The sequence below is a fragment of the Gasterosteus aculeatus genome, chromosome 11, assembly GCF_964276395.1.
Source record: "Gasterosteus aculeatus chromosome 11, fGasAcu3.hap1.1, whole genome shotgun sequence".
NCBI classification, from domain to species: Eukaryota; Metazoa; Chordata; class Actinopteri; order Perciformes; family Gasterosteidae; genus Gasterosteus; species Gasterosteus aculeatus.
In genome coordinates this window covers 15,656,051-15,723,617 of record NC_135699.1, presented here as the reverse complement: position 1 = coordinate 15,723,617, position 67,567 = coordinate 15,656,051, and the positions used below count along the sequence as shown (strand labels likewise).

General features: G+C 47.0%; 7 protein-coding genes, 1 long non-coding RNA gene and 1 other non-coding gene across 24 annotated transcripts in view; 4 read left to right on the top strand and 5 right to left on the bottom strand.

Moving 5' to 3' along the window:
- Window positions 1-856, top strand: part of LOC120827631 (uncharacterized) — a 2,177-nt gene extending 1,321 nt beyond the window's left edge. Inside the window, exon 3 of the long non-coding RNA XR_005713429.2 lies at window positions 1-856. This exon is cut by the window's left edge and continues 580 nt beyond it. This is a non-coding gene — a long non-coding RNA (uncharacterized LOC120827631).
- Window positions 1-13,436, bottom strand: part of axin1 (axin 1) — a 19,711-nt gene extending 6,275 nt beyond the window's left edge. For 4 of the 14 annotated variants that reach the window (XM_040190683.2, XM_040190690.2, XM_040190688.2 and 1 more), the window contains exons 1-7: window positions 13,253-13,436; window positions 12,311-12,691; window positions 10,550-10,735; window positions 5,741-6,697; window positions 3,319-3,468; window positions 2,432-2,528; window positions 916-1,053 (exon numbers count right to left, since the gene is read on the bottom strand). In XM_040190683.2, coding sequence (XP_040046617.2) covers window positions 916-1,053; window positions 2,432-2,528; window positions 3,319-3,468; window positions 5,741-6,621 — 1,266 coding nt within the window. In that variant the 5' untranslated portion in view covers window positions 6,622-6,697; window positions 10,550-10,735; window positions 12,311-12,691; window positions 13,253-13,436. Of the gene's footprint in view, window positions 1-915; window positions 1,054-2,431; window positions 2,529-3,318; window positions 3,469-5,740; window positions 6,698-9,010; window positions 9,259-10,549; window positions 10,974-12,310; window positions 12,692-13,252 lie in introns of those variants that run through there. The other 10 variants (XM_040190689.2, XM_040190691.2, XM_078084054.1 and 7 more) reach the window with 9 other exon arrangements.
- Window positions 13,437-17,098: 3,662 nt separating this feature from the next.
- On the top strand, window positions 17,099-17,170 carry trnat-cgu (transfer RNA threonine (anticodon CGU)). The gene has a single exon. It is a non-coding gene; the product is annotated as a tRNA-Thr (tRNA).
- A 3,523-nt stretch (window positions 17,171-20,693) lies between these two features.
- On the bottom strand, window positions 20,694-24,142 carry pla2g10 (phospholipase A2 group X). Its single transcript, XM_040192132.2, has 4 exons — window positions 23,204-24,142; window positions 22,563-22,731; window positions 22,042-22,148; window positions 20,694-21,450 (listed from the first exon to the last, which is right to left on the bottom strand). Exons 1-4 carry the CDS (start codon window positions 23,238-23,240, stop codon window positions 21,302-21,304), a joined length of 462 nt encoding a protein of 153 aa, XP_040048066.1. The 5' UTR covers window positions 23,241-24,142; the 3' UTR covers window positions 20,694-21,301.
- A 1,499-nt stretch (window positions 24,143-25,641) lies between these two features.
- On the top strand, window positions 25,642-34,629 carry zc3h7a (zinc finger CCCH-type containing 7A). The gene is made up of 23 exons (XM_040190364.2): window positions 25,642-25,836; window positions 27,101-27,198; window positions 28,147-28,186; window positions 28,370-28,573; window positions 29,110-29,268; window positions 29,515-29,595; window positions 29,702-29,755; window positions 29,835-29,874; window positions 29,959-30,281; window positions 30,369-30,621; window positions 30,698-30,726; window positions 30,804-30,948; window positions 31,050-31,208; window positions 31,317-31,522; window positions 31,881-31,981; window positions 32,084-32,265; window positions 32,363-32,436; window positions 32,638-32,774; window positions 32,851-32,956; window positions 33,040-33,148; window positions 33,224-33,357; window positions 33,778-33,941; window positions 34,032-34,629. Exons 2-23 carry the CDS (start codon window positions 27,131-27,133, stop codon window positions 34,219-34,221), a joined length of 2,958 nt encoding a protein of 985 aa, XP_040046298.2. The 5' UTR covers window positions 25,642-25,836; window positions 27,101-27,130; the 3' UTR covers window positions 34,222-34,629.
- Window positions 34,630-34,696: 67 nt separating this feature from the next.
- rmi2 (RecQ mediated genome instability 2) lies at window positions 34,697-35,880 on the bottom strand. Its single transcript, XM_040190371.2, has 2 exons — window positions 35,422-35,880; window positions 34,697-35,123 (listed from the first exon to the last, which is right to left on the bottom strand). Exons 1-2 carry the CDS (start codon window positions 35,696-35,698, stop codon window positions 34,972-34,974), a joined length of 429 nt encoding a protein of 142 aa, XP_040046305.2. The 5' UTR covers window positions 35,699-35,880; the 3' UTR covers window positions 34,697-34,971.
- A 741-nt stretch (window positions 35,881-36,621) lies between these two features.
- ubfd1 (ubiquitin family domain containing 1) lies at window positions 36,622-41,393 on the bottom strand. Of its 2 annotated transcripts, XM_040190370.2 has the most exons (8): window positions 41,030-41,369; window positions 40,221-40,273; window positions 39,738-40,010; window positions 39,448-39,656; window positions 39,301-39,366; window positions 39,097-39,202; window positions 38,922-39,004; window positions 36,622-37,032 (listed from the first exon to the last, which is right to left on the bottom strand). In XM_040190370.2, exons 3-8 carry the CDS (start codon window positions 39,991-39,993, stop codon window positions 36,922-36,924), a joined length of 831 nt encoding a protein of 276 aa, XP_040046304.2. In that variant the 5' UTR covers window positions 39,994-40,010; window positions 40,221-40,273; window positions 41,030-41,369; the 3' UTR covers window positions 36,622-36,921. The 2 variants fall into 2 exon arrangements, with proteins under 2 accessions (XP_040046304.2, XP_040046302.2); XM_040190368.2 differs by lacking the exon at window positions 40,221-40,273 and having other exon boundaries at window positions 41,030-41,393.
- A 1,416-nt stretch (window positions 41,394-42,809) lies between these two features.
- LOC120827472 (UNC93-like protein MFSD11) lies at window positions 42,810-48,541 on the top strand. Of its 2 annotated transcripts, XM_078084048.1 has the most exons (13): window positions 42,810-43,242; window positions 43,678-43,733; window positions 43,835-43,942; window positions 44,035-44,114; window positions 44,718-44,814; window positions 45,619-45,677; window positions 45,815-45,959; window positions 46,527-46,576; window positions 47,024-47,089; window positions 47,161-47,286; window positions 47,382-47,556; window positions 47,655-47,790; window positions 47,967-48,541. In XM_078084048.1, exons 1-13 carry the CDS (start codon window positions 43,153-43,155, stop codon window positions 48,117-48,119), a joined length of 1,341 nt encoding a protein of 446 aa, XP_077940174.1. In that variant the 5' UTR covers window positions 42,810-43,152; the 3' UTR covers window positions 48,120-48,541. The 2 variants fall into 2 exon arrangements, with proteins under 2 accessions (XP_077940174.1, XP_077940176.1); XM_078084050.1 differs by lacking the exon at window positions 43,835-43,942 and having other exon boundaries at window positions 42,842-43,242; window positions 43,943-44,114.
- A 1,350-nt stretch (window positions 48,542-49,891) lies between these two features.
- On the bottom strand, window positions 49,892-54,544 carry kdm8 (lysine (K)-specific demethylase 8). The gene is made up of 8 exons (XM_040190367.2): window positions 54,432-54,544; window positions 53,039-53,529; window positions 52,274-52,446; window positions 52,016-52,148; window positions 51,880-51,930; window positions 50,387-50,536; window positions 50,191-50,283; window positions 49,892-50,096 (listed from the first exon to the last, which is right to left on the bottom strand). Exons 2-8 carry the CDS (start codon window positions 53,504-53,506, stop codon window positions 49,932-49,934), a joined length of 1,233 nt encoding a protein of 410 aa, XP_040046301.1. The 5' UTR covers window positions 53,507-53,529; window positions 54,432-54,544; the 3' UTR covers window positions 49,892-49,931.
- Between the last annotated feature and the right edge of the window lie 13,023 nt (window positions 54,545-67,567).

The window sequence follows — 67,567 nt, the reverse complement described above, 5'->3', positions numbered from 1 at the left end:
CACGTTGTTCCGGGCGTGCAGGTGCTCTGTGGGATTCATCCACGAAGCCGGCAGGCCGAGCGTGGAATTCTCCAAGTGATTCATGATGCTTTTTTTTTAAATTCCCCATTCAAATGCCCGGCCTCATTAATTTCATTAAGGCCAGAGGGATTTAAGTCCCGATGCTACTGGTCTGCTCCTCAAACAGCCCCCCGTGGCAGCAATTCATTCTATTTTTTATAAGTAAAGGGCAGCTGCTGGAGGTAAAACATGGTTTGCAGGCAATGGCCCTTCTGGCCTAAAAGCCCCTCACATCTTCACATTCACAAATGTGAACTAAAAACAAACTAGAAAAGACAATTTGAAGCAACTCGGGCTTCCTCGATTGTGAATCGTCAACAAATGAAGATTTGCTGCTTTACTTAGTTTGAACTGTTCATGTTAAATGAGGAATTTGAAGGTCAGGTCGGCTCTGGGAAATGACCAGTCTAAAAAGGGCAAGTCTACCACATTTTCTCGGAAAACTAATTTGATCAAACGGTTTAATGGGGAGCCAAACATCAAGGTTATTTTTCATCTGGCCGACAATATTATTAATAATATCGGCTGCCAACTTGGCCTCACATGACTCGATGGTGGAACTTTGCGGAGTGAAAGCAGTGCTCCCTTTCCTTCCTTATCGACGGAGCATTTGCACAGTGGTTTCTCATGGAAACCTATGGACATACATGCATGTTTTAAGGTACTTATCTGTTAATTGTTGCTTAAGTATTTTTACCTTATTTTACTTCATTTTCTTATCCTTATATTGCACCAATGCAATGCAGTCAAATTCCTCTCTGTGTAACACATGTGGCAATAAACGGCTTCAGATCTGTGATTGAAGGTTATTGACCCTGGACACGGCTCTCCGATGTGTCATAGAAAGGAGCTTACCAGTCGTACTCTCTTCAGCCGCTCCTCGAGCTGCTCCTCAGCCTCCCGCTGCCTCACAACGGCCTCCAGCCTGCCGATCAGCTCCGCAGCGAACCTTTCCGGCTCCACGTGTATGTCCTTCGGAATCCGGTCGGTGCGCTGGGGGGGGGGAGAAATGTCCCATGTAAAGACCTCCCTGTCACCGCCATATGGGCAGTTTGACCTTCCTGACCCTTTACGTCCTGTCAGGGCGAAAGTCGCCCACGTCCACGTGCGCCATCACTCTGACGTAAAATAGCTTTAAACTTCCCAGAAAGCTGAACTGCGCTGGGCTTAAAACGCTCAAAGGAAAGCTACAAATATGCATCACTGACATTTAACCCGTCTGAATTGTTTTCAGAGTGTGTGCGGCGGTTTCTTGAAACTGGTACGCCGTGAGGCCCAAAGACAAACCAGTTGTTTGCACGCTCACACACACACACACACAGACACATATATATTCATTAATTAATTATTTTGACAAAGCAACAAAAGGCGATGCCAGAGGTCCGCTGGTGTCGGACGCCGGGCAGAGGCAGTGGTTGCTATGGTTACCATGCAGAGTGAGAAACGGGCTTGAGAAATACCCACGGGTGCCCCTTAAAGCCGGAGGATTGGTATTAACAAATATATGATGGGGGAGGGGGGGGGGGGGGGGGTATTAAACCCACTGAGTGGGATATATATATAATATATTCTGCAAGTGTTAGGCACAATTTCATTGTAAATAAAAGGTTGGAGCTTGAGTTACCTCAACAATACATTCCCTTGCAAGTTTTATAAACAGCTTTTTATAAACAAAATTTGATAACCAGATCTCCAGCAAAAAGACAACTCTTTTTTGACCCGGTGGTGTGTGTGGTGACTTTAAATGGGCAAACGTTCTGTTTTTAATGAGGATATTAGAGACAATTACCTCCAGGAGTTATTGCACTGCAATCAGAAATAATACACAACCCCTAACTCCTGATTTGGAACTCGTTCATACAAAGAGGAAGGTTGGAAAACAAAGTGACATTTAAACCGAGGAGGCGGTCGAGCCCCGTCAGTTCTCTCACTGCCGAAGAAGCGGAGTCCTGATTAATTCGTCGGGGCAGGGAAACGTGAGAGCTTCGGGGATTTGTGCTCCACTATACACTCGATTCGTGCATCCTAATGGGATGCTACGTGGGGAGTTTTTAATTTGACTCTTCACTCCGAGGCCTAATTAGGGCCGTGATTTTTCCTACCGAGAGACAGCGTAAGCTGCAGAGGGAGACGTCGGGCTGTCACAGGGGAGGACTCTCTCCTGCTCACAGCTTAGGGAGGGCATCAAGCTACATTTAGACAGCCTTCTCTTTCACCATCAGCTATTCTTACACCCCATCACAGGCCCCGCGACACAGCGCGGCTTAAATATGCACGTCTCCAATGGTGCAGCGGAGGAAAATAAGGCAGAGGCAGACAGTCAAAGAGAGGTGTGGAGGCAGAAAGTGAGAGAAAGCCATGAATAACTCACTGGAATATGAGGTAGTGGCACTTGCCCATTTGCTTTGGCACTGTCGTGCATCTCCCGGCGATGGCGTTTCCGGTACCTGTAGGGTGGGACGCCATCTCTGGAATTGACAACAAAGACGATTTGATGAAGCGTCCTCATGAATAAGCAACACAGACTGCTTTGAAGTTGAAAGCTTTCCACTGGATTCCGCTCTTTTTTGTGTGCCTGAAACGACCACCTTGTAACTCTTGATTAATCAGTGCATTCTCACAGGCGGCTTGAAGTGGCAGATTACGCAGCCATTGCTCTGTAAATCCGTGGGGTACTGGTCATGCTGGGTTTTCGCACTCCGCTGTGCTGGAAGCTCTGGACCAATTAGCTGATAACGGCCTCTAATCCATTCAGCTTCAAACACATTTTGGTCCAGTTGTGCGAAGCTTTGAAGCTTCTCTGGCACGGCTCCCCGGTGCCATCTTTGCACATAGAAAAAGAGATTATTTGGAAACCTCCAGCAGCACACGCCTGTTCTGCACACTCAAGTGATGCACGAGACGTGTTTGCAAGTAGTCCCACATGGGTGACCGACATCACCTCCGGTTCCAAACTGCTGTAAAGAACCACTTCAACATGGGACGTGTGTCCCATTCGTGAGAGAGGTGAGTCTTTTCATTTCGGTACATTCTACCAGACGTGGCTTGATGTCCCCTGAGAGGGAGTTTCTAGTATTGCTAATTAGCTTTAGAGATCAATTCCAACCGCTTTCACTGGTTTGCCTAATGAGCAGATGGGGCTTCTAAGCCAATAAGTCTTTACGAGCTGCTAAAACAACTTAAAGCATGAAACGTGTGTGTGTGTGTGTGTGTGTGTGTGTGTGTGTGTGTGTGTGTGTGTGGTGAGGAAACACGTACACACTGCTGTCTGTGAGGGAAATGGTGTCTGCGTCGCTGGACATGCTCTGCTGCTCGCTGTCGTTGGTGCTGGCGGCCGGGGCCACGGCATAACCGGCGTTGACGTAGTACGGGTGGATGGGCTCCCGACACGGAACGAGCCTGGAAAAACTAAAATATAAACCGGGAATACTGGAGGATTAAAAATATGGAGGATGGAGGTGATTGACATGCTGGTTAAAATGCACTTGTAAACACACAGCTTTTTGGTACAACCCTGAATTGAGAAAGGGTGTCATTCTGAGAAACAGCAGAGAACAGAGAAACGGGAGCGCTGCATTCGGCCACCTGCTTCACTCGCGGTCATTGACTTTGCTGAGCAACCTTCTCGCAGGGCCCAGAACACACGAATTAAAGATGTTAGGCCTCATTTCTTTTAATGCAAATTGGAATTCCCCAAAGCTTTCTCCCCACCCGGGATAATTCAAAATACAAAACCTGTGTGACCGACTGGTTCGTATTGGCATCGACATTCAGCCAAAGTGAATATCGACAGCGGCAGGCGGGGGAGACGCCGGGACAAATGAGATTGAGATTATTGAGACATGGAAACATCTCCGAGAACCAAGTAAAAGACAGATGAGATGAACCCTTTAAACAAAAATCATTGCAGTCAGATTTCACTAACTGGACGATGAGGCGAAGCGACATTCGGTGCTGGTTTTCGTACACGGATTCTGTATCGTGTCACTGAAACATTCAAACATTTGGACACATTGAGTTTAAATGAGAAAATGTGTCCAGACTTTGACCGGTACTGTACAATAAAAGTTCTCAATCATCAAGAGAACCTGGACATATTTTCCCTTAATCAACTATTTTTTACTGTGTTTAGCTCGGACACGTTTTGAAGATGCTGGCTGTCCTCAGGTGGCGTCTGCGTGGAGGGGAAACTTCTCTCCTCCGTCCCCTCCGACCCCCAAACTCTAATTATTACTGAACACCGTTAGCGATAACACAGTTGTTCATCCATGATGTCATTCCACGTTGGCCTCAAAAGATGACAAATAAGGGAAACAACGATTTCGTGGGACAATAACTGAAGTGTTTGACGTACTTAAACAAAAACAAAACTGAGCTGTTCTCATTTCACAATCCCCCCCCCCCCCCCGAACATTAATGAATGTACAGGTCATTCTCTTTCATCCGAGAGCTAAAAGTTGATCTGAAAGACTATTTAATGCCGTTTGTTGCTCGTCTCTGAAGATATCGTCAGACTCAACTGACATAAAATTTAGTCCCACAGGAACGCACAGGGAGCTGCTGAAGGGCTTTTTAAAAATGAACCGTGTGTTTCTGCATTTCAAGCCAAATGCTTGATTGCTGAAATAATGATGTGGAAAAAAAAAAAAAAAAACTTTCACTTTCTAATCAAAACTTATGTGTATTTTTCAAAAGAGCGCACATCTCTAACAAATATTCCCTCTGGTTATCTTGCCCGAAAAAACGCAAACCCTGCAGAGTTTAACCCGAACCGAGACCCGACCACACAAAGAAGGGAAGTCTGATCCAGTTTCAACTGTAATCAGGATGTGTCCCGTCTCCAGCGCTTTAGTCCCACAGACGCTGTTATCTTTGTCTGCCTGTCAGCTCATGGGAGTTGTCCCTCCGAACAACACTGGTGCTGCAGCAGAACAGCTGAAATACAACGTACTTTTTTTTTTTTAGGAGCATCCCGTCAAGATTACTGAACTGCGCACACACTGTGCGGATTAAGCACAATTTCAGGCCCCGGATTGGTTGACCGCGACTCGTTTGAGAATCGAGCTTCTGCCCGGATCGGCAGTTATTTGAAATTTCCACAACCGCATGGGGCGGTGACACGTCTGTATTTCGGCATGGCATAAAACATCCAGCTATGAACTGAAGGGAGCTCGTTTTAATGTTTTCTGAGCAGCAATCCACATCGTGTAGATGACGGAGGCTCCGGTGTATTTATACGACATGCTGTGGCCTCCGTTTAGGTTCAAGTTTCCCGTTGTTTCTTTTCGGGACAGACTCGGCAGCGTCGGCCTGCTTCACCCGCGCAAGAGTAGAAAAAATTAGAAATGCAAAAAGAAATGAATGCAGCGAAGGGGGACACTTCTTGGACACTTCTCCACCAACAAAATCCTGTTGAACTCTTTCCCGTCACAACGCTGTCAATTCATTCTCCTGCAAAACCGCACGACAAACCGAGAACGAGCGCACTCCTTTCGAACTCCTCACAAGTTACCTCCTGACACTCACAACACCGCAGGAGTAAAAACACCACCTTCCTCTCATCCCTGCTGTCTCCGGTGCCGCTCACACTCCGCTCTCACCCGGCACTTCAAGCGGCGCTCGTGGCCTTGTGGGGTCTCGGATTTATTTCTAATTCAGCGGATTGCCGGGAGGGTTTTACCTGAACTCGGGACCGTCCTGGAACCTGCTGCTGGCGACGCGCAGCGGCGCCGTCTCCGTCAGCAGCTTCTGAGTGAGCCGGTTGGCCGGCGAGGGGTCACGGTCGGGCTGCTCCTCGGGCTCCTGCTCGCACCTCCATTCCTCGTCTTCCATTAAAGTGGGTAAATAGCTCGACGGGACCTTTCCGTTACCGGAAACAGAGCTGTGATCGCTGTACAGCTTCGGGCTCTCTCCTCCTGTCCGAGTGTATTCCAAATAGATGTCGGACTTGAGAAATAAGGGGTAGGTGTTTTCCTCCATCATGGCCTGTATCTCCGTCTGAGCCTGGTCGAACATGGCGGGATCGATGTGGAGCTTCATGACGCAGTCTTTGATGAAGGACTTGGTGGCCGGCTTGATCTGTCGGGAAACAATCCCATTGTTGTCCAGGATGTATTTCTTATAGATGGCTTTTGCCAGTTTGACCTTCTTCTCCTCGCTGCCGCCCTCAAGAGCTTCGAGCTTGCGGAAGCCGCTGCACGCAAACCAGAACTCCAACACGTCGCCGCACTCCTCCTGCTTGAGGAACATCCGAAACTGGTGGATGCCCTCTTGGTCGTCCAGGAGCGAGTGAAGGGATTCCGCCCACTTTACGTAGGGCGGCGTGGGGGAGGCGCTTCCCTCCGGCTCGTATCCCAGGTCCAAGTCCGGTCGCCTGGGCGTGGCCACGGACGCCTCGCACTTGGAGGAGAAGCCCGGGCCTGCGTACTGGCGCCCATCGCTGCGCACCAGCTCGCCCTCTTCCCCCGGGACCGGAGGTCTAGGGGCGTCCTCGGTGAAGCTGCCTCGCAGGTCCGCTAAGTAATCCCCGCTGTCGCTTGTGCTCATGGTCCCAGCATCCATGGAGCGCGGGTCGGTAGCGCCCGCACTGCACAACCACGAGATGCAGACCACCGCTCACGCCACTGCAAAAAAACTCCTGCAGGGAGGAAGAATATATCATGAGACGCAGCTTCATCGCATGCTAGCCTTAACAGGGAAGATATTCCAATACTCAGTTATATTAAAAAAAATATGCAGCAATTAATGAAAAGCAGGTAATGGTGAATTTACATTGGAGATTGAGGTTGAGCGATTATTACGTGTCATAATCGGCATACGCAATTGGTTGGACGTGGACTAACATCTCACGGGGATTTTTTCCCAAATTTTGCACAGTTTGCATTTTAAAAATGGATGCGGGATGTGTGAGACGAGCTTCTGTAGAGCTCCGAAAAGTCGCTACGGGCTCGTCTTGAAATGCGGCACATTCTGCCGCTAACGTTGGCTGTTTCCACTCCAACATGATGAACCAATTATTACTTTCTTAGCAACAACAATAGAGTGAAACTAAATTGGATATAGGGAACCAGCACATTAGAATAGCTGTGTAAATTAGTGATGGGCTAACCTCAAAAAGCCCTCAAACAGAACTCCATCCACCTGATCTGTGGTCACATGTTCTGCAAACCTCAGCAGAAACTAATAAGCCAGTCGGCCTATAATGTGGTTTGATATTTGATAAATTTGCCTGGCGGTCTATTATTGTGCCGCACTGAGTCACATTTAGAGTTATGCGCCAGTGTTGTTGTAATCCAAGCCAGGAGGAGTGAGTTCTGTCCGGCCCCGAGGGCGACTATCGTCGGTATAAATAAAGAGTGGTGTTAATGCTTCTTGCGGTTGTATCCGGATTTCTATGCATGCATCATTAATTTACCCCTCTCCTCCAATTAGATCCCAAAGAGCAGAAGAGAATCATCATAATAAAGGTACACACTCGAGACTCCCGCGCTGAACTCGATTAGCATGAGCAGCACGGCGCATGCTTCTTTATTGATCCTTGCATCGCCTTCTCTCCCCGTTTCATTCCCTTGCCTCCGCGGTGCAGGTTCAGCTGCAGGCCAGCGTACCTTCTGACTGCACTTAAAAGTGTCTTCTTCAAGGACACGTCCTGGTCCTCGCGCTGAGCTAAGAGACAGCGGCATTAGAGAGATGCGTCTCACCCTGATGCGCATGCAGCTCAGGATCAAGCTTCTCAGGTCCCTCGTTGAGCCAAAGACAACGGGAAGAGCACATTTCCTCGGCTTAGATTCACACATCCGTGCAGCAGCAGATGTTTTTTGACAGATGAGGGCAGGACGGAACCGTGGTGACCGACAGCGGCTCGGACCAATCAGAAACCCGCATTTTAGGCGCCGTGCACTTGTTAAGTCACAGTCATGATCAGGGGTGCGAAATAACAAATGAAAGAGAACTGAAAGGCCGGCAGCCAGGTTTACCCCAACCGCGAATTCAAAAGAAAAAAATGTTTTTAATGGTTGCCTTCACTTCCCCTTTGGGGCAAACCCACGCTGTTGTCTTTTCCAATACGGATACAGACGCTTCTCCCGACTGAACAAAGGCGGTGGAGACAAAAGTGTGAGCGCCATGTGCAATAAATAAAACAATAATACATGTGCGCTGTTTTAATACGAGCACGCACTGCATCATTTAAACCAAACGGCGCGGCAAACGAGCTGCCCACGCGCTACCTGCACGCGGCAAAGCGCGGGCACGAGACGGGCTCGCCGGAGACACCTGACAACGGATCCGCGGTCACAGGTGTGTGTGTGTGTGTGTGTGTGTGTGTGTGTGTGTGTGTGTGTGTGTGTGTGTGTGTGTGTTCGCGCGTGATTCCGGTGGGTCACAGCACGGAGTCCAGGAAGTGTCCCCGAGTCCCCCACCCCGAGTCCTCCCCGAACCCGAACCCGGACCCGGCCGCCCCCTTTGAAGTGAGCCTCTCATCGCATTCACGTCTTGGCCTCTGCAGAACCAGCGGAGCGGCGGGCGGGCGGGCGGGCGGCGAGTGGGGGAGGGGAGGCCGAAACAAACTCACCCACGGCCGCCCACCCGGGCCTCCCAGCGGCCGACCGACAAGTGCACAACTTTGTGACACTATTCGCCTATTAATACCCGCGCTGTCCCCCCCCCGCGCTAGCAGCTGCTGAACCAGGCGAGCAACAGGGCGACAAAAGGAGGGGGGGGGGCATACGTTGCGCCTCCCGGCAGAGGACGCGCGGGGAATCCCGCACGCGTTTTCCCGAATAGATTTACACCAGCAAAGCGATGGCACGCACGCACACACACACACACACACACACACACACACACACACACACACACTCATCCCCAAACCCGACTACCGCAATCCCAATCTGTGAGCTGAGGGAGGTGGGGTGCAGGGGGGGGGGAGGAAAAGTGGCATATACTTAACCGGTGGAAATGGCCTCGCTCCCTCGCAGCGCGTCGCGCATTCGGACCGGCGTCATACCGGAGTTCACCAGCAACAAAGACCGTCCGCGCTCCGCCGCTCCGCGGCTGCGCGTCGCCGTGTGCGGGAGCCTCGCTCGGCAGAAGATGCACAGCGCCTCGCCCGTCCACCGCACACATTACCACTGGTTAGTTAGTTACGCGAGGGGGACGCGGCTCTCTCCCCCCTTTTTTCTCTCCTCTCTCTCTCTCTCTCTCTCTCTCTCTAAAGAAATGGAACAAATGAGGTCGTGGCATTCGCCTTCATGCTGTTCGGCGTGCGTTGCGCTCACACGCGCCTCAGCCTAAAGCAGATGACGTGAGCACAAATAGCGGGATACGTGATAGAGATGTAATAGTAACCGAACTCAAAACCGCTATTACGGGAAGAAATCCAATTCAACATAATTGATATGAATCAGTATCATTTTTCAGCGTTCAATATGGATCACAAGTAAGTTAGTACATACGTACGTGCCTCTATGCTGTATATACATTATTAATGTATATAGTGATGTAAAAATCATTTTATTTGAATACAATTAAGATGCATCATTGCCATTTAATGGTTCCCAATGTACTGCAGTTTGTTTTCAGGTTTTCATTCCAACCAGAGACTGCGCCGGTGATCGGTCCAATCAGCTCGCCTTCAGGAATCACACCCAGAGCAGCTGTGAGTTCCTGATGTTTCACAGGACCGCACGGCGGATAACCGAATCCAACTGCCCGTAACATGCACGATGACGTCGTAATCAACGACACGCCTTAAAGTCCTACGCATGCCGTGGATTCCGTGGCCTGGTTTCTAACATCCACATATCGCAGTGACCTGCTAGCCGGACTTCACGGGCCCTCAAAAGGGAGCAGCAATTGAGCGTAGCAGCAGTTTTGCAGCATCCCTCTGTTTGAATGGTACGTCTCCTAGATCCTGATGTTCTGCACAAACGTTGAATTCCTTCTTGCGGCCGATCTGGCTGAGAACTCGTCTCACACACACACACACACACACACACACAGCTTAGTACAACTGGCGCTGATGCTTTGAAACAGCCCTTCAATGGAACGGCGTTTCCCTCCACAGAACATTTTAGCGGCAGACACACTTGATCGTGTCATTACTTGATTCAGCTGTTCAAGCTCTCCGCTTTCGCTCGACGGTCCCCGAGCGGCCGCGGTGAAAGGACGAAGACGCGAACGCATTCTACTATGTGCTCACATCGAGGCTCTTGCGAGCACACGCGGTCTAAACATATCATCTGAATCGCCCGCTCAAACGACCCGAAACACAACAGGATTTCGGGCAGCAACAATCGGAGAATCCTGATGCTGTTTTCTCAGATTTGTTGTTTTTCCCCGTAGTATTTCTCTTTACTCTTATGAAGCCATGTTGCTTCTACTCAAGAATCTCCACAATGTGTCAGAACGTCACAACGAAGACATGGTTTCCCTCTGAAACACGTCACATGAAAAAAGAGCGAGAAAGATGCAGATTTGCGTGTCCCACCTTGAGTTTGATTGTCTTCCTCACACGTCCGGCGGCAGCACATCCGCTTACCGAGGACTCCATCGCACGGTTATTGAAAACATCGGGCCGCGGCGGTCGCAGCGTCCCTCTCTTCACCTCGACGCGAGAAGGCCCGGCCGAAGCGGGACGTCGCCATGACGGTTTGTCTCTGCCATCCATTTGTCCCTGAAGAGGAAGTCGTCAGGGCTTTACAAACAGCAGACGAAGAGGACAGTGAGGGCACTTCTCGTGCATAGAATCATATTGTGGTCTATTGTGGCACCAGCGCCCGAAGCGTATAAACCCCAACCTGTCAAGGCGGCATGGTGCCCTCTACTGAGACCCGACAGGGGACGACATGACGTCCTGCCTTGAAAATGTTCCCATCACTACGGCAACCGACAGAAGAACTTACAGAGCAAAGAAAAGAAGAAGAACTTACTTACTAAAGAAAAGCTTTTAGCGATGTAGGAGGAAGAGGTCTTGTACGTTGGTCGGATAGAAACGGTGGAGGAAGAATCCTCAGCAGCTGCACATGTGGAGCAGCGCAGCAGACAGAGGGACAAAAGAAGTGTTTCTAGCTGTTGGTTAAAAGCCGTCGAGCCCATGCAAAACTAGTTTTCTTTTGAAACGTAGCTGTTGAACGCTATCAATGACAGTTTTTATGTTTTCGTTGATCAGATCTCCATTTCCAATCACAGACATTTGCAAAATCTCAAGCTTGTCAAAGGAGTTTTCATTCGCTGCTCCTAATGATTCCAGTTTCTTATGAGGAATTATTCTCCGCTGCAGTAACAACTTCATGTTCCCCAACGCCGTCCTTTCTGTGGTCTTTTGTTCCACCTGTCAGTGTGGATTTAGGCTCCCTAGTAGGCCTCGGCTGAAATAGGCTTATCTCTGCTGAAGACTCCCTGATGAACAAAAGCCCATTAAGACGTGTAACTGAATGCTCCCATTCGGAGTGCACACAATGGAGATTTTTATAGTTTTTAGTCTTCAAAGAGTGATACAAGTTACAAAAAACAAAAGAACCATTGACGAGACTTCTTTTAAAGCCCCAAAACCAAAAATGGAAAAAACACATGAAGCGTATGATATAAATTTGAGACACTCGGACAAATGGTTTGATATGATTGACCAAGTTTATGTATATATATATATATATATATATATATATATATATATATATATATCAGGCATATCAAAGTGATTTGCTGTCTGTTTTAAGTTTAAATGAAAGAGTAATATCAAAAGACAGTCAGAAAATGCAGTCTGGAGTCCTGCTGATGTCCTTTGTCCTGGCCGAATAAATCATGACTAACAAGCCTTGGACTGGATTACGAACAGAGGATTGAGCCATTTTCAGACGAGAGTTTATTTTGCTGGATATTATAGCTCACAGAGCACTATATTCCCACAAGGGGGGACAAAGAGGCACATAATTCCTACGGTGATACGACACAAAGACATACATCCGTGACCGTGTATCAGATGGCGAAAGACGGACGGTAAAACTTCAAATGAATTTAAGCGTTTAGTCTGTCGGGGGTCTTCGGTCGTCCGGTCGTGGGATGCACATTCACCGGTCAAATCAAATGACGTGCTTTGGTTTTGACGAGACGGAGGACGAAACAAAACCATTATGGCACTGACATGAAAAAAAACACGCCAACAGACATAATAGAACGATGAACAACACAATGGAAAGTTGCTGGTAACCGTGGTTTTTCACCCCCGGAGATTGAAAGGCGGACATCATACCTGCTTGGCTTTTTGGTTTCGTTGTGTTGGATCGCGGTCTACTCCCGCCGCTTTTCTGTGGATCGGGAATTGTCCTTCGCAGTCTGCAGCGAAGACTGCCGCCATCTTTAATCACAACAGAGTCCATCTGTCGATGGTTCTTCCCTTTCTACCCTCTCTTTCTCTGTTCCGGTGTCTCTGTTCCAGCCCTCTCTGTTTGTTGTGGGGGGCGGGGGGGGGGGGGGGGGTTCTTATTTTCCATCCAACATCAAACCACCATATCGACGGGCTCACGGGCCGCCCAGCAGGGGGGCAGCACGAACACGCCGCATTGGCTGTTGTCCTTTTCCGAGCCGCAGATTAACTGACCACGTTTCATTTCCTCAGAAGGATCCCGGTAGCCTGCGAAAAAAAAAAAAATGATTTCAGTTCTCAGGCCTTTTGATTTCAACAAGCCTGATCTCAAAGCTCCTGCAGGATTGTCCCTCCCACAGCTTTTCCTCAGATGTTCTGATTGAAGGGATTTGGGGTTTTCTTTGATTGAGGCCACATCTGTGTAACGATTTTGAAATGAGTATTTATTTACAACTTCCATGGTTTAAAAAACAATGATTTGCCTTTTTATTTTCTAATTTCCAGCTGTTCCATTGAATGTAATGAAAAAGCAACACCTTCTTTTAAACAAAGCAGACATGGAAGCATTTTCTCCCACCGATAAACAAACAAAACGTGACCCAAGTAGCCTCGGACTACATTTTAGGTACAAGCAGACCGCCTGTTTGCATTCGTCCGAATGATGCATTACAGTGAAAGTGACACTTCCTTTTTGTTCCCCCTGGTCCCTTTTAACGTTCAAAGCCTGAATACAAAGACGTGTCTTGTTTACTGTCACTGTTTTGTTCCGCCAAACTCTTTCATTGAACAATAAGAGGAGTTGAATTTAAAAATGGTGGATGCTCTCACCTTCCTCTCCCGCTCGGTGGCTTGTCGGATCTTGTTTCTGTGGTCCGCCATGTCTGGGCGCAGTCCCCTGCCTGCCACTCTGCCAGACCTTCTCATACTCGTCAACCTGTTTCTGATTCTTACTTGGGTGTTGCTGAAAGAAGAGCATCTTTACTTTATATTGCAGCTTCAGCCGTGCGACCCTATTGGAGGAAACAAGGACCGGATGATTGTCTGCACAGTCGTATTGTAGCTATGGTAACGGACCCAACAGGCATGAGTGGTGTGCGCCTAATTCCTCTGTATACATTAAGCGACAGAAAAAAAGAAACATTCATTTAGCAGTACATATTTTAGACCATAAATATTTTCTATGAACCTCTTCACTTAGATGTTCGTTTTAATAAAATATTACTATCTGCTGCATTAAGTTTTGAAAATACCTCAGTGAATGAGGGGATGAATGCAAATGACACAGAAGAAAGATGGATGAAAAGACATTTTGGCGAGGGGGGGAGAGATGATATTGCTTTTGTTATGTAGTTTTATCAGCTGCTTACCTTTCAACTGGATTTCACACTGGCATGTCTGGTTGCAGCCAGGGTCAGATCCAGCATACCCTTCTCACAATGACCAATTTTCTCCTCACCCTGCAACAGCAAACAGCAAAGAACCTCCGTTTTTGGCTGCCACTTGCATTTGTCTATATTGTGATGGATTTAAACATCACAATATATTTTCATTTTTTAATTTGCTGATTTTAACTAGTCAGCATCTATTAATTATGTATATGTTGAAAACTTTTAGAACTTATAATAACTGAAAAAATGAACTAAGGATAGCTGATATGATCAATTAAAGTTTGTATCCTGTACAATATCATAACAAATATGAATAGCTATTTCTTTAAAATTTTAAATATGTTTTCTTTCAATGCATACATTCGGCATTTCAGATAAAATGGTGGAAATAATAGAAGAATAATAATAAATAGAAATAATACGAACAGTAAATTAGCTACACTATCACCTTGCTAGTTTTGTAGCTTTGTAGCAAAACTTCCCACAGCACAAAATCACAGTTCATTTAAATAATTTCAATCAAGATGCTTACTTTAGATGCTAAAACATAGCTTCCTTTTAACTAAACATGAAAAGGTGAAATTATGTTAACACGAGCATTGTCTTTCATACCACTTGGCTCTTTGAAGTTGTTAGTTATTGGTTAACGTTGTAGTTTATTTTGGAAACAACTCCTAACTTTCTAAAATAGCCACCAGAAGTTTTTTATGTGCCCCTATCATAGGGGCTCTTGGTAATATATATATATGTTAATGCTGTTTGATAGAAGAACAGGTGGGCAATGTAACGTTAGTTACTGTAATGTTAGCTAGTGTTACTCAATGCAGAACTAAATTAGCTAGCTAGCCAATTAGCTCGCTGGCTAACTAACTTTATGGCTTGAATAACAGTAGCTAACAAGCGACATGCTACAAGGAAGGCATAGGCTATTGCTATCAAAATATGTAAATAAATGTACAGATTCGAAGGCTATATTCTCAAAAGAAAGAATCAAACGTATTAGCGACACATATAGTAAAAATAGTTGTGTGCGTTTACGCTTCTTTGCCGAGAGAAGACCGATAAGATTTAGGTCACAACTTCCATGTTTCAAAACTAGGCTAGATATGACGTCACTCGTGAAAGCCCTGGAAGCGGTGGGTAATATTTAATATTATATATTAATATATTTAACCAGTCTGACTCCGTCCAAATGTAACGTTAGCTTGAAAACCCCGGCTGACCAGCACCTCTAACGCTCACCAACAAACATGTTGTATCTCAATCCTTCAATCCGCCAATGTCGGTAATGTTCTGTGAAACACAGTTGTGGATATTTCCCAATTAGCTTGAATATTTGAGTTGTGTTCCATAGTTTATCCTGTCTAACTCTCAGTGATGCCAACTCAAGGTGACCACCTTCACATGCTGAGAGAGACATGAAGCAGCCGCAGGGGGCTGGCTGGATAAGCGCAAGGTGCCACTATGCGGGAATTCAAACACGCAGCCTGTACTTCTTCTTCACGAGGAAGACAAACGTGTCAGTTGAACAAATATGTATTCTCACACATTCGGAGGGGGGGGCGGTGCACAGGGGTATTCCTGCACAAGCGCAGCAAAATGAGAAAAATACGATTTTCAAAGCAATAGACTGATAAATAATTAAATAGATTGCTAGAATAATGCTTGGTATTCTCTCAGGGCTGCTCTGTTTTTCCCCACATAAACACAAAATGCCCCAGATCCATGTAATCTGACTGGAAGGTATTGCATCTCTAAGGTCGTGATGTGAAGGAGATATATGACCAGAATAAACACATTGAAATAAAGAATCAGCCCCCTTAGCTATTTTTTTAATTTATTTTTATTTTTAAAATAATTTATAATTAATTTTTTTTATTCTTGAGTGAATTTTACTGAAATTCACTCAAGGATGCTACTCATGTTTTATCATTGATTGAAGGCAGTTTGCCCAATAAAACTTCACATCAATGGCACAAACAGCCTAAGTCTTAAACATCAGAGACAAATTTTCTTTCCCAAGTAGGATTACAGCTTTCAGCATTTGCACTTTCCCTGGACCTTTAGGACTTGTGGATGCGGCATCTATCAGCAATATCATTGTTGCTCAATTGTGGGTGCTAAAAACAAAAAGACAAATGGAACAATTTAGCACGACTTGACTTTCAAAGACTTAAAGATTCTTTGAATTAAATCAACCTATGCTATTCAAGAGAAGCCCCCTTGTTTTGGTGTGTGTGCCGCCGCCGTGCCTCAAACGGGTCAAGGTGAACACTCCTCATCTGTGATTTTACCCGCTAACTCATTCCCAATGGAAATCAGTCTTGTTCATTTTTCAAACAGCCTCCAGGATATCTGAATCGCCCCCCCTACCCTCCTCCAAAAAAAAGCCCCTCGGGCGAGCGTTCAACTTTGATGTTTTGAGACGAGAGACAGTGAAAAGCTGCAGTCTGGATTCATGCATTTTGTATTGCTTGGAGAGGAATTACAAGCAACCTACTGGTGTCTCATTGTTGTTAGCTATGCAAGCTCATTCTCAGACTGAGCGCTGCTGATTCAGAACAAAATACCGTGACAGTACTAAACAAGGTGGCCATTACATTGAGTTTGGGTATTGATTCAGAAGTGTCCTGGTGAAATTGGTGACCTCCTGACCTGGTGACCTTGTTTCTCTGGCACCAATGTTTAAACCGAAAATACCCACTTGTCGTTGTGATCATGTATAGCTGAGGTATCTCAAAAACAGAGGGTGAAATGATTCGGTGGATAAATCGTCTGACATTTTCAGCCTGTAGAAAAGACACAATGAATCATATTGGCTGGATTGTCCTGAATTCAAGCTCCAATGAATATGAACCCTTGACCAGATTCTTAACTTAGCACATTTTCAAAAGCATATAAAATGACGACTGTAAAGACTGAATTCTCACCTTCTTTGTACTTTTGTTTGCTTCTTTTGTGTTCACACTAGAAGGGGGGCAGAGACCCCTGCCTACCAATACATGCAAAGGATAGTGACGCGTGCTCGTCTCACATGGAAGGTAACAGCGCTCTCTTGTGGTCACATTGCAGTAATACATGTAACGAGCCCGGCGGTTCGCACGTGTCAGCAACACAAATCTGCAGCACAAATCGCCCGTGTGCGTCTTACAACGGAGGAAGTCGAGTTTCCGGCGAGTAAAGTGAGAACGGTTGTATCCGCCATATCTGTCTAAACATCTAAACCTCTCGATACTAGTTTCACCTGCTCGTATTCAAAGCTAAACGGGATCCCGGTGTCAGCGCAGGCGCGGTGGCCAAGTGGTAAGGCGTCGGTCTCGTAAACCGAAGATCGCGGGTTCGAACCCCGTCCGTGCCTTTTGCACAAGCGCGGACAGAACAACGTTCCGATGTTATGTGACTCGTGCAGATATGCGCTGTTGTCTCCCTGCGGAATTTACACTCACCAACAAAGCCTCAATTAAAGAGTACCAATGAAGATCACCATCTCACAATACAAACTTTCTAACGTCATTTTCTTTCAATTTCATATCATCTTCATGTCTCTTGACTTTTGTTCTCTTTACTGGAATCAGGAAACATTTATTGCCAAAATATGTTATACATACAAGGAATTTGACTTGGCGGTTGGTGCGTGACAGTAGACAGTGTAACAATAGACAACAAGACAGCAGTGCACAAGTAATAAAATAAAATGAAATGCTAATGCTATGGGTTAGTAGAATAAGGCTAGAATAATATGTCAACAGATTTCAGATCATGTTTTTCTCACGTCACATTGTTATAACTCCCCTGTAATCGTACACTCTCAGCCGACATTCATCCCACTAGCACAGTTTCCCGGGTAACGCATGTTGCAGCATCAATGATTTCATATTATGGTCCGGGCTGCAGCAGCGTACTATCACGTTCCATCCGTCTCTGTAAAGAGGAACTGGAAGCTGCTGCTGCTGCTTCGGGGTGGGGGTGGGTGGGGGTGGGTGGGAAGGGGGGGGGGGGGGGGGGGGGGGGGAGTGGTGGGGTTTAGATAAACCTGAATCAGGTTTCATCAGCACCTCAGTGGTGGATCATGTCCAACCTCCAATCAATGGGACACGAATGTTCCTCAAGATGGCGCAAAATGACCGCCGTGTAAACTCTTTTTTTATACACTCATATTTGTTGTGCAGTCGAGGCCACCCTTGTTGACATCTCTCAGTGAGCCCGTGCTGCAGTGCCAGAAGCTCATTTCCATGGTAACCTGCGTGATTTCTTGTCAATAGTGAGACCATTTAAGTTCTCTATTTTTCTTTTTCCCGCAGGGATTTGCTGCCATTGAGCTTCGTAGGTCACCTGTCAGATGATGGCAAGGTTGAATATTTTCAAATCAATGATATCTATCTAGTTCAATTAGGTGACACAGACTAGGGAGAGTTTAAATTGGAGGAGAACGTCATCATGAAGGAACATTCATGTATACCTATGTAATTATGTGACACGGTAGTGGAAATCAGTGTGTCACATAACATTTCCTCCAATACTTCTGGGAAAGCGATTAACAGAACCCTTCTAAATAGTCTTGCTTTTCACGGCATCAATTTAAACTTCACGATATAGCAACAGAAGGAGCGTCTGCATTCCTTACGTTTTAATGACCAAACCTTTTATTGCCTTTTCTCTGTTTTTGTGGCACAGGTGGGGGCCGTGTGTCCTCAATCAATCTGTCTCTTAAGAGCAGAAGACAAAACCGTCCTTTCAATTGGGAAATGTGCCAATCCAAGCCAAACAAACAGGAGAATATTTGCTGCTTGAAGAAAGCACAGTGAAGTGTGGATACAACACACGCAGAGGAGAGTCTGCTCAGGTAGACATGACTCTATATTTACATAGCAAATAGTCCTTTGCTGCTATAATAATGATTAAAACGTCTCAATGTATTTAAATTTCACTGTGAATGAGTAAAGCGTCGGTCCTGAGCGTTCATACCGGTTTTTCATCTCGGTGATTGACTTCCTTTGTAGATTCTCATGCAACGTCTCCTCTGCCAACTGTAAAATTATACATTTCCAACAGAAAAGCCCAGGGGAGACTGAAACAGGAGGAGGAGGACAAAGGAGTGTGCAACGTGCAGTATTTATTGGCAGCAGGTCCGCTGTCGGCTGCGCACGCATCGTTTCCCTGGTTCGTGTGCCGTCGAATTCTGAACCCGACGTGGATTTTTACACAGTAATTGTGAGCAATTACAGCCCATCAAAATAATGCGCTCAACAGCGTTGAAGTTCATTTATAGAACGGATTCTGTAATGAAACATCATCATTAGTTCACCATGCAGGCAAACAAAACAACTGACTTCGGGACCAAACTAAACTACGCAAGAGGGTTTTTGGGAATTGTTGGTGCCCTTCAATCCACAGGCCACATGACCTCACAGACACTGGCGGCTGACCGCCGGTCACTTGCGCTAGTTTCACAGTTTATTTGTTCTGTTTGTTTCTTCTGCATTCTGCAAAGACCGGCTCTACTCGGCCTCGGATTGGATGGTTGGATCATATATATATAATAATAATTTCAATTAAAGGGATGAATGGCCACGGTCTTATATTAAGCTCTCAAATAAATTTATGACAAACTGATTAGGGAGGAAACATGTTTTAAGTAAGTTCTCTACAAAAAAATGTAATGATGATTTTAAAGGTAGAACAGTCCTGGTCTTAACAGTTCCAACAGCGATCCTGTAGGAAGTCGTAGTCTGTTCTGCACATGACTGTCATTGTTTATGTTTGAGGCCGTTTAAGCCAAGACTTCATCGTGGGCCATCTGGCTCTCAGCTGGGGAGACAAACAGTTGATTAACGAACGCAGTCAATGTGGAACCGGCTCCATCAGCTCCATCAGCTCGCCCGGCAGGGATTAAAGGATGTGCTCGTTCACGGTGACAATAATGCTGTTGTGCATGTGTGGGATCGGGGATCTCCCCGAGAGTGTCACGCTGCTGCAGAAATGTTTGTTTGAGGTCAGTTTTTTACCAGGATTTGTATGTCGGCTGCAACAAACGTGACCTTTTTGACAATGCAGCAGTCTGCCCTGGAGCGCGGAGGGTCCAGTCCCACGTCAGGATGCCGAGGACATCACGGGTCTGAAAGAGCACTCATCAGTCCTCATCAGGCTTCAGACGCAGAAGGGAGAAGAGAAGGAGCAGGATTCGTGCTGCGTTCAGGGACGGTCAGAGAATTAAAAAAAACTGATGTCTGAAAACCTGCAAAGCCACTTTTGAGATATTACAAACAACAATATGTATGTAAGTAGGGATGCTAAATCGAGAGCCCCCCCCCTTAGACTGTAGAGTAGTCTGCTCATGTTAATAGTTAGAATTCCCTTTAATTGCATCACGTGTCTCTCCTTCAGGATCACACATGCACGAATGCGGCTTTCGGGTGGAAGTGACTCTCAGAGCCGCTGAAGGCTGCACACAATCGGGCAAGTGTTTGTGGGCCGTGACCCAGATTCTTGTTTCCACTCCAGGACTTTGGACACCGCTCCGGTTTAAAGCGGCACGTTAAGGGCGCAGACCGGAACATCTGGGAGGGGCGGTGTTTACTTTTGATTACGGCCGATGGCGTTTACTGGGCGTCTCGCGGGAGGTTGAGGTTTGGACTTTGACTGATTCGATCTCAAGGGAACCCCCCTCAAAAAAAACCCAGCAGCAGGGAACCGAAATAGAGATTTACTGCATAAAAAGATTCTTCTTTAAGCCTTTTAAACAGGTTCCTGTTTGTGTGAAAACAACTCACATCCTTTCGTTGTTTGCACACATATGCTCGGTTTATTTTGTGTCAGTGTGTTTCACTTCTTTGTTATTTATGAACATGGCGCCATCTGCGGGTCAAAAATAAAAAATGACACAAACTTCATGCGCGTTTTATATGCATACATATCATATATACATATACAGGTAGATTCATAAGTACATAGATGTACATATGTTGATATAATTGAGTAATATCTATTAAATTCAAAAACACCATTCATTTCTGTAGAGACATCCCACAATGCAACAGTTATTTGTGTGTACTGCGTTTCTTTAATATTACAATAACGAGAACAAACGGCCAATAAGATCTGGGTTCATAATCTGCTATTAACGGTTTATGACATCACTTAATAGCTATTAGCTTCTAAACCATTAATAAAGAAATAGCATCTTCAAACCCAGATGGATGAAGCACAGTCAACGAAGCCCAAAGGCAACTTCAGACTCATGAGGCGGTTTCACAAACAAGCGCCCTATCTGACCCTTCCATCGCTGATTAACACTTGACCTTTGGACCGAGATTCGATCAAGCACAATATAATATCATAACACAATATAAACCCAACACTGTTTTACTTCTCATGTTTTTATTAAAAGACAGTAAAAAAAAAACCCAGCACAACTGGAATTAGTATGCGATGAGCATTATTACTGTCCCGTGTTGTGTTTGATTGGCACACGGGACGCGCATTTATTGCGTCAGTAAATGTTACACATTGGGTGTTGGTGGCCGCAGAGGAAATCCGGCCAGAGGGCAAATTTGGGGATGAAAGGTGCTTTTCTCAAACATCTGGCAGCGTTTCTGTCACATCTGCAAAGCAGCTTTTCACATTTGTCCTTCAAATCATCTGCAACAAAAAACACAAAGTTCTTCTTCAGAGACGAGAGGACGGGGGTTTTCCCAGAAATGTCGTATAATTTATTGAGCTTACGTTTGTTTACAACGAGTTCAGCTTTATTCATTTGGCCTCTTATTGGTCATTTGGACGTCTGGCTGACTGAGACCTCATTGAATGATTTATTTAAAGAATATCATAAACAACACTATTCTGAGACTTAAATACATAAACCGCAATTGCTATTGATTTTTATGGGTGCTTAAAATACCCTGAAACATTTAGTGAAAACATCACGTCCCTCAACTGCCTGTTTACGGTCCTCAAGGAGACAACGGGCGTCCTCTCTCCTCCACAGAAGCAACACACTATTTGTGTCGGTGTTGTGTGTCCTCAAGTCGTTACCCGTCTCTACGTGGGTTTCTGTCTCTTTGTGCCCATTTTGCATCTCGTACCTTTTTGTATTTATTCCGTCGTCGTCTCGAGTGTCGTTGTTTTTTCGCGGCCTTTAAAGTCGCCGTGAGTCTCTTTAAGATCTCCTCGTTTTTGGACACTTTGGACCCCGTCACTAATCCTACACACCAGCATTAGAAGACACATTACCACACTCTGCTTTCTCGTCCTCACAGGTCCACTGGTACTGGTCGGTTTTGGTTTGGCAGCCAAGACGTTCTGCGTCTCCGTAACAGCAATCGTGTCTGTGGCAACACCTACGCACACACAGGGAGAACCACGGCCCCGTGAAGGGTCCAGAAAGCATCAAACCACAGCAGGCCAGAGGTTTCCACAACAGATAGTTAGAAGTTTATGGGTTTGAGGGGTTCGGAGAAGGAGGCAAAGGAAGGAGACGGCAATTAGGATTTGGGTGTGGAATTTTCGGAGCTATTTTGAGGGTCGACCGTCGGCGTGCGTGAGAGCGCCGCGTCTGTGGCGCAGCAGCGGGAAGGAGGGGGGCGAGCGGGAGGCGGGAGGACGGGGAGGCCCCGCGGGCGTGCTGAATTCTATCTTTCGCAGTATGTAAAGCACAGGTGGGCCACGTGCACGAGTGTGTTTACATTTCCACACACAGACGCCGGGCGTCCGGGTGGAGTTGAAAAATGAAAAGAAGCCCGGGGGAACCTCACCAGTCCGCCTTGTCTCGGGGCCAGCCCTGACCCCCCAGTCCGCAGTAGCACCCGTACACCATGTAGGCCAAGGCGGACCTCCCCGTGCTGCACTTGATGGCTCCCGCCAGCTCCAGCAGCCCCCTTCTTGTCCGCGGGGAGCCGGGCGGCGCCGAGGAGGCGGCGGCCGCTGGGGGGGGAAGATAAGGAGCAGATGAGGAAGAGGAACCGAGTCGTAAACCGTTTGGTTTGGAAAGCAGTTGGACTTTCTGCACAAACGCGTAAACGTTCCTCGTCTTTGTCCAGATGTGCACTCGGGAGGCCAGTTTAATAAGCTGGCAAAGCTGAAGCAAACGGCGTCCGACGTAACAGGAATCCTGACTCGGTGGTGTCGGGATGTCGATATGACGGAATCAAATGTTTCTAACACATTGCCCACTCCATTAAAATCGACAAAAACGCATCAATAGAAACTGAGTAGAAAGGTGAGAGGTAGAAAGAGTTGTTGTGCAGAGTTCCAGGAGGTTTGTTTGCACTCTGTAAACAAGAGCACCGTCTCCTCCTGTCACCTGGCCGCCCCGAGTCGGTAAAAATACCCTTTAAGAATTTGATCCTTACTTCTACTTGGAGCTCCACTATAAAGTAAAAAGAAATAATCTTACCAGACAGCAGGAGAAGAGTCCGGTAAAACGCAGCCATGGCTTTCAACAGGCAGCTGAAGTCCACGGCGAGAGTTCACTCGCTCACACAGAGGGTGGGGAGCTTTTTTTAGATGCCGTTTGAATAATCTCCTCAGCATCACCATTGGCCGCGGGCTAATCCAGCGTCCTTCAGACGGGACGCCACCTAGAGGACAACAAGGGTTTGCGTCTCCGGGCTTCAGGCTGGTAGGATGGTAAAATATACAAATACAACACGTATATAGACGGCAATGAAAGGAAACCTTTCCGTCGTTTAAGACCTGGAGTCCGTGTGACTCAACAGCAGGGAGACGGAAAATACATCAAGTGAACACATTTTCCAGAATCTGGATGATAATCCTAATTTGGATCTTTCATGTAGGTAAAGTGGTTACAGAGACGATGCGGGGAATGAATCAAACGAAGACTAAACAAGCATAGAAAACGCCGCGTGGGTTCAGGCACAGATTCAAATGGGCTTCAGGGGCTGATTGTCGCTGGACATTTTCAGTCTCTGTAAGCAGAACACAGTGTGCGCTTCCACTTCCTCACTTCCAGATTATGACAATTACACCTACACGATATAGTCCCCCGCCCATCAGTCATAAAGACTCCATCCTTCTTGTAAATAAACATGTCAGCGGGTGGACAGTAAAGACCTTGTTTCCATAAAACAAACAGCAGCTATCATCACTAGGATTTACTGAGCTGCACTCCGAGCGTTTGAGTTTAACGGCTGAGATTGTTTATTTGACAAATTACAGACCTGCAAATGGACATGAGTTGTGTCCTATCTTTGGGTTTCATCTTTTTATTATGTCTTCTGAGGGTATTTTTGTCTGTATTGCGCTGCGTGATGTGGGAGCGTTGGGGCGGCCCACGCTTTGGGCTTTTGATAACAGGGGACACATAAGTCACAGTGTTTTGTGGTTTGCGTTTCCTCTGGAGGCTCCTGCACCGCGCGAGATAAGCGCCTCCTCCTGGCAGTTACTGTAGCTGCTCCCCTCGTTCCTCCATCCCTTCGTATCGGAGGATTTTCACCTCAACCTGTCCATCGCCACAGAGCATTTTAGATGGTATCGGGGGCAAAAGCTGAGCGAGCCACAAATGTGCAATGAAGCGGGGAACAAAAACTCAGATAACTCCAGGCGTTTCTTGTTTTGGCCGGTCGGAAAACTGAGGTGGAAATCCTCCCTGAACGAGAGATGATGCGCCTTTTCAGATTAAAAATAACAACAATAAAATGCATTATGGATAAAATACTATTACACTATTGTAATACAATGTCTACTATTATGTAATGTCTTTATTACTAGTTTCCTTTATTAGTATATTTTGTTCCTGTTTTTATACTTGTCAAAATTCAATAGCATTTAAACGTACAGACTTGTCTTCGAGGGACAAACTTTTACCTGAAACAAATTTCTTTTATTAGCATACAGATGGAAATATCTGCTTCCCTTTGAACTATAAATTATTTCCTTTCCAGGTTTGAATTAGTGTCGGAGAGGAACCCCAAATAGCTTATTAATTAAAAGAAAATACCTCATGTCAAAGCTGGCTCCTTTTTTATCGACGCGCTGTAATCAATTCACAGCCGGACCATTAACACAATAATGTTACAAATTAAAACAGAGAAGAAAGGACGGTTGAGGGTGAGAGGAGTTTTCATTTCTTCAGGCTTAATAGTCTGAACTGTGACTGGCTTTGTAGATTTCATTGAAGAGATTGAAACAGGACGTTGCAGCATTAGAAATTGGCCAGAAGGATTTACGATGGAGCGGCCACTATGATTTTCAAGGTTATATAATATATTGGAAAATGCACATAGAAAAGGGGGATGTCGTGTATAATGAATGAATTCCTACACGGTGGGATGTACTTTGAATTATAGTCAACCTGTGCATCACTTTCAGCTCCATTTCTTTCATGTGGCAGTCCTCCATTCTTTCCCTGAGGAAAGCAACGATACATATATACAGATAACGAACTTAATGTGGCTCAAAATCACAACACTGAATTCAAACATCTGAACAGATGCCAGTCAAATACCCTCAAGAGAATTATCCTCATTAGCACATTAGCATAGAGAAAAGCATAGCCGTGTTATAAATAAACATAAACAACACACATAAATATGCAATACACGCAGTTGTTTGAGTTATATATAACAAAACAGTATATATATAGCTCAAACACTTGCGTGTATTGCATATTTATGTGTTTTGTTTATGTTTATTTATTAACACTGCTAATTCTCTTAAGGATATTTGACTGGCATCTGTTCAGATGTCTGGATTCAGTGTTATATATATGTATACAAAACAGTATGTGTGTATATATATGTACACACACACATACTGTTTCGTTTGGATTTTGTTTGGAACCTGCTATGTGGAAGGCTGCCGCGTCCCCCGCGGCCTGCGGGGGGCAGCACTGCGCCACGCGCGCCGTTCGCTCCGCATCGACTCAAAGACGAAGAAGAAGAAGAGTCGACGGGCGGCCTTCAGCGATACTCCACATCTTAGCTAACTTATTTGGGCTAAAACGAAAAATTATTCCCCTCCCCTTTGGGTAACCCACGCAGGAGAAGCTCGGAATAAAGATCCATTCATGTAAGTGGGTTTCGCGGGCACTGCGGGATCGTTGTGCGGGATTTCCAGCGGGACTCGGGCGCGAGCTACACATCTACCGCTCGCTATTGTTTGCGTTGGAGAACTAGTTTAACTTGACATGCCGATGCTTTGTCGGGTCGGGGGACTTCTTGGGAACTTGGTCGCGTAACGTCACGTTAGCTCGGTCCGGCTAGCCGGTCCCCGGCACCGGGGAAAGAGGAGGTGTGTGTGGGGGTGGAAACACACGCCGTGGCGTGTTGTCGGTCGAGAGGTTTTGTGCGCCGGTAGCGGTTGAAACTAACGTGAGCGGTGTGTTGCTAGCCGCTGCTAGCTAAGTGATGGGTGCCAACTAGAAGTCCACACTCGGCGGTTTCCCCACGCACACACGTGTGCTAAACGCGACGCGTCCATTATCGGACACGTCTCTCTTTCCTCCCCCACACGCTTCTAAAACAAACTGAAGGCGAAAATGATTTCTTTCTTTTTCTTCTTCATCCTCCGCCGTCATGGCTTAATTTAACCCTTTAACGGGAGAAAGCTAACCAAAAAAAAGTCCTTAGAACAAAGTTAATTTTCACTTTGCTTGAAAAAAAACGGACATGAAATCAGAATGTATACCAGAAAAAAACAACTATTATGGCTTTCTTTTGCTTAAGAATGAACCTAAAGAAATACAAAACGATTTTCACACATGAGCTATGACGGCGGGGTGCTATGATGACTATACCAGTGACGCTTACGTCATATGCTCCGATACCAACTGCTCGGGTCATGTTTATAAATCGATCCATGTGAAGCGCATTTGCTTGCCAATACACAACCGGAAGAAAGCTTCGGAGTGATCGAAGTGGTGTCCGATAATGGACCTCCTGCTTTCGGATGACACGTTAGAACCCTTTCCCCGGCCCAACAAGTGCGCCGATTCATCCTCCGGATCCAGATGTGCACTTTTAAAATCTGCGCGTTTATCACACGCCGCTGCTTACGTTGCCCTGCTCGCGACCTGGGGAAAAAAAGAAAAGCTAGTTGAACAGCACGTGTGTCGTCATCGCTGGATGCGGAAGCTGCCAGCGCTGAAGGGAAGAAGACTTTCAGGGAATACAACTACTGTGATCAGCCGGCGTGTGAACTGTAAAAACCTGTCGGGCAACATGCTGGTGTTGTTTTATGATGACCAGGAGTGCTTCTGTGTTTTCATTGTTCCTGCTGCCCTGCCAGGGACTCTTAACCAGCTGTTCAAACGCCGCATGTGTCCCACTTCCAGGTGCTGACAGGAGTGTGTACCACTACAAATATGTCCGAGGCGTGTCAGGATCGAAGGAGTCGCTGGCAGGAGATCCAGAAAGGCCTGCAGTTCATCCAGTAAGTGTCCCCGCTCGACCAAGCAGACGTGCTTGAGGTGTGACTCTGAGCGAGCCGTCTGTGAAGTGACGCCGGGGCGCAACCAGAGGAATCTAGACGAAGACGCTGCCGGTTGATCTAAATTAAACAAGCTCGCTGGGTTTGAAAACCAGGAAACGTAACTTTAGATGCCAAACGGCGGCCGAGCTGGAAACCAGTATGACAAAGCCGTCTCATTTGTAAGATGTTCCGTCGTGACATTTAACGACACCCTTCGGGTATTCAGTTGGTTTCCTGTGAAACGATGAATAATCGTTGCTAATTATAGTCGAGACTGTAACTTTACATTGTATTACTAGAACTTCTTTTTCTTAATCCTGACTATCATTATTTACTTATTTGAACTTTAAAAAAAGATAACAGCCTTATTTACCTAGTTTTTCTATTGTTTTTGTATAATCGAACACAGCAACCGTATAAATCATACCTGGCATTCTTTATAATGTAAAGAAATAAAATAAATTGTCACATATTTTGGGTAAAATCATTTTTTTTATTTTGAGAGAAAGTTTGTTTCAGGACAGACATTTAATGATGTCAGCACGGGACACACCACAACAACCCATGACACACACACACACTCGCACTCCTTTCCTGTTAAAGCCTCTTTTCTCTTAAATTCAGCTCAGATTTTTAAGTAAAATGCTGATGACTACACGAGTAGTACTACTATTACTACTACAGATGATAACCAATGGAATACAAAATGAAAGTTGAATGACGTTGTTTTGTTAGACAAACAATGTGATTATTCTCGGAATTTGCATTCCATCCGCCCTGAGAGACGGATTGTGCTCTGAATGCGATTGAACTCTATTTTAAAACTTTCTTCTCATTCCAATGTGTGTTCGTCTTGTTCTGGTGACCCTTTATGGAGCTTTTTAACCTCAAACCTTCTCCTGCTTCTAGGTCAACTCTTCCTTTCCCGGGAAGTCAAGCTCAGTATGAGGTTAGTTCTGTCATTTTTCATGTGTCTTTTCTCAACACTTGCATCGTGTCCAGCTGAAGCTTGAAGCCGTTTGAAGGGTGATGCTCAGGTCACGTTTCATTTCTCCCCCAGAATAAAGTGCTTGAAGAACCAACCAGCTGCGGCTTTTACATTCCACTGATTTGGTTCTCTTCATCTCGGCAGGTGTTCATCAAGGAACTTGTGTGGAATCTCTTTGGAGAAGGAAACGACGTGTTTAGAGAAGGCGACTGGACGAAATCCATCGAGATGTATACGGAAGCCTTGAGTATAGCGGAATATGCTGACTCGGAGGACATCTGCGTTCCCATAAGTTTACTGGAAAAGCTGTATGCAAACCGAGCCGCCGCGTACCTGAACATAGTCCCGGTAGGTAATCACTTCCCTTTAGTCCCATCAAACGATTTACATACGCAGTCTAAGTGGTGGATCTAAAGCCCGAAATAAACCAAGCAGTTATTGATGTCATGTCAGTGTTTTTCCAACATCAGAGCACAATAGCTTCTTAAATATCACTGCGGTTTCAAAATAACCCATTTTCATCATGCAACCGCAAATCTGCTTGCTGTCCCTATTTGAACATTAAACAACGGTTGCCAGCGGCAACCTGCTACCCCTGAATTTGGATCCTTTTTCACGCAGACGGCGCAGGTGATTTCTGAACAGTGTCATGTTGATGTAACAGCGCGCCCTCGGGAGCTTCCTCCACCCGGCCTCAAAAATATAGAATAAAAACGACTGACTTGAGAGTAAAAAGCACTCTGCGGTCTTTAGGGAAAACGGCTCCCACACCTGAACACGTGAAGTCCATTCGCAGACAAACAGCGGCCGCTTTGTTCGGTGTTTTCCAGCCCGACGGGTCCGTTAAGCTGTGCTGACCCCCCCACCCCCCCTCTCTCTCTCAGGGACTCTATGACCAAGCGTTAGAAGACTGTGAAAAGGCTCTCCGTCTGAACGAGGGGAACTACAGAGCGCTGTACAGGAAAGCCCGATCCTTGAAGGAGATGGGGAGACATCAAGAGGCCTACGAGGCTGTTGCCAAATGCTCTCTAGCAGTGCCTCAGGTGAGCTGCGAGTGGATTCGTCCCAACGTCTGCTTCATTCTTTGTCCCGGCAAATGCAAACGAAAACCAAACAAACTGGGACGCCGAGGGGGATTGGTGATGGTTCTGTGCCGTGTTTGTGTTGGCCACCTTCAGTATGAATCAAGACCCTCCAGGGGACTCTGATGTGGGCCCGATCCCATTGGTTAAGTACACATGGTTAAAACGTTTTCTTCTAAACGCTGTCCGTGTGCGTTGTCTCCCCAGGATACTAGTGTCACAGAACTGACTCAGGACCTTGCCAAAATTTTGGGATTGAAAATCCGTAAAGCTTATGTAAGGAGTAAGGTACGTGTGTGTCTCTCAACCATCTCAAACACATCAGTTCCTTTGGGAAAACGTAGGCGGGGGAACATGCATCCAGCCGTCTTTTAATCTAATTCCGTTCTAACAGCCCGCCTTGAATGTTTTGCGAGCGTCAAGTTACCAAGATGCATCATGTGAGAAGGTACGCATGAAATATACACACGTATCGGTGTCTGTAAACTGTCTGTAAACATGCTGAGTGATTCTCTTCTATTCTTCAGTTTTCCCAGAGTTCGTCTTCAGTTGAAGATATAGAGATCGGTAGGTGTTGTATTAACATGACTTTGATTTCTTGATTGAATGGAGAAAGTAAGTACAACCCCCCCCCCCCCCCCCGCCTTTCAGAAGTGCCTCGGCTGACCCAGGAAAGCAGCGCTTTGGCTGCGGCTCCAATCCAAGCCCCCGCGCTCCCGCCTTTAAACGAAGCAATAGTGGACGAGCTCCCATCCACCAACAGCATCATGTCCTCCGGGGCCCCCTCGGAGCCGGCGGGGGGCTACGAGTCGGCGTCCGGGCCCTCGCCGTCCCCGCTCCCCGTGCCCTCGTTCGTCAACGGGTGCCGAACCAGCCAGCCGTGCAGCATGCAGGCCGGCCAAGACTTTGACGGCGACATCATCGGGGACGACCTGGACGACCTGCTGGACCAAGCCGGCCCCGAGTCGGCCATGGTGAGTGTGCGCGGGGGTGGGTGGCGGTGCGCGTGGGAGCGTGACGCCGGTATGACTGTCGCCCGCCTCTTATCCCCCCCCCCCCAGGTCATACCCACCATGAAGGGGCCCCTGCCTCTGCCGACCAGCATCGCCTCGGGCAGCCCCTTGTCCAATCCCTTCCTCATGCCGTCGCACATCAACCCGTTCCTGCACGGCGGCGCCCAGCTGTGCACCGTCACCCTGCCCCCACTGTACCACAAGTCGGGGTCCAGCGCGTATTTCGGCATGGACTCTTTCGACCCCCTCCCCCCGGCCCTGGACTCCCTGGATAGTCTCAATATTGGCGACTATAAAAACGGTACGCTGCGTTGCGTCCATCAACACGTACAACGGTCGGCTCAAAAGTGCGTAACCGACTTCTTCTCACGTTTCAGATTTCGCTCCGAGTCCGTTCCTTCAGCAGGTAATTCCCCTTCTTTCAATGAGTCACGGTTATTTCCTCCTATTGGGTCATAACTCGCATGTGTTTGTCCGGAGCAGCTGAACAACATCGACAGCCCGATGGGGATGGCGGTGGGAATGCCTGAGGTGAGGGGCCTGCCTGCTGCTGTGGATTTAGCGAAGAACCCCTTAGCCGACACGCATGAATTCAAGCAGGCGTGTGCGAAGTGCTACGTCAAAACTGGTGAGGAAAACGTGTGTGTGTGCGTGCGCGCGCTCCTCGCACTTTAAAGGGAAGGGAAGTGCTGTTTGTTGTAACATGTTTCTTTATTTTGCCGTCCACAGGTCCCGGAGTGCTGGATTACACGCTTCACACAGAAGAGCATAAATGCAAAAAGGACGCTTTACTGAGCCGAATGAAACACTCGCTAGACAAAAAGTGGAAGCTCATTCGGCCGAGACCCACGAAAACCCAATATGTTGGACCGTATTACATTTGTAAAGGTAACGCTCGGCTCGTATTCGTTAGACGGGAGTTTCAGTTGTGCTTCTGGCTCTTCCTGTGCACCTTTCTGCCTCTCATCGGCCAACGCGTCACCGTTGTGGTTTCAGAGGTGGCCGTTGGAGAAGAGTGCCTGTACCCGGGCCACTGCACATTTGCATACTGCCAGGAGGAGATTGATGTTTGGACTTTGGAGCGGAAAGGGTTCATCTCCAGAGAGCTCCTCTTCGACCCTTTCGGGCCCAACTCCAACATCCGCTTGACCGTTCCCAAGATCCTCCAGGAGCATCGCGGGATATTCATGTTTCTCTGTGGGGTGAGTCCTTTGTTTGTCGTTTGATAGCTGGTATTGCTCAGTGTAAACAGATATATATTTACCACCTGCTGTGTTTCTTACATTCAGAAGCTCTGATAGCGCTTTGTCTGCGGCAAAATGATAAATGCGGCCGTTAAAAAACAAAATATCAAAGTGATGAATGTAATATTTAGCTTCCCTTTGGAGCCTCATTTGTTAGTCTGATGCTCATCTGTTGTTCGGGACTTTTAGAGTGATGCTGATGGCTTTTGGATGCGTAAGTCTCCGGGTTATCCATCCAGAGAGGCCCGTGTCAGCACTGGAGGAAGACTGATGTGTTTAATACTGACGATTATTTATTTATTTATTTATTTTGCAGGTGTGCTTTGACCACAAACCCAGAATAATCAGCAAAACCAACAAAGACGACTTTTCACTTTGCTCTCATCCGGTGACAAAGCACGTCTTTGAGGAACATAAGTATGTCGCCTCCCACTCGGGTCGATCCGTGATCATGGAGTCATCGGAGGGAACGAGACCGTGATCCTAAGGTGGCGTTGTCCCCTTTTCTTGCCTCCCCAGGTGCCTGGTCCACATTTTGAAGGAGAGTACGGTCCGATATTCCAAAATCCGGCCCCTGAGTCCTCCGTGCCAGCTGGACCTCTGCCGCCACGAAGTCCGCTACGGCTGCGTGAGGGAGGACGACTGCTTCTACGCACACAGCCTCATCGAGCTGAAGGTCTGGATGCTGCAGCACGAGCTCGGTGAGGCCGCTTCTCGATTGGCTCTCCCGAGGGGGCCGGAGGGGGTATGAAATGACTCGCACTATAGTTATTCCGTCTCCCGTCTTGCGTCACACAGGCATCACTCATGAAAACATCGTCCAAGAGGCCAAGAAGTTTTTGAATTCAGCGGCTTTGTTGCAGGGAGCCCAGGTGAGCCCACATGAAGGCTTGCGATCAGTCTGTCTGTCAATATCTCCAGTAAACATTTGTCGGTGGTATTTCTTTTTTTTTTCTCTCTCATGTGATTGCAGAAATGTAATGTGCTATTTCCTGGGATTTAATCTACGTTTCGGGCTCTTCCATGCTCTCTCGCAGCGATTGTAACCAAGTCTTTTATTTAAATCCCATCAGCCGATTTCCAGCCCACCGAGGAAGTTCGGGCCTCCGAATATGAAGATGATGTTTGTTTGTGGCCAGTGCTGGAGGAACGGCCAGCTCAGCGAGGCTGACAAAAACAAGAAGTATTGCTCGGCCAAGGCGAGACACACGTGAGTGCTGCCAACGCAAAGTCTTTCCGCGGGACGCCGGCCCGGAGGTGACCGGCTTTCTGTCTCTCCGTCTCAGGTGGGCTAAAGACCGGAGGGTGGTGCTCGTAAGTTCGCACGAAAGGAAAAAGTGGACAACCGTAAGACCCCTTCCGACCAAAAAACCCATCCCGTCTCAGTTTGAGGTACGTGCTCCTCCCCTGTGTCTCCTATCGAAAGGAGCCTGCCGCAGTGCTCACCCCAGGCTGTTTGTTCTTCCCGTTGGCAGATCTGCATGCATGTAACGGCTGGCAAGAAGTGTCAGTACATCGGCAATTGCACGTTCGCTCACAGTCAAGAAGAAAGAGACCTTTGGACGTACATGAAGGAAAACAACAGTGAGTGAACGACTCAACTTTATTAGCACGTGATGCTCCGCTTCAATCACTCCGTGTGAAATGCTCTCGTTTTAGTTCCAGACATGGATCAGCTTTACGAGCAGTGGCTGCAGTCCCAGAAGCCCGGCTGGGGGGACGAGACCCCCAGTAACTCGGTCAGAGAGAACGGCAAACAGATCCACATGCCAACCGACTACGCGGAGGAAGTGGTGAGAAGTTCTGAGAGGGGATATCTCACGCGACGTGCCGTCAGGAGGAATTTTAATCCGTCACATTTTAGTGGGGCGCTGAAGTGTGCAGGCTTAGAACGTAGAGCAACTGCTGTAGATGGGTGCCATTGGTTGTTCTTCATCATACACACTGTTGGATATGTGCACAATATTTCCGAGTGTTTGATCTTGATGGGTCAGACATGTTGTGGTTGTGTTGCATCTCATCTCTCTGGGATGTTGACGTAGGCGATCATTCAGCTGTCAGACTGTGGCCGCGCTCACATTTGTCTCCAACGCTTAAACCGCGTGAACAGCTGATTGTGCACAGCTACTTTGAACTAATATTCAAAGTGATTTAACGGCATTAACCGAATGACTAAACCGGCGGCGATCCGTCTCCTTTGTGTCCGTTCGCAGGCCGGCAATCACTGCTGGCTGTGTGGGAAGAACTCTAACAGCGACAAGCAGTGGCAGCAGCACATCACCTCGGAGAAGCACAGAGACCGGGTGTTCAACTCCGAGGACGATCAGAACTGCTGGCAGTACCGCTTTCCCACGGGCACCTTCAAAGTCTGCGAGAGGTGAGCCGACCGCCGACGGAGCGCTTCCACGCCCCCCCACCCCAGGTCAACCGCGATTGACCTTTTTTCTTTTTGGTTTGCCTGTGGCAGGTTCCTGAAGAACACGTGCACGGAGGACGAGTCGTGTAAGCTGGCCCACGGGGAACAGGAGCTGAAGGAGTGGAAGGAGCGCCGGGAATTCCTTTTGATGAAACTCGCCAAAGCCCGAAAAGACCATCTTATAGCACCAAATGACAATGACTTTGGAAAATACAGTTTTCTGCTTAAGGACGTTATCTAACGATGCCACGACGATACTTGCGTTCCTTTTGCAACTAATGCAGTATTCAAAGAGCGGAGTCAGGTGACGCCCGGGGGAGCGCCCCGGCGGCAGCATGGTTTTAAAGAGCGGCGCTCGGGCCCGCGGCCGGGTGTGACCTCTGAACTCCGGTAGTGTTAGCGCTGAGTGGGAGACTCTTGAAGCTTTGCTATGTGCCGTTCAGTAGACCTTCTGAACGCGCTGCTGGGAGTGGCATGTGTAAACCATCAGATACAAGTCGGCCTGAGAGTCATTTCTATTTGTTCATGACCTGTAAGTATGGGACACTTCAAATCAAAGGGTTCGGTTGACACTCATTTAAATTTTTACCATAGTTCATTGCCATTTATCTATTAATAAACCAGTGTAATGGCCACCCCTCCAAATAAAGTTTTTTTTTTTTTTTTTTTGGTAAACTTTTAACTGCTATTTTATTAATCACGCTTGTATCCAGTGGTGAGAAGAAGTCATTTTATTTGAAGCAGAGTCGGGCACTGAAAACCCTAAAAAAGTGCTTAATTACAAATTCAGAGCATAATTACGCTTAAAGGGCTCAACATTACCACCCGAGGCAGTAGACTAGTAGCCCCTTTTCTGTTGAAAGCACAAACAAGATGGTATTCTTGCGTCAGAATCCCCGGCTCGGTCCTTTGAGGGAGGGTTATGTTCCTTCTGCCATTCGTCAAGAGTCACTTGGATGCTGCAGGACAGGAAGTCGTTCCAACGCCACGTTCAGGTCAGCAGCCGCTGCAGCTCCTCCACCTCCAGCTTCCACATCCTTCTGTGGACCCCCGAGAGCTCCGAGAGGTCCGCCATCTTCACCGCGTGGATCACCGGCTCCGGGGACACGGCCGTGATGACGCCCATCACCATGACATATTTACCTGCAGACAGCCGTGTGGTTCGTGACGATCCAAACGTTGTGTTTTGGAATTGTGTTATGCGGCGCCAAAGGAACATAATGAATTTGGTTATTAACATTAGATATGAAAAAGATTTGTTGACCACAAAGATGACAAAAAAAACATTCAAAAAGCTTTTTTCAAGACAGTTTGACTAAGAAACTTAATCAAACAACTTCTAATAAATAATACGGTCCATTTTTAAACTATGTTGACAAGTTGCTAAATAAATCGAGGCTTCTAAGTGATTTATCACATCTCCATCAGAGACCCCCTCTACCTTGGGACAAACACGGCTTCCCTCTCGGGACGTTGTGGACTCCCTGCACGGCGAACGTCCCCGTCTCGTCCACCAACACCACGCTGTTTCTCTCCGGCCGGACCTCCACGACGGTCCCCTGCATCCACACCAGGGAGACCGGCAGAGAGCGACCCGTGGCCGGCCGGATGACGAAGCCGTCCTCGCCGTCGGCCGGTCCCCGGCGCTGTGCCGTCCTCAGCTGCCCGGACAGCAGCTTGACGGGCGGTGGGCGCTTCGCCTCCGCCGCTTCGCTCATCGCCGACCGCGGGCCGTCGTTTGCCGGTGGCTTGAAAAGTTTCGCGGTTGCCGCCACTCGTCAGTGTCCCGGCGGAAGTCGGCGGTATGTTTTCCGGAAGCAGAATTGTTTCCGGTTTGGAATCCTTCAGAGTAAAGGCGTCGCGTGTCTCCCACGAGGTTGAAGACATCATATATATATATCTATGGATATAGATATAGATATAGTAGACATGCTCGGCTTGCATTTTGTAGCATTCGGAATCACGCTATTAATACATTATGTATTAAATAAGAAAGCTTCAGAGCTGAAATAGTTGTTCCTATTTAAGAGTAAAAAGACACACATTGAACTTTGTTGTGTTATTGAACATCAGTCTCAGCAAATTCAGCCTCATTTTTGATGTGAGCAGAACATTTTTAGTGTGAAAATGTGTAAAAAGTAAACATTCTTTCACCTGGAATTGATGAATAGTGCTGTAAACAATTGCTTTACAACTACCTGAAAAAGTGAGTTGTGCTACTAATTGGGCACAGCGATGCTTTAAGATACAAGGTGGTTTTATAATATTTAAATTATTCCTGCTAGTACCAAAATAATGAGTAAAACATGACTCCGTTATTAATCAGTCCCATTGATCTTACTCACCCCAGTAAAGACCAGAAAGTTTGTTTTGTAAAGCCGTTATAATTTCTTCAGTTTAGTGGGTTTTGCTGAATAAAACAGGGAAACACATTTTTATGGCCAGAGCAGAAGCATCCTGGTCATCATCTTACAGCATCTGCCCGACTGGACATTTTTAAAGCCGATGTTAAAGTGCTCGGTCGGCCGGAGCCAAATCTACTCAAATCAGTATCTTCGAACTCAAATGGAGTTTGAGTTTTTTTTCCAAAGCGACTGGGAAAACCTGCAACGTTTTGGTTCAGTCAATTAAAAAAAATGTATTTCTTTTCATTAAATACGTTTTATTTCTTTAAGAATAACTGAAGAAAAGTGTTAGCAATTTCTGTACAATTGTTTAATCATTTTCCCCCTTGGATTTGCTGAAAACCTTGAACGATCAGCAGGGCTGAGAATTGTTACGCTGCCATAGTGCACTTTTAACCTAAAAACCATATTGATAAGTCCTCAGGGAGTTTCCGTCTGTTTCCTCTGAATGTATTCCAACAAGTTCCTTACGGTGGACTCCAGTTCCATTTTTCATTGGCTCCTCTTCTCAGTACCAGTTCAAAAAAAGAGGCACGTTAGAAATACTGCCATTTCCCAAGGACTGTGTCTTTGATTGCATCGACAAACTGTGCAGGCACCCAGTAGACCCAATATTGAGACGCTTCTGTCGGACCCAGCTGAAAAGCCTACAGAGGCAGACAAATAAATAAACAGTGAGCACTTCAAATGATCCGATGTTCACATATTCTGTAAAAGCAAACTGGTAGATGGTATTCAGAACGTACACATTAAATTACCTTTAATTATCTAAACGTTACATAAGCTCATCTGGAATCTCATGCATATATTTGAAGGATGATGCTTTTAAAAAATAAAAATCGACATTCAAAGAGCTAAAAGCTTTGATTAATATACGGCCTCTCAAGTAAAGGAACATTTATCTGCAGTAATTCACAGCCAACTTAATCCTTCCAACGGAAACAAATGAAACATTTATTTACTCTATTGCTCCTTCTTTTTAGCCTCTTTTCCCTGCTGGGCTTGGTATCTGGGAGGAAAAGCTCAGCCTGCCGAGTGGCATTTGAAGTCCCTCATCTCGTCCTCCTACATCATCAGCTCCTCGGTGATGCAGGAACACGCTGCCATCAACCTTCAATACCACGAGAGACCCGGTACCCGCCTCACTGGCACACGCTTACGATCCCCATTGTTGCTCCAATCGACTGGAGGCCGACCGCCGCGGAGCTCGCTGCCTTTACATTCATCACGTCGCTCGCCTTGTTTACTTCCCATTAATCAAAGCGCATCAGCTATTCGGCTGACAGGGTCGTCGTCCGAGCTCCACAAATGCAGATGTTCTGTCGGGATCTCGATCTCCAGCCGACTACCCGATTCAATTAAGTTACTTGTTCTGGGATTTCCATGTGGTTCTGACAAAGACAAACACCGGCGCCTTCACACAGAAAGGTTAATCTAGAGGAAGCGCTGACATTTCCCGCTCCGCCGCACAGCCCCAAACAGCACACGGTGACCTCCATCACTCGGGTGCACGCGCGCCACAGACACTCTTTTCAGAGAACAGACACCCGGTGGGGGGGCACGGTGCCGGCAGTCCAAAGTTCTGTATGGGACAGAATCATTTGGACTGGGCCTTTTCAATTACACATGTTGACTAAAACGGGAATGTTGGCTTGATTATGACACTGTTTTAACGGCAAGACATCATTCAGTATTTCTTATCTGAAATCATGCGCACATTAAACGTAGTGTATGTGAGACAGAACCACGTCTACGGCCTGTTCACAGCGAGCGGGCTCGGCCGCCGATGGACGCGGCGCTGCAGCCGGCGCTTTTTCATCTCTGAGCACTCAGGCTTTTTTTTAGGTGAAGTGGTTCTGGTGGAAAATCGCTGAACTTTTCAGAAAAGCGTCGCTTTGGAAAACAGAGGAGAGGGGGCTCCGTGCTGAGCTTCATATGTCAGACAAACACTTGTGTAACAAGCGCCTCGTCTCCAAAGCCATCGGCCTCCTCCGGCTCATCCGATTGGGGCTCACGGGGAAACAAACAGATGGCTGACCACACAGATATTAAAAAGCCGGGGGGAGACGATGGCGGTCTGTTATACAAGGCTAGCTAGAGACATGATGTGTCGGCAAGATACTGTTGTCGTGGAAACGTGAAAAAAAGAAACCTGGGATGAAGCACTTCTCTGCCACAAAAAGACACTAAGTGGACAGAGAGCTGGATTCTATGTAAGGAAATACCATCACGTCTGGCTCCATCATCAAGTCGGTTACAGAGAGAGAGAGAGAGAGCGAGCGGCTGGGTGAGCTGACTGAACGAGAGCGGAAGAGTCCATTCATCAGCTGGTCCTAACAGAAAAGCTTTTTAAACCAATATAAAGACAAGTAACACCGGCAGCATCTTTCAGTTCTGCTTCCCATTTTGCCCTCGTGGTCTTCTAGTCTCAATGTGAAAATATGTTTGCAGCCGTGAAACTGGACTGGCGCTGCATCCGCATTGTAAACCGTTGATGGATGGATTCTACACAGTTAGTGTGCAAGCAAACCCTTACCATCATGTAATAGTCCTCGTGGCCTTCGATGGGTTCAGTCACCACGTTTTTAATGGAGCCCATTGGGACTTTCTCCGTTCTCTCTGGAAGGATGAACACACATTTTTTTTAACTGTTAGTATCTTTGCGTTGAAGTGAGTTCAGCAAAAAAGTCGGAATCCAGATGGAATCTCACCCTTTGTCCCGATCCACAGCTGATCCTGCTCCAGTTTGAACGTGAGTCGAACTTTCCCTCCGGACTTGTTGAACATTCCGGATAAAGGCACGGTTGGTAATCGCTCCTGTTGGCAGGGAGAGACGGGTGGTGTGCGCGTTCATTAGTGACATCACACAGTTGGCCTTGAGCCGCTCTGGCTGAACTCTCCTCCGCTCCTCTCACCTTTGTTCCTTTAACAGATGCCATGATGTCATCTGGTTTACCTTTGTCCAGAACCTTCCTGTGTTGCTGGAAATAACACTGCCGGTTTAATAACACTGAACTCCATGAATATTTGACTGTGTTCTGCGGACGTGCCGTTAATCTTACCTTTTGTCTGCATAAAGGCTCCTTCTTGTTTTCTTCAGCTTTAACTTCCTGCTGGATGACCTCTTTGGGTGTATTCACAGCTAATACGTCATTTATCGTGGATCCTACCACCATTATTTTTGCACCGTTCGTAATCTTTATTTCACGTAGCGTTTTGTCCTCTGGAAGCAATCCTTTGTACATGACTTTCTGCATAGCAGGTGGAAGACCTGGGAAGATGGAAGAGTACGTTATGCCTGCGTTAAGCGTCACGGGTCACTTTAAACAGGTGCTGCGCTCCGCGTTCTCACCAGTGAGCGAGTGGATCCGCTCTTTTAGTTGGGCTCCGGTGTTATCAACAGGAATCTTCAGATCATATTTGTTCTTGTTCCAGATAATCTTCAAGTCCACCATCTCCTGCCCGTCGTCTGCGTCGTCTCCGTTGCTAATGCTAGAGTCCTGAGTTGTGGCGTCTCCTACGTCCGTGCCAGTCGTGGGTTCCGCGTCGCCTCCTTCAGCGTCCTCACACAGCTGTTCGGCTTCTTTTTGCTTCGCCTCAGTTTCCATTATGACTTCTTCACCTCCTTGAAGAGCAATGACAACATTTATTCAGTTAGATTCAGTGCAAAGTCGTGGGTGTATTACGTCCGAGGGGGATGCAGCCGGATGAAGCAAAGATCCACTTTGGTCGTTGAGGCTGGACTGAAATAAATAATGTGTTTGATTTACGAAGGGTTCGATTTCTTTTCGGTTGCTCGCTTTATAAACTCAAATCAAAGTAAATAATAGCTTACTGTATTATATAGAGTGTAGAGTGTAAGAGATTCTCACAGCAGTCAAAATTATTCTGAAACGAAAAAAATAAAAATAATAATCTGTTTGTCAATCACATTCCAACCGGCTCTAAACACATTGTCATTTTATATCTAATTTACTTAATGGAAGATGTGTAAATCTACAAAGTGTTCGTTTGAATTAACGGTGTGTTTGTTATTCATTACTTAGTTACAGTTGTCTCTGTGGAAATAAAATCCGCATGTTTGTTTCATAACCAATTTCTAACCCTTGAAAAGTCTCAATAGTTTTAAAAACGGCATTTAAAGTCTATTCTTCTGTCTCTTGTTCTCCGCCGTTCAAACGCATTAGTCGATCTGTCTGTCGGGCGAACGTAGAAACGAAAGTGAACTTAAAAAACCGTCGTTAACGGGACACCGGAGCTCGTGACGTAGCTGGTCACACAACCGGTGACGTTGAACGTAACGAACCCTCGTCCGGTACCATTCCGGGCCTAAACACGAGCCGGGCTCAAAGTGAACCGGTCCCAACGGAGCGGTGGTCGAACCTCCCCCGGCGTTCACTTCAGTCCTCCGCACACCCGGCTACGTTTGACTGCTGCTAGCAGCCGTGGAACGGGAGCTAGCTTGAGCACCGGAGGACAGTTAATGGGGAATAACGTCACGGAGAGACGTAACATTCACGCCACGCCGCGGTAACAGCGACGTACGTTAACGAGCCGATCGCTGACGTGTTCTATGACAGAAACAACGCGTGGGCTCAGTGTAAAGACGCGAAGGAAACGCTGCTGTGTTTTCTCAATACCCACCAGCCTGCGTCGCCATGATGATTGTGTACAATCTGTTGTACGAGGGGGCGAAGAGTGCAGACGGCAAGAGGAGCGCTGACGTTCACAAAGCGAAACGACCACCGCTAAAGTTGTGTTAGACAGCGTATTTACGCGTGACAGCGTATAAAAGCCGAAGAAAAATAAGCAATAGATTGTCTAAATGCAATGACACGCACAGCTGTGTTTGCGGTAGCAACGTTACACGTTTTGCGGTTTGAGTTAGCCGGTGAACAGGAAGGAAGGATGAAAGTGCGCGTGCGCATTTGAAAACATCTGCAAATTGAGTTGTATTTAGACAAAAGCGGTTATAAAGAAAGTCGTGTTTCGAGCTAATGTTGTTCAATCAATTAAGCCCGTCGCTAAACATGGAATGTGACTGCTTATTGTAGCCACAAAGGCCTGGGGGAATTAGTTTGCCAACACGGAAGTAAGAGGTAGTGAATCCTCTCGCTTCGCTAAACCTCTTTGTTTTGTTGGCAGCGGACGCAGACAGCGAGAGGTGGCACTTCACTCAACGGCTATTGGACCGTTTTCTTCTTCTTGTACCACGTTAAGGATTTCAAACGACGCGTTATCGCCGACTATTGGAATCTACGAAACACCTCCAAGTACGACAAGACAAATTGAACCCCGTCCACCTTTCAAGCCTTGACACAACACACGTTTAGAGTTCCGTGGTGCTTGAAGTCACTTAAAAAAGCACTAAGTAACTCGCTACCTCTTAGAAATGGTAGAAGGTAGAAATGCACCAAAAACAAGGATCCAATATGCAGGTTGAACATTGTCATGACCTTTATGATCATATTTATTATCATTTTAAGATTGTTATCATCGTGTAGTTAATACGGGTAAATGATTTACTACAGTTTTTGAATGAGTTCTATGATCTTGGTAAGAGACTAAAATGACTGTGATAAAACACTGAAATTGACACGATGGACTTAGATGTGGTTTTATTGATTTATGTCCAACATAAATCTTACAGCACACACAGTTTACAGTAACCAATAGTGAAGGAAGTGGTCAGATCTTCTGTGAGAGTCAAAGTGTGTATATATATATATATATATATATATATATATATATATATATATATATATATATATATATATATATAGTATATATAATATAATGCCTCTTGAAACAGAATGGTCCAATTCAAAATAATGTAAATTCCATTTGCCTATTTGCAAGGTGGTAATTATAATAAAGACAGAGTCGGTGACTCCATGTCTCCATATGTTCAATAACAACAACAAAAAGCCTCCTTATGGAGCAGCAACACTGGTTTCGGTATCTGTTGAACATTGTTTAACAAATTAAAATTAATCAAAATCTGAATGTTTTATATGGACTTTTAGATTTATTTGGCCTGTAGACTTATGGGTTAATGGCCGGATTCTATAGGGATACATGCTCTCTACAATAATCCAACAGCTTGTATAAGATTAATATGAGTATTACACCAAGTAGTAAACTAACTATATACAGCCAAATAGTTTGGGAATTTTACCAAGGGATCAATAAAGTTGTGTACATAAATGTGTAATACATCATTTGTTGATCATATTTTGCTAAATAACTTCCACTAAGAAGCAGTGTAAACATTTTATTTCTTTGATAGTGGAGTGAAAAGTACATTGACATTATAAGACAGTATAGACTACTTAAGTAAAAGCAATTCCACTATAATGCGCAAAGTTGTGGCCGTCACAGGAGAATATTCCTCCCCGACACCTCTGGAAGGCAGCAAAGCTAAACAAGTGGAAATGAGCGCAAAATACACCAGAAGAAGAAGCAGGGGGGGGAGAGAGAGAGAGAGGGAGAGAGGGAGAGGGAGGAGAAAATGAACGGAAAAGTCACAGAAGGACAAGGAAGACAGCAAAAAACTAATTGCCCGAAATTGAAGTCACGCAGTTTGTCACGCGTGCCTCATACCCAGGAGGCTCCGCGCGCGCTTTACGCAGCGCTGCGTCACTCTCTCCAAACTGTTCCACACGACGACCTGAGTTCACATGGACTCCTGCGAGTTGCCAATGAATCCGTGCGGTTCAAATGAGAGGACGCAGTGAGTTTGAACTGGGACCGGTTGATAAACCAGCATGGCAGACAGAAGGACTTTCAACGTGGTGATTTTGGGTGTTGGATTTCTGTTCATTTTCACCGCCTTCACCACTTGCGGCAACGTTGAAGTAAGTTCCACTTTCTCACTTGAGTTTCTACACATCGAGAGTCGACTTTCCCACCGGTTTGTTGCCTCTGAAAGCCCGAAGAAGACCCGGAGGTGTCCAAAACACCGTCGGAATGGAACATCTGTAGCACAAATATACTTATTTCATATTTATTTAAGGCCTATTAGTATTAATTGTCATCGTCACGTCATGCAGATCACTTTAAACCAATAATGCTTTTTGGTTTTGCACACGCATTTTTTTTTTTCATTGAAAATTTGATGCAACTGCAGATGTCTCGTGCGCAGGAGGGCACCTCGTGGTTCTGATTGTGCTCATTGGTCAGGGGATCTATCACACCGGATGAGTGAATTATGGACACATGACCCACATTTCCCAGTCTGACCCCCCCCCCCCCCCCCCCCCCTCCCTCCTCTGCTGTCATCTTCTTTTCAGCAAACGGTAGTGAAAAGCCTGCGGAATGTCACCTTGGGCGGGACCGGGTACCACAGGTAGGTCAAGCGCGTCCACGTCCTCGAGACAAAGACGTTTATGTGATTAAAGTCAAACAAAGTGATAGCAAATCTCCCCCCCCCGCCCCCCCCTCCCACAGCCTGGGGATCATCTACGGAGTCTTTTCTTTCGCCAATTTACTGGCACCAGCCGTCGTGGCGGTAATTGGGCCGAGGGTCACCATGTTTCTCAGCGGCCTACTTTACAGGTAAACGTCGTCATGGTAACCGCGTGGCAGAGAGACGACGGAGAGGCGTTGCTCACTGCTGTTGTTGGTGCTTTCCCCCCCCCCCCCCCCAGCGGGTACGTCGCTGTGTTCATCGTCCCTTCAACGTGGTCCTTTTATCTGACCTCCGTGCTCCTCGGCGTAGGAGCCGCCAGTAAGTTCCTCTACCTGCTCCGTGCGTCATCGTGCAAACACGCGAGTGTGTTACTACAAATTAAAGGAATGAGTTCATGGAGCAGATGTTAGTTTCCCAGGAAGTTTAGTCTATAAAATTGGTAAAAGATTTGTCAATCATCAAACGTTTGATTCATTTTAGTTCTGTCAAACACACTGAATTTTCAAAAGAGAATGCATAAATACTTCAGCTTGGCCCCTGTTTTTAAGCTCTGTGTCGGTGTTCAAAACCGTGTTTAATCATGCACACGGGGATTAGCGTGACTGCGCTGTGTATCTTAAATTAGAACCTCAATGGCTTAGGAGTTGTTTTAGAAAAATGAACGGCGTGCGGCGCTTAGCGATGCAGGCGGTTTGAATACCGCAGAGCAGCTCTCCGCTCATCACTTTCCGCAACAAATGAGGGAAGATGATTTGTGTTCATAACGCAGCCTCCAATCATTGCCCTGTGATGAATCTCCATCCCGTCCCGGGGCTCCCGCGTGGTTTACCCACCAGCTCAGACGGATGATGCTTCACTCGCCGTGGCCAATTTCCTCACCGGTTACATTTTTCTTTCCCGAATGACCTCACTCCCCCGCAGTGCTGTGGACAGCTCAAGGACACTTCCTGGTGGAGAACTCGGAGGCCTCCACCATCAACAGGAACACGGGGATGTTCTGGGCTCTCCTGCAGTGCAGGTACGACTCCGCTACACTCCGGCCGCTACCTTCTTCAAAGTCAAAGCAGCACAAGGTTGCAAATGATGCTTCCTGTGTAATATAATCCCCTCCCACCCCCAACACACAATTCATCACTAAGTTTCTCATCTTTTTCTCCTCTTTCTGTTTGATGCAACGATTTCCGTTGATCAAAAGGCGCAGCGGCCACGTTACTGTATTTTTAGCCCGACGGGATATTGCCGTGTGCTTTATGTTAGAATGCATTTGATAAATCATGTTACAAATCGCCACGTCCCCCTGTGAGCCTCTAGTTTCTCTCTGCACAATATAAAAACCCGCCTGACCTCTCTGGACGTAGTTCTGCAGAGTTCTGGCCTTTTCGTCTCCTGCGTTCGGGCCCGTTGCTGATTTGTAATGCGTAGAATAACGACACTGGCCGGCATCACGCATTGAGAACACAGGTCCCGTTGCCCTCAATGCAGAAGCCCCCCCCCTCCCTTCCCCCCCTCGCCGAGGCCGCGGGACGGACTAATTGCGCATCTACATTTTTACTTCAGGAAATATTCAGTTAAAGACAGAAATAGATCATAGCGTTAGATCACCATGAAAGGCAAGTAAACAGCTTAAACAGAAGAAAAAGGCCTCGTTAAAGGAAAAGTCCTTCTTGTTTTGTTTCTCTGTCTGTCAGGCAGCACTGTATGGCCGGGGTTTTATATTTATTTTACACAAAGAGTTTAAAAATAGGTAGAACGAACAAAGAACAATGGGAAATGTCTGTCAACTCAGCTGCTCTACTTTTTTTCTTTTTTTTTTTTTTTACAGCATGTTATTTGGCAATCTTTACATTTATTTGGACTGGAATGGAAAGACAGAGATATCAGGTGGGTTCAAACTCCAGTAAGTCCGGTCCTGAATCTAAAAGCCATATCTGGCATGACGATTAAAGCAAGATTCCAAGAGGATTAAATGACTGATCGATGTGTTAATTAAGCAGCTTTTAAAAAAAATCTTCCCTCAGACAGCAGCAGGAAGAACCTGTTTCTGTCCCTGCTGGTGGCCTCCGTACTCGGCACACTCAGCTTCCTCGCGCTGAGAAGGAGCCACGGCGAAGACGAGATGCTCTCCGAAGAGGAAGGGCAGTCGCTGCTCTCGACCCGCGTGATGTAAACCGGCGTGCTAGAGATAATCACACCCTGTTCACTCAGAATGCATAAAACATGTCCCGACCACTCTCGAAGAAGGACAAGGAGGGGGCGAACCGCAAGTGATGAGTAGAAAAAAAAATGCTGTTTTTTTTTCCTCAAATGACCACGTAGAGTTTGTGAGGATGACTTCCTGCTGCGGTTTTAAATCACTCTTGTCCTTCACGAAAATGATGGAGCGTCTTTCTGCACGTCATTTAGATTTTGACACAGATCACCACACTTCACACCAGAAGGTTTCTTGTGAGGCGGGACGAGGACCCTCTCTGAGAGGGCCCAGATTGTCCCGGCTCGGCCCTCCACACTTTATAAACTCGTGTGGCTTCACTCCGGAGAAAAGTTCAACTTAAAACACAGTTAGTGGAAATTGTGGTAAAATCAGTGGATCGCACAGAACTCTGTTTCTGCTTTAACGGAGAATCCCTGAGCGGGAAACACGGGAATCAAGTTATGTCATAGTCTGTGCGTGCAGTTTGTCTTGTATCTCTTTATTTCCATCTTTAAATGTACTTCTTTCATGCTGTTTAGGTACAAGCACAGAGCAAACGGTGCCATGCAAGATGCCAAGTCAGAATTCAGTAAGTTGGGTTATTTACAATCGGACAGACGGACAAGTGTCGTCACGGCGACGACGTCCACTTCTTACAGACAGACATCAAAGTCTTTGGTACTCATCATTGGGGCACGATGCTACACGCTACAAGTCACCTCCAGCACTTCAATGCTCTCAGTCGAAGACCAGCAGCCACTTTGCTTTTTCTCCAACTGAAAAATGTCTTTGATGTGGATGAAAATCTTCACAAGAGAAACGGGCGTTTGAGACGATATCATCAGCTGTTTGGATGATCAGAGGCCCTTTGTCTCGCTTTTACACCTTCCTAAAACCTTCTTTTACAATCTCTAAATCTGTATTCCCGCCTGCATTTACAGAAAAGGCTGCTAATTTAGACGGATTGTCTTTTCACAAGAAATGACGACATACAATCTGCATCTCTAATGGGTGCGTTGTGCTTCCTCCCTCTCAGAAACCATCCTGCAGCTGCTGAGGACTCCGACCATCCTGCTGCTGAGTCCCTGCATGGCGTACAGCGGTAAGTCAGCGAGGGCGTGACCCCCCCCGACGCCTGTGCGGGGCTCCACTGAAGGCCCTCTCCTCCTGCAGGCCTGGAGCTGGCGTTCTACAGCGGCGTGTACGGGACCTGCATCGGAGCCACGGCGCAGTTTGGGGATGCGGCCAGAGGCTTGATCGGGATCTCTGGCATCGTGGTGGGCATCGGGGAAATTGTGGGTGAGTTCAAGTTTCTCCCTTTTTGGGGTTTTATCGGCAGCGGCGCTTTTTTTGGGATTCGTTAAATGAATAATAAAAACGTTCTTTGTGATGAGGCGGCGGCTTGTTCGGGTTGCTGTGCACCAACAACCGCTTCAGGCGGACCTCCGTGGTCTTCCTGGGGATGGTCGTCCACTTCGTCGCCGTCTACTTGATCTTCCTCAACATCCCGGACGACGCCCCCGTCGTCTTTAGCACGGCCACCCAGAGCAAACCGTTCCTGACTCCCAGGTAGGGGGGGGTTGGGGGGAAGGGGGATCTTTTCTCGCTCCCAACGTCGCCGCGGAGGAGTCGGGCGCAATGACCGACCCACCTTGTCTCCCCGTCAGCGTGTCCATCGCCCTGCTGTGCAGCTTCCTGCTCGGACTCGGGGACAGCTGCTTCAACACGCAGCTCTACAGCATTCTGGGCAGCGTGTACGCCGAGCACAGCGCGCCCGCCTTCGCCATCTTCAAATTCATCCAGGTAATCCCCGAGTGCAGGTGTGTGAAATGAATTCGGCCCGAAGCCCCAGAAAGAGCAAAAGAAGCAGAGCCCCCCTCCCCCCCCTCGCACTTAAATATATCTGGAGAAAAGAGGAGAAACTGCACCTCAATGTCTTTTATCTTGACGTCCCGGCCGGTGTGTCTGCTTGTGGTCAGTCTGTGTTCGCAGCGGTGGCCTTCTTCTACGGCGGGTACCTGCCGCTCAAGTGGCAGCTGCTGGCGATGGTCGCGCTTGGCTTCGCCGGGACGCTGTGCTTCTTCGCGGTGGAGCGGACGCAGAGCGTCTCCGCAGACTCGCAGGAGGATTAGAAGGGGAGGACGTCTGTGCGGCGAAAGTACTTTTAAGCGTTTCCGCGTAAGGTGGATCGTCCTTCACTAATACGCTCGTCTCATCGTAGGTTTTTAAAATAGCCCCTTGCCTTATCGAGTACTTATTCGCATTGCTTCCAGCTCAGGTTTCTTATTACAGGCAGTTTTATAATATGTAATTCAAAATAATGTCATGCCTGAATTTTTAAAAAAAAATTTAAGCTGTTCCGTTTGGCGGAAATCATTGAAATGTATGCAAGTGTCGTAGTATTGTTGTAATGAAATATTTACTAGTTAATGCCTGACAATCATTTTGTACTCAATGTTGAAAGTTAAAGAAAGTTGAATGTTTTTTCAGTCATTTAAAATCGAACATGCTGAGCAAAGCTATTTACTGTAATAAACACTTAAGATGTTGTAAATGTCCCAAAAGGTTCAATCTGTAAATAAATCTGAATGGGATCACACTTCTCTGAGCGGAGTTGGAGGAGACGTTACGTGTTTCAGGTCGAAAACGCTTTCACTCCTCCAGTTTAACGCAAAACAAGATAAATCTACCGTCCGTTATCCTGAATTTCCACATTTATTGCAGAATCCACGAGGCCATTAATCAAAAGAGGAGCAGCAGAGGGGTTATAGGCCCTCGGGCCCCATATTACCTCGCTGGTAATTGAGTATTGATTACATTATAAGGAGAGTAAGCAGTTTTGTGTGACCTTAAGCCAATTGTGGCGCATTCCTGACAACAAAGAGCTGATGGGTTAAGTGAAGTATACAGCGTTTACTCACACAATTAAACTGCGCCAGGGTTCATGTTATTAGTTTAGAAAACCTCGTAAGGAAAGTAACTGGGTTTGGATAAGTCTATTACCTGAACACCGGCTAATGCGTCAGCTCGTAGTGATTCCACTGCGTTTCTCCACCCAAAGGTAACAGAGAAAAATGATCTGCATCACTGAAGTAAATAAATGAGCTGTTCTTTATTAAAATGCAGAGCGGAGTGCATTTCAAAAATAAGCCCAACTGTATTTGCAGTAAATTGATGTTTGTTTTGACCACTTTTTTTTTCTTTCTGACTCATTTCCTTATGTTACACTTTGTGGATCCTTTTATCAAAAAAAAAAAAAAGTCTTCATCAGTTTCACTCCGCCGTCATTTTCCATTGGACTGGAAAGCCAATCAAAAGCGCGATTTAGTTCCCTTTACGGACCCGTGGGAAACGCGGGCGCAGCCCGTTAGCGGTCCGACGCGTGAAGCCTTCGCAGTCCGGGCGCCTTCAGTCTCTCTTCCTTTTACCTGTTAATCCTCGTGTGTTTACCAGCACATCTTTACACCCGCAGCGCGCTCGGTTACTCAATTTGAAGACTTGCCTCATTTCCATGAATTATGGAAATCACACATCTGAGGATAGTTGTTTGAATAAGGTTCACAACACAATGAAATATATTCATTTGAAAAGAGAAACATAGCTTATCAAGTGGATGACTAACAACTCTCTGTAATTGTATGCAGGATGAGACGAGCACAAACAGTTCTAACTGCTCATTTGTGGGTCTTTTCTCCCCGCTGTTCGCTTTCCACACAATAGATGTTGTCGCAATCATCTGCAGCACAATTAAACTAATCACTCAGCAGCGAGTGTTCGTCGCTCATAGATTAAAGGTTTGTGTGATCAGCGGTTGGTCCTTGGATTCATCAGAATTAGCCTCGCATTACTTAAAAACTCACGGTTGATTTCTCGCCACCGGAAAATTGAGCTCCACGCAAGATCGTTCTGTACAAAAATAACTTTTAATGGCGTTAATTGTGCCGTCACGACCACCAGAAGCTGACGGAGAAGCTGAGCTCCAGGGAGCGCACGTAATGCCAGTGCCGGACGGGGATGAACAGCACGTCTCCAGGCCGCAGCACGCACTCGGCGTACGGAGCCCGGGAGAACTCCGGGAAGCGCTCCGCGTCCGGGTTCTCCACCTCCACCTGCAGGGAGGGAGTCGGGAATGAGAAACGCTGGATTAATATGTATATTTTTGCAGGCGAGACGTGCTCCGTCTCCAGGGACCGTCAACCCCACCTGACTGGTGTTGTGGAGGAGCGGTGATGGATGAGGGTACAGCTTGTCTGTGTCCTCTGGGGAATATAGGCGGATGTATTTGCTTCCCACCACCTGGCGTGAAAAAAGAAAGGAGGGGGGGGGGGGATCGCATGCGGTAAACAAACCGGTCACTTTGAAACTACCTGCATTCGTGAAGTAGTCGTGAAGTCGTCACCTGAGCCAGGAAGTTCTGCTGAGGGTCTTGGTGGAGAGGAGACACCGTCCCTCGGGGCCCAAACCAGGCGTTGACGGTGATGTCGTCCTCGTCTCCTTCACCCAGGCAGCAGTAATCCGGGAGGCAGATGTCTTCCTTCAGCTCTGGTATCTACGGCAACGTCAAACAAGCTAAATCACATCAGGGGGCTAAATTACCTTGTTTCTCACTGAGGAAGTGATATGAAATAAAAAAGATAAAAAGGGTTTTATTGGATGGATTGTAACAAAGTTATTAAAACCTTTGTCATTTTAAAACAAAAAGTCTTTTTAGACACATGTAGAACAGGGGTCTCAAACTCGCGGCCCGCGGGCCAATTGCGGCCCTCGGGACGATATTTTGTGGCCCCATCCTTAATATGAAAGTGTAATGTTAGTGCGGCCCGCAAGTTTTATACTGTAACCCCACTGTCAGCTGCTGTGTGGGACATGTTATGATGTTCTGGTTTCCTACTGTGTGCTTGTCCAGTGAACGTGGCATGCATGTGACTGACATGGGGGGCGGCCCGTGTGTGTCGGCCGAGGTGCAGAGAGCAGGAGGGTGAAATTCAGTTTCCTGCCCTCTTTCGCGCAGGTGATCATGTGACTAACCGTTAGCATCGCTCGTTTAATAAAGCTTCCACTCTTTATTACAGGGGTCTCAAACTCCGGTGTGGCAGACCGCCGCGGGGGGTGGGGTACCGACTTTGGCGTACCCCACCCCCCAGACGCTAGTCTGGCCCGCGTTCGGTTGAAGTGGGCTGCATCTGGCCCGCAGCTGATTTGAGTTTGAGACCTCTGATGTAGAACATAAATACACATTTTCATGAGGGATTATATACTATAATCCCTCATGAAATCCTTATGTACATACTTAGCATGACATTGGTTGCAGTTTATACAACTACTTAAGACCAAATATCTGCATAACTAATTAATTGACAGTCATCTTTTTGCTAATTAGTAGATGTAAAGAACGTGTAGAACTTTTGAGATGGAGAGTTGCATGAAGCAGTCACACTAAAATAGACGGCCTTCATTCTTATTCCGTATAATCAGCCTTAAAAAAAGGTCACAAATTATATTCAAGCTGTGTTAATTGGAAAGGAAAACATAGAATTAGCCTTTCTGTCAGTTTCTAAGAAGGTAATTAAGGTATGATTAGCTGATTACTTGGAGTTCTAAAAGGATGAAATATTTTGTGAATAATCCACATCTGGCCTCATTCTGCTCGATCAAACTGCCCAAAATACACAACTTTCAGCCCGACACGGCGGCCTTTGCGTGAAGTTCAGTGCAGACAATTGATTGACTTGTTCGGTGATATTAGGACTAAAAGTCGATAGTGTTCAAAGGAACGCGGTGGGAGGATGACAGCTGGAAATAAAGAGGATTCAGTTCTTCATATTGCCAAAAAATAGAAGCTGAATAATCAACTAGTGAAAACAAAATAGAGTATTATTTCGATAATTGTACCTGATCAAAAAGCTGGTGCTGGGCGAGATAACCCAAACCGTCCACTCCCTCCTGGGTCAGCAAAGCCAAAGCAACACAGCGCGTTAGAAACCGCGGACAGATGGTTCTTCCTTCAGCAACGCAGCGAGACACTCACTTCATCCAAAACGTGTCGCTCAATGAACTCATTGACCGTGAGCAGCGTCTGGGACCACTCCTCGTCCGTGTACCTGGAGCCCACCTCCACGGGGACCGTCCGGCAGCCGGCGACGCCCCGCAAGTATTCTAGGCTTTTGTAGGAGGAAAAAGCAACAGGAGGTCACCACTCTGCCTGCAGAGGACAGGAGGATGGACGTCTCCTGGACAAAGGTGAGCCCCTCACACATCAAAGTGAAGAAAAAGGCGGACAACGGACCTCCAGGGGCGTTGGTTGAGGGCGGGCCAGTGCGCGATGGTCCCCTCTAAGACCACCGGTTTGAGGGGGAGCAGGTAGTTGGTGCTGAAGCTCTCCAATGAAGGACACTTTATCCGGGGAACTGCTGACTCGTCGTTGATCACAGGAAGACGTGAACACTCCGTCTTCTTTCTCTGAATGATGCCAAAAGAAAATGCAAGTCAATTTAAAGATGAAGAGGAAAATAGAGAGAAATATGCCGGCAATTTCTTCGTTGAGAAGAGAGCTGGAATCACTGGTTGACTAATGGAACCGTCTGTTGGCAGAAAACTTTTTTGACTGGGAATAAAAGGGGAGTTTCTTTGAGATTATTTATGTGATTTAAAAATTTAGATGATTGCATTTTTGGAATTTCTCTCTTTCCACCTTCTGACATTTTATTGTCCAATTATTGATCATCCGAGAACTTAATGGAAGAATGAAAATAACTTTTTTAGTCGAGCTGGTCGAATTGATGCTCTTCTCCTTTTTGTTTTGTTAAAAAAGGTAAACAGAAACAAACATGTAGTTCCAGCCAACCTTCCTCTAAACGCTCCACGTCGATGGCATCTAAACAAAGGGATCAGACATTTGAGTCTTTGTTGGCCTCTGATAACAGGCGACAGAGAAATACTTGTCCAGGACTTTAGAGAAGCTCAGTCTCAAACTACTTTTCTATGTAATCAGCAGTAAACATCTTATTTTTTTCATAATGTGTCACTCAAACTAAAAGTACCCGTGACTGACCTTGACCTCAGCGCGTCCACTCTCCTCCTGGAGGTCGGTGGATCTCCTGACTTCCCCTTGGAGAATCCCAACAATAACCTGCAGTATGTTGTCCATGATGGCCGCGCCCATGAGAAGACCCATGTCACAAGTCCTCACGGCCAGCAGGACCTCGTCCGCCGAGGGGCCGCGGCGGCACAGAGCGGCCGCTTTGAACAGGCAGCCGTAGGAATAAACGCGCCTCCACTCTTTGTCCACGTGGCGCCACGTTCCCGCGTTGAGTCTCTCCCACGAAACGTCCAAAATGATCTGCGCGTTCAGCATCCGGGCGGCGGCGGCGGCGGCGTTGTCGTCGTCGCTGTAAAGCTGCCGCCGGGACCGCCGCAGCATTTCCACCACGCTCGACTCCACTTTGTCGCTGAAGCGCAGAGGGAGCTGCTCCTCGTGGCGAGGCAGAGCCGCAGAGATCTTTGCCCACAGCGCGGCCATCGGCGAGGAGGTCCGTGTCTGTGCTGCGGAGAGACGGCGAAGGTGAGTCACTTGTTTCAGACTGAGTCCCTGATGGTGATGATGCACAGCCACATCCAGATGTGCGTTGTTTGTGGAGTGCTGGTTTAATCACTAGTTCTGTGCTCAGCTGGTTCATGGGTCAACAATTAGTTAAGACTGTGACCACACACACACACACACACACACACACACACACACACACACACACACACACACAGTCTCTTTGTTGCATTGAAACAGCTTTTTTGCATTATACACCCAATTTCCAAATTGGGGGCCGCGAAAACCCAGGTGAGGACATCACGTGCCAAAAACATGCTGAGTGGCGCCGCGGTGTCACGTGGTCTCCGTCTGCGTCCAGATGCTGTGCGAAGCTGGGGGCCAAAATACGAGGCAGCCAACATTGGCACCGGGTGTGTTACAGTGTTACAGGACGGACACACGGCGCGGACCCTGACGTGAATATGTCCCATGCCGGAGTCAGGACAGTCGTGTCCTCGCGGGACCTTCAAAGAGGACTCAGATTGGTATTCTGCACCAGACGTCCATCAGAAGAACTATTGCAATCTTCAGCTCCATGAACATTTAGCAAATAAACACCAAAAAAAGCAGTTATTATCTGGAATATTCGGGGATATTACGGTACTACAGTAAGGTTCCTCCTTAAGGTCTCATTTCTAGATAACTCCGTATGCACTCTTCGGGTCAACAACAACAACAACAACTAAGAGATGGGCTGATGTCAAGTTTGTTGCTGCATTGGATGAACTCTGTACCAACTAACGTTATATTTCACTGTAATATAAATGATGAGACCGTCAGCAGGCTCCGTTAAGGTGACTTTATGACGTTAACGTCAGCTGAGGAGCAACACAGGGAGCTGAAAGGTGAAATCCACCGTTACCTGTTCTCACGACACGTCCACCGAGCGGACTGACAGCAGAGCGGCATCAAACATGGCCGCCGACATCTTCCCCCGCCTGTGCTACACCAAAAACAGACCGGAAAGAAACGCGCGCAGCGGGAGGAATCGTTCCGCGACAAGTGCAAAGTAGAAAAAGGGAAACTACGGCACAAATACGTAAACATAGCGATTTTTTAATACAAACAATTTCACGTTTTATTTGGAATTTCTCTTTACGACACACACACCACTCATTCAGAGGTATTGAGACAACAACTGTTCCAACATGGCAAATTAATGCATTTGTTTCACAAACATTTGTTTCTTCATTTCCCCTGCTACTCAGAATGTTTATGTGCAGCTATTCCAAGACAGCTGATTGATATGTATCTGAACAAACATGATAGGAAACCTTGGGCGGTGAAGTCTAGAGTCTATAAACACGCGCGGCACCATTATCAAATATCAAACACTCTGAAATTCAAATAATCTCAGTGTAAACCTTGAAGCCGTTCCTGTATGTAAAGCGGATGGAGACAAGAGCAAGACAGCCCGCATTTCCAGAAATCACATGGGATTTAAAAATGTTTCATGCATTTCTGCTCATTCTCACTGTGTAAACAGCAGAATTCTCGAGGCTCCATCTGTTGTTCATTCACTTGCATGGAGGTGAGGAATTACTGTGCAGGCCAACACTGCAGCACTGTGTTCATTTCCTCCATCTTTTAAGCCTTTGCTTTTGAAAAGGCTCTAAAAATAACAGAAAAGGGTGAATCACAGTTTGAATGTGAAATAATACATGGATGGAAAGAGAGCAGAAAATGTGTTAATAACCTGAGGGGTTGGAATGGTTTTTGGGATAAACAATTGTGCTTTCAACGTCACAAAAAAACACAAATAACAATCAATTATAACCTCTGCTAGTATGAGTGGAGGGGTTGGACCAAGCAGGAGGGGTTGTAAGGCAGTGTTAGGCTATACCTAAGGTCGGTGGCCCTCCCCGTGCAGGCCGTCCCATCCATCGGCAGAGGTCAGTGACCTTTACCAGGTTTACATGGAGGTAGTTATGTCTTTTTTGTCATAGCATTTGATCTATTGCTGTGAAGACGCAATGTCATTTTTTTTGGAAGGACATTGCCGACGCTAATCGTGACTTTGGTTGTATGACTCTACAAGCATCGTGTTGCTTTTGAGCTGTCGGCGAGGGCGCTTTCCCTTCAGTTACTCAGGCTCAGCACAGCGCAGTCATCAATTTTGTGTACATTTCTCACGTTGATTAACAGTTATGAATGGTTATGTACGGATTTATCCCATCAGCTGGTAAATTGTTGTATACCTTCACATCTTCCGCCACAAACTAAAGACCCATCTCTTCAGACTCAACCTCGACTAAAAGACTAATAAATTGTAGCACTTAAATTGTACTTATAACGCCACTTATCTATAGCAAATTGTAAATTGGCTTATTTGAGGAAATTGCTTCTTCTTGTTTCTTGCTCTTCTGAGTTTGTATCCCTATGGTTGAATGCACTTATTCACTTTGGAGAAAAGCGTCAGCTAAATGACATGTAATAATAATGTAGTGTGTACTTTTTTCAACAAATAAGGAAAAGTATCAAATCAGAGGCTTTGAAAAAGTGCATTTATGCAGTTAATAATCCCGATTTATCTCGACAGATGTTACAGAATAACAGCGTTTCATTAGTGCCGGTGCATTAAAAAGAACCCATATAAGTAAATAAATGAACCCAAATAACAAACAGTGTATACGTATGCAGTACCAAACAGGCTCTCACAAGAAAAACAAGTGTAAATGAAAAACAAATCCCCCCCCCAAAAAATAATTCAAACTTTTTTCAGTCCCAAATTAGAGCTAAATGCAAGATGAGTAAACCAAATGGACGAGCCCGACGGTGTTTAAACGTTGTTGCTGACACAGGCCACAAAGCCTAATGTGAGTCATCAGCAGAGTCACAGACGAGTGAACAGAGAGCCGCTTTGTGCCTCATGTGTTGCATTATGATCCATTTCCCCCAGGTGGTCACAAGTCACCACTCGCCCCAGAAACACTTCCACCAACGACCGGTCAAACATTTAAAATCATTGCACATTACTTGCTTACTTAAGTTTTTTTTTTTTCCTTTTATGATTGAAAAACATGGAAATTGTCCCGACCTCAGGTTACATTGGCAAGAGCGCCGCCAGATGTTGGCGATAAAACCAACTTGTGACAAGATGCCCCTTCCCCCCGAAACAGGCTGTATTATCACGTCTCCCTCTGCGCCGCGTCTCCGCGGTGTAACGGGGGGCGGCACGGCCCGTGACTGTTAGCGGTGTGTATCCCCACGGGCCCGCGGAACCTGAACCAGCGGGACGACGCAGCGGGGATGTAATCACCACCATTACGCTCCAGGTGCTGCTGAAATAAAAAGATGGAAAACAAGGCTCCGGCGGTGTCGCCGTGGTTCAGAATCCAATCAAACACTGTTTAGCTCGACACAAACTCGCCAGTCGTGACCTGTTGACTCGTGAAATTGATGTATTGTCGCGGTACAAAGAAAAGTGTGGGTGCGGCGTGACCTCCGAGTCGGGACCCGTCCAAACCGCCGCCGCTTTGTTCCGCGGCGGTTTGATTTTACACAAAACACACGTCGGTACCTCCACATTGCAGGCTCACATTTACCACCCCCCCCTCCCCTCCCCCGGGGGCAGTTTATGCATACACATAAAAGCCAGTGGAGGTCAAGGGTCGCCGCATTCACTGGGAACCTGGTAATGGATATTTGGAAATGCCCCGAAGAGGTAACAAATGAGAGGTGTAAAGTTAAATGTCCTGTGAAATCATCAGGAGATCTGAAACAAGCTGCCTTCTTGCAGCCCCGCCGGAGGTTCCCACAGGCGATGATCCACTGGCTGGTCACAGCGAGGGACGAGGGTCGCTGCGAAGGCGAGGCGGGGTGAGGCGGGGTGAGGCGGGCTCGCCAGCTCGGGACTTCTTCCGCAGGGCCGGTGCTCGGTTCCAGCGGCTTAATGCGGGACGCCGGGGTGCAGGCCGTCCGTCAAAGCCACTTTGGATCAAATTAATGCAACCAGGTGTGCCCCTGCAGTGGGGGCACAGGTGACACCTGCTACTTCGCTTTAATTAGAGCTCAAACAGCTGTTTCAGAGAGAGAGAGAGAGAGAGAGAGAGAGAGAGAGAGAGAGAGAGAGAGAGAGAGAGAGAGAGAGAGAGAGAGAGAGAGAGAGAGAGAGAGCGAGAGGGTCCCCGGGTGAGTCGGCTGGCTGAGTCACTGCTTGGAAACGGGTCACATTTGATTATCGCTTCTCGTTTTGGGTAATGCCGATAAATGAATCAATACCCGCCAGAGGGAGGCTGAGCGTTTTCCCCTTTTTTGTGGGGAATGGAAAAAAAAAATGAATAACGACATTGAATGCGTTTGCCTTCTTGAATAATCAATTCCCCCTTCGGAGAATGTAGCCTGTAAGAAAAACCTGTGTGGGGGAAAAAAAGGACAAATAGGACTTGCTGGCTAAGTGAGGTGAGGATAAAAGTGGAGGCGGTCTCCATCTTTTTCTTGCCGTGGAGAATCTTCAGGGGGCTGCGAGCTCTGAGAGTACTTAGGTAGGGAGCTTTGATCTTTCCTGCAGTAATAAGCGCGGTGCAGATGAAGAGAGTCGGCATCCATCTTGAAATGTGCTTTGCCTTTGCTGCCGTAGGCCGGAAAGAGGTGGGTGGTCAGCTCAGGGGCCTCTGAGGGAAAAGTCGTAGGACTGTGGGATCGGAACTAAGTGATATTACTCCGAATGCCGGAGAGGCCCCTGCAGCCGAGGATCCTGGGAATTGCTGTTTAACCCCCCCCCTTGCAGTGTGGAGGATCTGTGCTGTAAACCTACTTGAGGAGACGACAGAAGATTTCTAAATGTGCCTTTTTGCGCAGCACGCCTGCCGAGCTGCAGCTCCGAGGCACGCGGAGAAAACGAATGCAAACACACAGTATGAGCGATTTGAAAATATGAAAACAGTGTCAGGGATTTGAATCGGAAACAAAAGAGACCTTTTCATGAACGGCAAAATAACAGAGGTGCTTTCGAGAGCCGAAGGCTCCTTCTGCACAGCTCCAAAACAGTTCAAAGGTCAGTCTCACATAACAGGTCCATTAACCAGCAGAGAGCAGTGTTGTGGCAGCCAAGTCCTCCCCTCACCCCGTCATAGCTCCATAATTGAGTATGCAAAGAGGAAACGGAGATAGTCCGGTATCTCGTGCTTCCTTCGCTGACAGCGTTTTGACTCCAAAGGCTTTTCATCAGGTCAGAAGTATGAATGACGTCCCGACACTGCAGAGAGAGGCTGTGCACCAGAGATTAAGGCTTCAGAATCCTTCAAGAGACAGAACAATAGTAGTATTTGCACTGCATATTTACTCACTCAAACCCACCTGCTTCTTTGTGCAAAGAATCAGGTGGGTTTGAGTGTGACATGAACAAAAAATGTCCAACAAAGAACTTCTCAATAACACAATAAATAAGCTGAATGCTAAAACCTATTTGTCCTCTTGTCATATTTGTTGAAATTAAAGCTGGAAAAAGTGGATCGTGAAAGAGAGATGCGGAATCTAGGTTTCTCCACCTAATACAGGTACAAAAGGAAGGCTCTTTTTTATCCTTTTCTTTGTGCTACAAAGGATCGCAAAGGTTACAGGAGACCAGAGAGACACTCGCAGTGGAAAAAACAGAACGCGCACAAAAAAACTGACACATAACGCTGAACACACCCGAGTCAAGACTGCCTCTTGGCATGTTTGTGAACAAATAAAAGCACCGGGCGTCTGACCGTGGCACTCGTTGCCAGCTTCCAACCGGGTCGGCAGTCACATCCCCTTGTGGAAAGTACACCCTTCATTTGTGTGATCCGATGCTGCGGGTGGACGCGTCCACAGAGCTGCACGTCGCCGCGTGGGAAGGGAAACGCTGCCACTCGGAAGAAGACGGTTCATTTTGTTGGCACCTGTGACCGGCACAAACAACTGCCTCTGTGAATAAGGCGTAGGTGGAAGGGACGCGGGGGGGGACGGGGTGCACAGGGGCATGGCCTGGTTGTCTTTGTCCCAACTGAGCGGACATGTGCAACATTGATTTAGGAAACCTCTGATGAAGTTCAACTATCATTTCAAACACCCTTCAGCACATTAAGTATTTCAGTCCTACGAGCGTCTACGAGGGAGAGGAGCACGGACACAACGCTGCACACGGCCCCGTCCAACGCTGCACACGGCCCCGACCAACGCTGCACACGGCCCCGACCAACGCTGCACACGGCCCCGTCCAACGCTCCACGCGGCCCCGTCCAACGCTCCACGCGGCCCCGTCCAACGCTGCACACGGCCCCGACCAACGCTGCACATGCACGGCCCCGACCAACGCTGCACATGCACGGCCCCGACCAACGCTGCACATGCACGGCCCCGACCAACGCTGCACGTGGCCCCGTCCAACCCTGCACGCGGCCCGGGGCTCCATCGCCTCCACCTGCCAGACGGCCGCTGATCCCTCGTCCACTTTCCGTCCTCACGCTGTGACGCTCTGAATACATATTTCTGTGTTTCTCAGGTGGACGTTCACTGAGTTTGTGCTGGAATGAAGGAATGTTTCTCTCTTAACATGATTCACATGCAGTGTGTATGCGTGTCGGTGTGAGTGTGTAGGCAGCCTTCACTGAGGTGTCTCACTGAGGTGAAGGATCAACAAAGGCGCTCGCTCCGCAGCCAGTTGTTGCCAGTTCTTTTTTTTTTTTTGCTGCACTCGTCTTTTCATCCAACACAACAGACTTCTGCAGGTTTCCTGACAGGTTTTTTCCTCCTCTTTTTGCTCCTCATCAAACTCAAATATGATCGATTCCCATGTCCTGCTACCTAAAACAACGAACATTACTGGTAACCTTGGAAACTGCAGTCTTGTTTGAAATGGCTGAAGCACTGGCTCTTCAAAATTTCAAATGATCCAACAACAAAAGAATCACGCTGAAAATGAAGCTCCGCATTAATCAAAATCCAACCACTGGATCGTGTTTTTATTTTTTATTTTTTTTACATTGTCAATTGGAATGTGAGAACAACAGCGTTGTAATTGGTTTCAGCTCTGCAGCAACACACCGATGATCAGGATTTGATTTTCCTCGACGTCGCACAACACAACACACCGCACCTTTTATTAGCAGCAGAGTAAAGAGGATTTAGGAGTTCTGCAGTAATCAATAACAGACTTTGTGGACTTAATCCATCAAAAACCGTTGAAATGTGAGTGGGAAGACCCTTTGATGCTCTGTCTGGACACAGAAAACACTTCTGGTTGCTGCATTCTCCACCGTTTAAACACCAAGAGGAATCCTTCACTTGAAGGACGTGGTTTAGAAGAAGTTAGACCGTATATCCAACCTCTGGTGTAATGAAATCCAGCCTCGCTCCCTCCTGTGTGCCCCTCTTATCCTCATTTTGGAACATAGACATATTTGTAGACCATTATGACAATATTGTAGCAGAGTGAAGTGAAATTATTAAAATAAATCAAGCTTACGTCATTTTTCAAGTTGGTGACTCTTCGACATGAACAGAAAATCATATATTTATAATAAAAAAGGATACGATACATTCAGGTTATCTATATTTTTTAGCACCAAGGTGCACAACCTCTGTGCAAAAATGTATTTTATCCAAATTCCTCTGAGACAGAAAAATAAATAAATAACGAAGCCCCTCCGACTATAAAAGGTAATAACATTCTATATGTGTTCATGTTGAGAATCATTATCACCATTAATCTAAATGGGCTATGATATTGTCCAACGCCACAGTATCAATATGAACCTCCTAAATAATTTAAATCCCTCCCGCTCCGTATTTCACACACACCGTCTTTGTTTCAGTGACGGTGCCGCCCTCCGGTGACGCGTGGTTTAAAGCTTGTGTGGGACATTCGCTAAACACTTCCATTCAAGAAGAACAAGAGGAAATGATATATTGAATAATGCTTCTGCAACTACCAGCATTATATACATACATGTGTTTGCTTCGGTTTGTTTAAAGATGTAACATTCTATGCTTTGAATGCTGCAACAAGCGGGGCCCTGCTCTCCGTTTCAGATTGCACAGAAGTCTTTGCTGTTATTGAACTTGTTTTTCTGGTTGTCGACTAACTCCATTAACTATTAACCGGATGGATGTTTTGCTTAATTAACTTCCCTTCGGAGACTGAAGAGAGATTGGGCTACACAATGAAATAGTTGCACACGATTGAATTGTGTACGACCAACTTTTCAACAAAAAAAGAAAAGTATCACCAATAAAATCACACTTGAGCCCCCCCCTCCCCCCTTTTGTTTGTGCCAAACAGTTATTTTCAGATTTTCCTGTGAAACCACAATGCTCGTGTGAATAATTTCAAGATGTAAAAACAAGCCTTTAGGCTTCCGCTAACAGCTGTGCTCTTTAGTTTTCAAACCCACGGAGTGTTACTTACGGGCAGGATCGGGTTTCGGCTTTGCACGCGATATCTCCACACGTTTCCACCAACCGTATTCTGAATCGTATTTGGAAACAATGCGTGAAATCTTCACCGCGACATTTCTGCCTCTTTTTCCTCCATTTATCCATTTGCTCTCCCGCCACGACAGCATCCAGCCTGCTCACCATCCGGCCCGCTCCGTCGCCCCGCCTGTAACACGCAAAGACACAAACCAGATACTATTCACAGCGCCGTCGCACTTCACAGATGGGATCAGAGCTTTTTCAGCCTCTCCTTCATAAGCTTTGCACTGTAGCCATACATTTCTTCCCCACCACAGTACAGTACACCGGGGCATGATTACCTCTCCGCCTGTGTGATGGAGACATTTCCTCCACGACTCGGGGTCCCTTCGCGCCTTCGTTACAACACAACCATTCATCTTCCCGGTATCAGGAAGGTGTTGGGGGAGTGCTGCAGCCATCTGGGGAAGCGTACAGACACGCGACACTGCATCATCTGTGGAAACCCATCGACTCCAACCTCAACCTTTTTTTTTTTTTTTTTTAAATCCTGATTTAGAGGGAGAAGCGAGCGGATGGGGCGGAGGTGCTGATGGTACAAAGCCCCTTTGCACCGGTTCCGTACGGAACAAAAAGAGACCACGGGGACCACGTGGAGACGCATGAATCCTCTCCGACAACGCCGCCGTGAATTATCTACCTCTGCGAAGGCCTCGATCAATTAGTCAATCGCTCGATTAACAAGATGATTCCCGATGCTGCTCGCTCCGATCAAATTGTGCATTACTTGACGCTGCCAATTAAAGCAGCACTTCGCCGCGGCTCTCACAGGTGATGCTGGGTGAGAATCCATCTATAACCACGGTGCGCCCGCGAAGCTGACGATGAGGTGCCGGAGAGCGTCTCCCTTAGATTGATGTGCTCACAGATGCTGTTAGAGAATTGATTGTGTTATAAATTCAGAGAGAAGGTGCCAATCACCCGCGCCGGCAGCCAAAAACACCCGAGTCTGAACCGAATATGAGACGAAGGCAGGAGGTAAAAAGGAGACGTCTGCGGGTTGAAACGGAATACAGATTGGCGGTGGGGCGCGAGAGCTCCCTCCCCACCCCTCCCCCCGAGTGCTGCGGAGCAACAGAGCGGCGGCCCGAGTCCACTCCAACAGGCCGTCGCATGTGTCAAGGGGACTCGGGCGCGTGAGGCTCGCTGTAATTGGAGCAATCTGCTCCCTTTCGGCCCGGAGCTGTTGGGGCTGCAACATGTTTGAAGCCGTAACCCTTGGCAAGATGTCCTCCGCCTCCCGCCGCCTGTGCGAGGAGCGCCGACCCCCCCGCGCGCTCTTCGCTGCAGCCAGATGCCCTTTGACATTTGCATTTGTGCAGCGCCGGGCAGCTGCAACAATGCTTTCATGCTTGGTCTCTCCCAATTCCCGTTTTCTGTCTGCGAATTAAAAAAGACCATCTAAATAAAGTGCAGGAGACACTGCAGTGACGGCAACAGTGTTTGGTTGGGTTTCCTTTTCTTCTGGTACTAAACCCAATGTGCCGCTTTTTTAAAGGTCAATCTTTGAGCGCAGACTTTAAAACGCCCGTAGGCCATGAATACATATGATTACTCTACATATGCTATTAAACTTTGTGCTTGGATTGTTGAGGGAATTGCTGAGACATTGGAGAGAAACATCTGCACATTTTTATTTCACTATCACAAGCCAGAAAAGATCCCCACGTGTTTTGTAAGATGAGCCCTCGTGCTGCAGCCATCCCCCCCAAATCAGCGACGCATTCTCTGCCATGAAAGGGCTCCACGATTAGCCTCCTTAATGCTCGTCAATGAATAACAAACAATGCACCGGTCATTTTGAGGCTCGTCTCATCTGCATACGCTACCGGTGCTATTCGTTTGAATTCCTTTCACTCTGCACAGCAGAGACAATAGTGCGAGGGGACGCGGAGGGAAAATGTCCGGCAGGTCTCAGGTGATCTGTGTTGAAGTGCTAATCCATGTAATAGAACAACTGTGTTCTCTCTCAGCTCGAGAGCACAACACACAAATAGCCTCTCGTATTGTCGCATTAATATTGGAGCTGATGGACTCCCTTCAAAGCTGCCGGGCCGGATGCATTACATCTGCCGGCTCATTGAAATCACTTTTTTCCCCCCACTTCATTCTTTTTTCAAATTAGACACGCTTTGTTGGAGGAGCGCCTCGGTCAGAGGAGAGACGAGGGCCGTACATCTTTTCCCGAGCCGGCTGATGAAACAATCCTGCTCGTACCGTGTGATGCATCTGCCTCCATCTTAAGTGCTTGTGACTCCTTAAGAAGAAAAAAAAAAAAAGACACAAATGTGATTTGAGGGATGAAGAAAAAAAAGGAAACACCAGGAAGGATCTCGTCTCGTGTGATTCAAAAGGGTTCCTGAACGAATCACATTCATCACCCGATTGCATCAAAATCTTTGGCTTTTAAAACCTCCGCTCTGCAGTAAGTCGCCGTACTGTGGCGCCGCCGCCGCCTCCAGGGCGGTTGACATCTGTATGGCTCGGCGTGAGGCTATCTCAATCATTTGCTGCATGTATTCCCACGTGCCCTGAATTGTACCTGACAGCATGCATAATTGCAGGCCTCCTGCGGGTCCTGCAGGTCCCGATAAAAGCCGAGTCGGGAAAGGTTTCCCGGTAGCGGGAGATGTTTTTCTAATCAAAAAAGAATATTGCGCGTGTGATGGGAATCATTAAATGTATTTGGCCGCACTTCAAGCTCGGAGCTCCGTGCTTAGTTTTGCCCTAAATAAGGACATCGCCGATGCGCTGCCTTTCATCCATGTGGTCCCCGGTAATTTATACGTGTATATTATTACCAAAAGAGAAATAAAGTGTAGCAGAGGTCAATGGAAGTGCCAAAACCTCCGCGCACTCACTAGCCGTACAACAAGAAAATAAACTGAAAGGGAAGGAAAATGATGACGTACGCGGCGTCTTCGCTTTCATCACATGAAAGTATGTTTTTGCCGGCTCAAATAATTGTCTCTCCCTCTCCTTACGACTTCATAATGAGATCTGGGTCAAAAGGAATATGCTATTGTAGTGACAGGGAACCCGAGTCGAGCCATTCTGTTTTGGGTCTATTTGTATGGACTCGATGGACGCGTAAGACAACAACGTGAATAACTAGAACACGTCCATGAAGTAAACTGCACTGCTGGAGTTCTCACGTTCCCTCGTGTGCTTTATGTATTACAAACAGCCGCTTTGATCACACATGAACAATATTAGATATTTGTGTCCAGAGTCACACAGTTCCGTGTTTGTAGCATGTTCGATGCGGTAATCTGATAATCCCGTTTCCGCGCTGATGGGTGGTTTTCAAAAAAGGACTTTTCCTACATTGCTTTGTATCACTCAGCAAGGGAATGACACGGTTGTGTGATTAACCGATCCTTGAGGAAGAAAAGCCTCCTAAATCACGTCTATAATGGGGCATAATCACCACAGTGTGGGGCAATCATTTCTATTGTCCCAGCCTTTCACCACCAGGCGTCTGAGTACGGGGGTGGTCATAACATCACGACGTCATCACGCCGTGACACAAAAGGGAACGCGCCGACGTGCCGGCTTTTACGTTAGCTGGGCCATTTTCCGTTGCCTCCCGTCGGGTCGGATCTCTCGTCGAGCCGACGGCCCCCGTGGGCCCGCAAAGCCCGGCGAGACATTTTTAACGCCGCGCCGCACGAATAGACTTGCCTTCACAGGGCTTCTCCTCTGGGTGCCCCAGAGTCCCCGTGCAGTCCGGAGACATGTAGGTCAGGCCGACTGCAGCAACGCACTCGTCCCCCCCCCCCCCCCACCACCACGTGGGCCATGTAAAAGGTGACTGTGATGGACTGCTCGCCCCGTCCCAGACGTCTCCCCGTCCCCCCCCTCGCACAGCATGCAGCCGCGCGGCAGAATACAGAGACGCGTCAGGTACATGGAATGGAGGACGGGGCGGTACGACACTGTGTCCTGCCAGCTGAGATCGGCCATGTTTCATGGAGCAGAAGGTCAGACATAAGTGGGTCCAGCTCGACGGCTCCCCGGTTCGGCTCTTCACGCGCGGTCTTCGCGAGCATCAACGTTTTGACTCGCACACCTCTGCGTGGATTTGAGCGCTGCATAATTTAGGCAGGAGATTTGTCGGGATACGTCCAGCAGCAAGGCTGAACACACTAATTAGCAACTTGAAATGTTAAAGAGCGCCGCAGGAACGAGTCCAAAAAACCCAGGGAGGGGGTTTGCATGTAAGATCATCTGGCTCCGTCCTCTCATCTCGCTCATCTGTGTTTTTTTTTATATAAGTCATGTGACCATGATAAAGTGTGTTTAATAGCCCACAGTTACATTTTTCGCTCTTGCCAATAGTGGTTTTGATTTGTGAAGCTTGACCTGTTGAACAAATCATGCACACGTCAGAAATGTTTATCTTCGTCAAAGTTGAATCAAACAAAACGTCCTTAGGTGCTCCAGGTTTATGTTGTTTTCTATTTACATAATCAGACCATGTTGATATTCAATGTTTAATTAACGTGTCGCATAAATGTTGATAGAATGCAACAAATCATTAAAACGTTCACTGTCTGAAACATCTGATCTTGCGATACAATATCCAGTAATTATTACACTGTAGCTTTGTTTGCCCTTTTAACTAGTGGCAATTATTATTATCTACCGTGGCTAATTTGGGTCATGTTTCCTTTGGTCACATTCATAATTTCAAATTAGATGTTGTTGTCCAACTATTTGTTTGTAAATGTCAACTCGTGTAACTTCCACCTTCACTGGCGATTCTACCGTGTGTGTGTGTGTGTGTGTGTGTGTGTGTATTTATGGCGACGAGGAACACAAGGACCATCGGGCCGTGTGCGACATCTTCAACCAGATCTACCGAGATGAACAGCCAGTAAAAAGCAGATATTTGGGTGTTTAGTTGAAGCTGGAATGAAGGAGGTCGGCCTTTGGGTTCTGGAGCTTTTTAGGATGTGTACCTTACTAACTCTCATCCTTAACATGAACACATCGTGTCAAAAGAAACACTCTCATTCATCCAAATTACCCGCCAGAGAAAGTATTCCTTGCGCCGATTTGCAGTGAGCGATAAGCTAAACACGACTGATTCATCAGCGATCCGTTGAACTCACTCTCAACCCTCGTCCTCTTCAGAGCATCCAAACACGCTGACATGCTCTATTACAGCTTGAAACATCAATAGTTGCACCAGCAACCGCTGCCTGGCTTCCGCCGCTGCTGTTATTGTCTGGTTGGCTGCTCGGCGTCACAATGGACGTGCAACCACGGCGCCACTGGATTCTTCTCTCTGTCCCTTTTAATTCGCCTCATTAATGTGGCATTTGCCCTGATTGACTGACAGCTGAGCTGCTGATTGATCCGAGTTACTTTATTTTTTTACATTTTCTTTTCTTAAACGTCCTCACTGCAGCTTGCACGCGGTGCTCGGTCATTTACGGAGTTGTTTGGCGAAGGCTTGATGGATCTCTGTGAATCAACAAAGAGCATCTTGTCTTGCATGACGTTAAGCTTTAAAATGTGTAGCGGGAGTTCTACGTTACTGCTGACTTG

Coding starts and splice junctions, on each gene's coding strand:
- rmi2 (XM_040190371.2), bottom strand. CDS start 35,698: ATGAGCGAAGCGGCGGAGGCGAAGCGCCCACCGCCCGTCAAGCTGCTG. Junction 35,124..35,421: donor GAAGCCGTGTTTGTCCCAAG/GTAGAGGGGGTC, acceptor GGCTGTCTGCAG/GTAAATATGTCATGGTGATG.
- zc3h7a (XM_040190364.2), top strand. CDS start 27,131: ATGTCCGAGGCGTGTCAGGATCGAAGGAGTCGCTGGCAGGAGATCCAG. Junction 30,622..30,697: donor TATTGGCGACTATAAAAACG/GTACGCTGCGTT, acceptor CTCACGTTTCAG/ATTTCGCTCCGAGTCCGTTC. Junction 32,437..32,637: donor CTTTGTTGCAGGGAGCCCAG/GTGAGCCCACAT, acceptor AAATCCCATCAG/CCGATTTCCAGCCCACCGAG.
- kdm8 (XM_040190367.2), bottom strand. CDS start 53,506: ATGGCCGCGCTGTGGGCAAAGATCTCTGCGGCTCTGCCTCGCCACGAG. Junction 52,447..53,038: donor GTGGACGCGCTGAGGTCAAG/GTCAGTCACGGG, acceptor GGCATCATTCAG/AGAAAGAAGACGGAGTGTTC. Junction 52,149..52,273: donor CTCAACCAACGCCCCTGGAG/GTCCGTTGTCCG, acceptor CTCCTACAAAAG/CCTAGAATACTTGCGGGGCG.
- ubfd1 (XM_040190368.2), bottom strand. Junction 39,005..39,096: donor GCTGTGGATCGGGACAAAGG/GTGAGATTCCAT, acceptor TCATCCTTCCAG/AGAGAACGGAGAAAGTCCCA. Junction 37,033..38,921: donor ACGAGGACTATTACATGATG/GTAAGGGTTTGC, acceptor CTGCCTCTGTAG/GCTTTTCAGCTGGGTCCGAC.
- pla2g10 (XM_040192132.2), bottom strand. CDS start 23,240: ATGGCTGCGTTTTACCGGACTCTTCTCCTGCTGTCTG. Junction 22,732..23,203: donor GACTCTTCTCCTGCTGTCTG/GTAAGATTATTT, acceptor TTCCCCCCCCAG/CGGCCGCCGCCTCCTCGGCG. Junction 21,451..22,041: donor GGACGAGAAAGCAGAGTGTG/GTAATGTGTCTT, acceptor TTTTTGTTGCAG/ATGATTTGAAGGACAAATGT.
- LOC120827472 (XM_078084048.1), top strand. CDS start 43,153: ATGGCAGACAGAAGGACTTTCAACGTGGTGATTTTGGGTGTTGGATTT. Junction 43,943..44,034: donor CTCAGCGGCCTACTTTACAG/GTAAACGTCGTC, acceptor CCCCCCCCCCAG/CGGGTACGTCGCTGTGTTCA. Junction 45,960..46,526: donor CTGCTCTCGACCCGCGTGAT/GTAAACCGGCGT, acceptor CATGCTGTTTAG/GTACAAGCACAGAGCAAACG.